The 72,089-nt window shown below is 43.1% G+C and overlaps 1 protein-coding gene across 1 annotated transcript; it reads right to left on the minus strand.

The window, feature by feature from the left end:
• Positions 1 to 30,791: 30,791 nt before the first annotated feature.
• On the minus strand, positions 30,792 to 34,400 carry CXCR4 (C-X-C motif chemokine receptor 4). Its single transcript, XM_082840700.1, has 2 exons — positions 34,315 to 34,400; positions 30,792 to 32,251 (listed from the first exon to the last, which is right to left on the minus strand). The coding sequence occupies exons 1-2, from the start codon at positions 34,327 to 34,329 to the stop codon at positions 31,205 to 31,207; spliced, it is 1,062 nt and encodes a 353-aa protein (XP_082696826.1). The 5' UTR covers positions 34,330 to 34,400; the 3' UTR covers positions 30,792 to 31,204.
• Between the last annotated feature and the right edge of the window lie 37,689 nt (positions 34,401 to 72,089).

A 72,089-nucleotide genomic window follows, 5' to 3' on the forward strand; every position in this document is an offset into this window, starting at 1 on the left:
CCCTCCTTGACACTCTTAAGGTTCCTGGCTGGGTCTGAAAATTAAGCTGACAAAGACAGCTTAAAAAGAGAAAAGCATATAAATTTATTTAATATAAATTTTACATGACAGGGAGCCTTCATAAGGAAATGAAGATCTGAAGACATGGTTAAACCTGAGTATTTTTATGCTAGGTTTGATGAAGAGTGGACAGTCATGTAGAAATGTGAAAGGTCAAAGAGTATGAAGTAAATGCAGTAAATTCAGGGAAACTTAGCAAGGCCTGTTGTTCAGATTCTTCTTGGCATCCCTTTGTCTTTGGAGATAAGGATGCTCCTTTATTCTGGGTATCGGAGGGCACCTCTTACAGGAGGGTTTCTATGACTTGTTTCAGCGGAGAAACGGGAGGGGAAAAGGTCAGAGTGACCTTTCTGCTTCTGCTGTTTTCTCAAATTTCTTCAGCTTAAAATATTCACTAAAAAAAAAAAAAAAGTCACTAAGCCAAGGTGCCATGTTTTGGGGTAGTGTATGCTGAACCCTTTCATCCTTAATTCTTTGTAAATTAGCACTTACTGAAGCCTGGCAGATGAAAATAAAGAAACTTCCATTTGTGGAGATATTGTTATATTTCCTTTCTTCTACCTCAGTTCTTAGACCCCTATTTCCCTTCCCCAGTAATTAAAAAAATAATAAATTTATTTATTTTATTTATTTATTTTTGGCTGCGTTGGGTCTTCGTTGCTGCGCGTGGGCTTTTCTCTAGTTGCAGCACGCGGGGGCTACTCTTTGCTGCAGCGCGCGGGCTTCTCATTGCAGTGGCTTCTCTTGTTGCAGAGCACGGGCTCTAGGCATGTGGGCTTCAGTAGTTGTGGTGCGCAGGCTCAGTAGATGTGGCTCGCGGGCTCTAGAGCGCAGGCTCAGTAGTTGTAGCTCACAGGCTTAGTTGCTCCGCGGAATGTGGGATCTTCCCGGCCCAGGGCTCGAACCCGTGTCACCTGCATTGGCAGGTGGATTCTTAACCACTGCACCACCAGGGAGGCCCTTCCCCAGTTATTTTTAATTATCTGTATTTAGATGAGGAAAGCCTTTGGTTTGCTTGGATTTTCTCCATTAAAAAACACCACCAATAGGGAGTTGCTATTCAAAGGGTATAGAGTTTCAGTTAAGCAAGATGAATAAGTTCTAGAGATCCGCCATACAATACTGTGCCTATAGTTAGTGATACTGTATCGTACACTTGAAAATTTTGTTGAGGGTAGATCTCATGTTAAGTGTTCTTACCACAATAATAAAAAAAAAGCAATATAATACGGCTGAGATTTACTGGGATTGACAGTGTTCAGAACATAAGACCTCAAAATATGGCACCTTGGATATTGAATATTTTAAACTGAAGGAATCTGAGAAACAGCGGGTGCAGGAAGAGCTCTCTGACTTCCCCCTTTTCACCTGAAGCAGGGCATCAAACCCTCAAGAGAGAGGTGCGCTCCCTACACCCAGAGGAAAGGAGCATCCTTATCCCTGAAGACAAGAGTACACCCAGAGGAAGCTGAACAAACAGACCTTGCTAAGTTTCCCCCAGTTTACTACACTTACCTCACACCCTTTCATCCTGTCCCATTTCCCCACTACTTTCCATTCTTCATCAAACCTAGTACAAAAAATGCTCAAGTTGAACTGTGTCTTTGGGTCTTCATTTCCTTACAAAGCCTCCCATGTCCAGTAAAATTTACATTAAATAAATTTGTATGCTTTTCTCTTGTTAATATGTCTTGTCAGTCCAATTTTCAGGGCCCCAGCCAGAGAACCTAGGAGGACAGTAGGAAAAAGAATTTTTTATCCACTATAGAATGATATTAAAAAGAGAGGGCTTCCCTGGTGGTGCAGTGGTTGGGAGTCCGCCTGCAGATGCAGGGGAAACGGGTTCGTGCCCTGGTCTGGGAAGATCCCACATGCCGCGGAGCGGCTGGGCCCGTGAGCCATGGCCGCTGAGCCTGCACGTCCGGAGCCTGTGCTCCGCAACGGGAGAGGCCGCAAGAGTGAGAGGCCTGCGTACCGGGAAAAAAAAAAAAGAGAGAGAATATAGTGGTAGTTTTTCTTATTCTAAAGACTGGTTCTTTGGAGATGATCAGAGTCTGATAGTGGAGACCACCCTCATGGTGGTAACAATTACATCCTTAGCAATTAAAAAATGAAAAGCATTAAAAAAAAAAAAAAAGGAGCAGCAGCAGCACCACCACCATCTGTGGCATCATCAGCAACAACAGCAACAAAAACAAAGCTCTGTTTCTGAGATTTCCTTTCTCTTCTTTCCCCGGCTCTTACCTCAGGTATTTGTCTTGGTCTCTTGGTATTTACCTTAAACATTTCCTTTATTTACTTATATTTGTCTTCTACTTTAGATCTAAATGGACAGAAAAATTACACGGAAGATAACAGAGACAAGATTTGCACTTTAAAATCAGAATTATATTTATTCACTTCTGAATCAATAATAAGACCAAAGAAACCCTGTTATAGTGTGATGTACACGAAATGAAGTCTTTCTCTTATTTCTCACCAACTATTGTTAGTGAGCTAACGTTTATGTTTCGTAAGGAACAAAATGTATAATTGATATTTTACTGTGCAACTTCATTATAAAAAAGGTATAGCACAATAAATGAGCAGATTTGGACTTGGGTTGGAATCTTACTGTAAAATAGCCAAACACCTGGTAGGTTTCCTTTTGCCTTTATGGTCAGGGACTCCAGCAGATGGAATTAAGAGATGAATCTCGATTTTCACAGAAAGCTTTTAAATCTGTCATCTTCCACCTCTAGGGTTGAAAAAAATAGGAGTCAGTGAATGGATTACTTTCTAGTGTAGTGCAAGGGAGGAAAATTTTCCTTGATCTTTTTAGGATCCCTGGGTGGGTCTGAAAATTATACTGACCAAGACAAATTAACAGGAGAAAAGCATACAGGTTTATTTAATGTAAGTTTTACATGACACAAGAGCCTTCATAAAGAAATGAAGACCCGAAGCAATAATTAAACCTGAGTATATTTATGTTAGATTTGATGAAGAATGGACAGTTGTGGAGGAACATGATAGGTCAAACAGTATGAGGTAAATACAGTAAACTGGGGGAAACTTAGCAAGGCCTGATTGTTCAGATTCTTCTTGATGTCCGTTTGTCTTTGGAGACAGGGATGCTCCTTTCTTCTGGGTATAGGAGGGCACCTCTGACACGAGGGTTTTATGACCTGTTCCAGGGGAGAATGGGAGGTGGAGATCAGAGTGGCCTTCCTGCTTCTGCTGATTTTAAAAGTCCTTTCTCTTAGGTAAGGTGTCCCTCTTATGGGGTTCATGACTCAGACTGGAAAGCTCACTGAGGGATAATAAATCATTTTTGCTGGATGAGTTTTCTGGGTATGTTTGAATGTATGCACTGAGCAAATATTTAAAAATATTTATATTAAACTTGGAATGTTTGACACACACACATACACACGAAGTCCTTCTATTAAAATATTTAATATGCCAATGTGCTGTATTTTGGGGTAGCATGGGCTGAACCCCATCATTAGACATTTCACACACTTTAGGCATTGTCACAGATTATAGTCATTTTTACTTTAGGAGGAGGGAAAAGAAGCAGGGCGGGGGCGGGGGGGTTGTGAAGCGGGTAGAGGGGCGGAGAAACTTCCATTTCACTTCTCGGATTACCGGTGGTGGATAACTGCCGTCCTGGCTTCTCTTCAATCCTGTCTCTGACCGTGAGCCACGCATGTCATATGTGACATAAGATATGTGGCTGGCGGAGTGCCCAGAGCTCAGAAAACCTTGTATGGAGGGATTCAACTGGGTCAGTTAAATCTCTCAATATTTAAAAGTCTCCCTTGGAAATTAATGGTTTGGGTTTGCTAGGCTCTTTTCATTCCGCTTTTCCACATGGGGCTAAGCACATCAAGATTCTTTTCCTTAGTCTGTTTCTGGGCCATTTATTTGGCTTTCAAATCAGCCCATCAGGGCACTGACTTCAGGGGGTGAGTGAAAAGAAAGGAATCCGGAGGAAGGCCCACCTGCATCTCTTCCTGTCACTGCCATCTTCAGAAGGGATTTATTAAGCACTGACTTGTGCCTACTCTCCCCTAGAGTCTAAATTTATTGCTGAGAAATCTCAGACCTTAATGGATATCCAGTTGTTTCAGATTGATTTGCAGATGAACCTTAAGCGTAATTCAAATGTTTGAAGACAGTGTTCCACAAATTCTTCTCATGCTTTTATTCAACTACAAGCTGTTATTATGAGTTTGTAAACTGAGTGCATTAGACTGACACTTGCTGAGCAAATTTTTATAAAGATCTCATTCCGGAAAATCAATGTAAGTGAGTTTTTAAGCTAACTCGTTTGCTCTGGACAGAACACCCAGCCTCTGCTTCCCATCTGCCTATATCAGCGCCCTGACCCTTGCTTGCATGTAGCCAGGACATCAGATCCTGGAAAGCCCAAGGACAGGGATCAAAATGTGGATGACAGGAGCTCAGCAGGAGGATATTAACACTAATTAGAATACTTTTTCCTGACCACAGATAATGATGGCTTTCTTTGTTCAGCATCTTGAGTAAATCCCCTCACTACAGATTTCCATACTCTGAACCAATCTGAGCATCTGGATGGAACTGCTGTTATGGCCGAATTAGTCATTCCAATTAGAGAAAGTAGGGAGTTGCCTCTGTGTTTCGATTCCCCAATCATCTGCGATGACTGGATTTAAGGGGGTTTATGAAGCCGTTCCTAGAAGGAAGAAGCATTAACTATGACGTGACCTATTAAGCATGTGCACAAGTTATAAGCTCAGGAAAGGTAGGGACACACTAAGTATTTTGCGACGACACAATTTTTTTTCTCCCTTGCTGCGCTGGCTCTGTGCTGAATTAATTCCACTTTTATCTTGCTTTTAAATAAAAATTTATGGATGGCAGCTGAGGTCCTTCTTAGGGTCTTTATGATTTGGGATTAAGATCCTCAAGTTCCGGGGCAACTCATTAGCACGTGTACTCTAGCCACTTGTACGGAGTCAGTAGAGGAAAAGAAATGAGGGAGAAGGCTGGGGGCAAAACAAAGGAAAAAAAGGAGCAATTTTCAGATAATAGTAATAATAAATATATAATATATGTGTTAAGTATATATATATTTTTTCTGGAACAATTAAAAGGCTGCTTTTAAGGGCTAACGATCTCGTGCTACCTCCAAGTATAGCAGAATAAGCATCTTGGCCAAAATTTATATTCATTTTGAAAGTAAGGGTTTAAACATCTAATTCAAATTCTAAACTTTGAATTTTAAAACTTTTAAAGAAAACAAATATACAAATATCATTCTACCACATGAAGATCCATTCCAGTTTGTTGGATTTGTACTTGTTGGGCAGGGCTGAGTGGATGTGAAGATCAACATGTGACTTTGAGCCCTGAACAAAAACCCACATCCCAGATGTTTCCAGGCCAGATAGTCTCCTTTCCACCCTCACCAGTGATGAGGTACCAAAGCAGGTGAATCTCAGGAAGCCTTTTCTCAGCAGACTCTCTGCCATTGTTGTCACCCGTTGGACCATGACCACAGGGAATTAGTTGCAGAGAGTCTTATGGTGTGGATGGAGCACGGGGAGTTTTTATAATGCAGCTCCTTTTACAAGAGTTTGAGCTGGCCTACCCCTGACCTTTAGGGGTCTGAGAAAAATGCAAATGGAGGCTTTGAGCCACCCTTTTCTTTCCACTCCTAGCTCCATCCTACACCTCAAGGGCTTCTTCTTGCTGTGAGTGGGGGATACCCAGCTGGCATATCCAAGTTCCATCCCCTACCCCCCAAAAAGCTGTCCCTTGGGACAAGAATGTGCATATTGGTGATATGTTCTGCCCCTAGGAGGGTGACCCAGAGAATAGGTCCTTGTGGCCCTGGCAGTAGGCCTAGGACTATTAGGCCATGGACTTACCATCACCTGGATCCTGAGAGCACCTGAGGCACAGGTTCTGCTGGGCATTTCCTTTTGTTCCCCTCACGGGCTCCTCGCCAGTGAGGCCCTCTACAGAGAAGGGGGTTCCAGTAGCCCAGGTGTAACGGCGATGCTGGACTTCAGACCTACCACTCTGTTAGCCTCTTGTCTATTTCCTGTGAACTGCACAGCTGGGTCAGCGTAAAATGGCACTACCTAGTTTTTGAGTAGCTTCTTAACGTGTTCATAAAGATTTCCCTGAAAGGATTCCTTGGCACCTTTTCCAGTGGTTAATAAGTTTTCTCTCACCTCTGAGCGTCACCTACCCTCCAATGGCCCTCCCACAGCACTGAAAACAAACACCAAGGTGGTTAAACGCTGGTCAAGAATATCTCTGTTCCACCCTGAACATTTATAAGTCATCATATGGGTGATGGACACATCATAGTAAGATGCATATAGGGCTACTTGAATTAGAAAAGAACTGAATACCTCCAAATGTTAAATGTGTTTATTTACTCAATATGTCAATAGTTTACACTAAATTTGGTATAACTTACAGCATATGAATGGAAGGGTTGTAATGAGGAGGTAAAAGTCAGCTCCTGCAGGGGAGCTTGTTGTTTTCATCAACGGAACCAGTCAAGATGGGGCTTTCTTTTATGCCTGTGCATATGCTTCAGTGTTCCTTGGGAAACTGCACATGGCTGGAAATCAGGAAGGGAGAAATTGATGCAGTCTCCAGCTTCTATATCTACAGAGTCCCCAAAGGCAAGACTTCATCTTGCTCATAATCACAGAGCCTGACACTTACCAGGTGTCTAATGGACACTTTATGGGGAGCTATAGAAGGAACTGAAGCAAGAGGATGGTTGGTGAAAAGTGCAATTAGTGAGGCACAGTGGTTCAATGATGCTCATCGATGAGGATGGTGACTGTGAACTTGGATTCTGTTTTAAATACAGAGAAAACATTTTCATGTTTCTTTGACTTTAGATTTTTCATGTGTAAGTTGTAGCTTTGAATCATATAATTCCAAAGGTCCTTCTATATCCAAAATGCTAAGACTGTATTCCCAATTATTCCAGAAAGTATTATATTTGTGCCTTAGTCAATAAATACTGGGTACCCATACTCCACTAACCCTATTAGCTTGTTTGGGATATGGAATAAGTGTAATGTGGTCTTCATCCTTAAGAGTCAGAAAAAACAGCACATAAAATGTAATGAGATAACAGTTTAATGTTCACCTAGTGTGGGCTCTAAGAGTCAAAGATGGCTTCGTGAATGGGGAACCTTGAAGAATGAGGATAACTTGGGTAACTAGAGAATGGGGAGAAATAGCAATTCAGGTTGAAGGAAGAGTATGGTCAAAGTGGGAACCAGCTGATATGTTTGGGGACTCTGAGAATATGGACATGATTTTAGAATGGGAAGTAGAAATATGTTTGAATAGATAGGCTAAAAAGAGATTCTAACGACTCTGAAGGAAAGCAGAAAGTAGAAAAGGCAACAGAGATACATTATAATTGTCTATATCCTCATTCTACTAAGCCTCTCATTGGCATGTTACACAGTGGGCCATTCTTCTGGAAATGCTCTTTGCTCTTAGCTCCCATAAGACCACACATTTTTTTGGTCTTCCTCCTACCTCACTGGTCTTCCCAGTCTCCTTCACAAGCCTATCCTCCTTTATCCAACCTCTAAGTGTTAGAGGCCCCCAGGGTTCAGTCCTTGGCCCTTTTCTCTAGGTACTGTACTTGATTTCATCTAGATTCATAATTTTAAGTACCATCTGCATGGAAATAACTCTCAAAGATATATTTCCAGCCTCATGCTACCTTTTGAACTTCTCAGAACCGCATTCCCATCTACCTACCTGACATCTCCACTTAGGTGTCCTACAGAAAGCTTCCACTTACACATTTATGATTCCTACTTAATATTAATCACCCTTCAGTGTGGCTAAGACTGCCGGTTATCCATCAACGACCTTTATACTCTTCTTCCTTTTGTAAAAGAACTTTCTAATTTTTGCTTGGCATATAGCTGTCCAGCCAAAGGCTGCATTTCATCGTCTCCATTTCAGTTAGGTGGGGTCGTGCAGCTAGCTTTGACCAATGAGAGGTCAACAGAAGTAACGTGTGCCACTTCCAGCTGGGTGGTCCCCAAATTGTACTGGCTGGGATGCTATAGTGAGGGCTGAAGCCGGAACGGCTAAGTTAGATCCAAAGATAGGAACCTTGCATTTAGGATGGAAAAGCTGTCCTACTAGCCTTGGACTCTCTACCTATGGGTTATTACATGAGAGAGAAATGGTTCCATATTCTGTGGGCCACTGTGCTTTGAGACCATTCTGTATAACAGCTTCGACCGTACCCCGAACTCATCCACCTATTCTTCCCCATCTCAGTAAATGGTATCATTAGCCACCTAATTTCTCAAGCCAGAAATCTGTTGATTGGGCTTCCCCGGTGGCGCAGTGGTTGAGAGTCCGCCTGCCGATGCAGGGAACACGGATTCATGCCCCGGTCCGGGAAGATTCCACAAGCCGCGGCGCGGCTGGGCCCGTGAGCCATGGCCGCTGAGCCTGCGCGTCTGGAGCCTGTGCTCTGAAATGGGAAAGGCCATAACAGTGAGAGGCCCGCGTACCGAAGAAAAAAAAAAAACGAAAAAGAAATATGTTGATTTTCCATCCTTCTTCTTCAAATACAAATTATAAGTAAGTCCTACTGGTTGAACCTAAAAAATATATTTCAAATTCATCTAAACCCAAATTCATGTATGGCTACTGCACTACCTCCTAACTGATAACCTCATTTTGGTTTTGACCCCATATACCCCTCTCCTGACTGCAGCCAGAGACAGCTTTTTATTTTTTTTCTTTTAACATCTTTATTAGAGTATAATTGCTGTACAATGGTGTGTTAGTCTCTGCTTTATAACAAAGTGAATCAGTTATACATATACATATGTTCCCATATCTCTTCCCTCTTGCGTCTCCCTCCCTCCTACCCTCCCTATCCCACCCCTCTAGGTGGTCACAAACCACCAAGCTGATCTCCCTGTGCTATGTGGCTGCTTCCCACTAGCTATCTATTTTACGTTTGGTAGTGTATATATGTCCATGCCACTCTCTCACTTTGTCACAGCTTACCCTTCCCCCTCCGCATATCCTCAAGTCCATTCTCTAGTAGGTCTGTGTCTTTATTCCCATCTTACTCCTAGGTTCTTCATGACATTTTTTCCCCTTAGATTCCATATATGTGTGTTAGCATACGGTATTTGTCTTTCTCTTTCTGACTTACTTCACTCTATATGACAGACCCACCTCACTACAAATAACTCAGTTTCGTTTCTTTTTATGGCTGAGTAATATTCCATCGTATATACGTGCCACATCTTCTTTATCCATTCATCCAATAATGGACACTTAGGTTGCTTTCATCTCCTGGCTATTGTAAATAGAGCTGCAATGAACATTTTGGTACGTGACTCTTTTTGAATTATGGTTTTCTCAGGGTATATGCCCAGTAGTGGGAATGCTGGGTCATATGGTAGTTCTATTTGTAGATTTTAAGAAACCTCCATACTGTTCTCCATAGTGGCTGTACCAATTCATATTCCCACCAGCAGTGCAAGAGGGTTCCCTTTTCTCCACACCCTCTCCAGCATTTATTGTTTCTGGATTTTTTGATGATGGCCATTCTGACTGGTGTGAGATGATATCTCATTGTAGTTTTGATTTGCCTTTCTCTAATGGTTAATGATGTTGAGCATTCTTTCATGTGTTTGTTGGCAATCTGTATATCTTCTTTAGAGAAATGTCTATTTAGGTCTTCTGCCCATTTATGGATTGGGTTGTTTTTTTTTTGATATTGAGCTGCATGAGCTGCTTGTATATTTTGGAGATTAATCCTTTGTCAGTTGCTTCATTTGCAAATATTTTTTCCCATTCTGAGGGTTGTCTTTTGGTCTTGTTTATGGTTTCCTTTGCTGTGCAAAAGCTTTGAAGTTTCATTAGGTCCCATTTGTTTATATTTGTTTTTATTTCCATTTCTCTAGGAGGTGGGTCAAAAAGGATCTTGCTGTGATTTATGTCATAGAGTTTTCTGCTTATGTTTTCCTCTAAGAGTTCGATAGTTTCTGGACTTACATTTAGGTCTTTAATCCATTTTGAGCTTATTTTTGTATATGGTATTAGGGAGTGTTCCAATCTCATACTTTTACATGTACCTGTCCAGTTTTCCCAGCACCATTTATTGAAGAGGCTGTCCTTTCTCCATTGTACATTCCTGCCTCCTTTATTAAAGATAAGGTGACCATATGTGCGTGCGTTTATCTCTGGGCTTTCTATCCTGTTCCATTGATCTATCTTTCTCTTTTTGTGCCAGTACCGTACTGTCTTGATTACTGTAGCTTTGTAGTATAGTCTGAAGTCAGGGAGTCTGATTCCTCCAGCTCCGTTTTCATTCTCAAGATTGCTTTGGCTATTCGGGGTCTTTTGTGTTTCCATACAAACTGTGAAATTTTTTGTTCTAGTTCTGTGAAAAATGCCAGTGGTAGTTTGATAGGGATTGCATTGAATCTGTAGATTGCTTTGGGTAGTAGAGTCATTTTCACAATGCTGATTCTTCCAATCCAAGAACATGGTATATCTCTCCATCTATTTGTATCATCTTTAATTTATTTCATCAGTATCTTATAGTTTTCTGCATACAGGTCTTTTGTCTCCTTAGGTAGGTTTATTCCTAGGTATTTTATTCTTTTTGTTGCAGTGGTAAATGGGACTGTTTCCTTAATTTCACTTTCAGATTTTTCATCATTAGTGTATAGGAATGCCAGAGATTTGTGTGCATTAATTTTGTATCCTGCTACTTTACCAAATTCATTGATTAGCTCTAGTAGTTTTCTGGTAGCATCTTTAGGATTCTCTATGTATAGTATCATGTCATCTGCAAACAGTGACAGCTTTACTTCTTCTTTTCCGATTTGGATTCCTTTTATTTCCTTTTCTTCTCTGATCGCTGTGGCTAAAACTTCCAAAACTATGTTGAATAAGAGTGGTGAGAGTGGGCAACCTTGTCTTGTTCCTGATCTTAGTGGAAATGCTTTCAGTTTTTCACCATTGAGGACGATGTTGGCTGTGGGTTTGTCATATATGGCCTTTATTATGTTGAGGAAAGTTCCCTCTATGCCTACATTCTGCAGGGTTTTTATCATAAATGGGTGTTGAATTTTGTCGAAAGCTTTCTCTGCATCTACTGAGATGATCATATAGTTTTTCTCCTTCAATTTGTTATTATGGTGTATCACGTTGATTGATTTGCGTATATTGAAGAATCCTTGCATTCCTGGAATAAACACCACTTGATCATGGTGTATGATCCTTTTAATGTGCTGTAGGATTCTGTTTGCTAGTATTTTGTTGAGGATTTTTCCATCTATGTTCATCAGTGATATTGGCCTGTAGTTTTCTTTCTTTGTGACATCTTTGTCTGGTTTTGGTATCAGGGTGATGGTGGCCTCATAGAATGAGTTTGGGAGTCTTCCTCCCTCTGCTATATTTTTGAAGAGTTTGAGAAGGATAGATGTTAGCTCTTTTCTCTAAATGTTTGATAGAATTCGCCTGTGAAGCCATCTGGTCCTGGGCTTTTGTTTGTTGGAAGAATTTTAATCACAGTTTGAATTTCAGTGCTTGTGATTGGTCTGTTCATATTTTCTATTTCTTCCTGATTCAGTCTTGGCAGGTTATGCATTTCTAAGAATTTGTCCATTTCTTCCACGTTTTCCATTTTATTGGCATAGAGTTGCTTGTAGTAAGCTCTCATGATCTTTTGTATTTCTGCAGTGTCAGTTGTTACTTCTCCTTTTTCATTTCCAATTCTATTGATTTGAGTCTTCTCCCTTTTTTTCTTGATGAGTCTGGCTAATGGTTTATCAATTTTTTTTTATCTTCTCAAAGAACCAGCTTTTAGTTTTATTGATCTTTGCTATCATTTCCTTCATTTCTTTTTCATTTATTTCTTATCTGATGTTTATGATTTCTTTCCTTCTGCTAACTTTGGGGTTTTTTTGTTCTTCTTTCTCTAATTGCTTTAGGTGCAAGGTTAGGTTGTTTATTTGAGATGTTTCCTGTTTCTTAAGGTAGGATTGTATTGCTATAAACTTCCCTCTTAGAACTGCTTTTGCTGCATCCCATAGGTTTTGGTTCGTCGTGTCTCCATTGTCATTTGTTTCTAGGTACTTTTTGATTTCCTCTTTGATTTCTTCAGTGATTCCTTCGTTATTAAGTAGTGTATTGTTTAGCCTCCATTTGTTTGTATTTTTTACAGATCTTTTCCTGTAACTGATATCTAGTCTCATAGCGTTGTCGTCGGAAAAGATACTTGGTACAATTTCAATTTTCTTAAATTTACCAAGGCTTGATTTGTGACCCAAGATATGATCTATCCTGGAAAATGTTCTGTGAGCACTTGAGAAAAATGTGTATTCTGTTGTTTTTGGATGGAATTTCCTATAAATATCAATTAAGTCCATTTTGTTTAATGTATCATTTAAAGCTTGTGTTTCCTTATTTATTTTCATTTTGGATGATCTGTCCATTGGTGAAAGTGGGGTGTTAAAGTCCCCTACTATGAATGTGTTACTGTCAGTTTCCCCTTTATTGGCTGTTAGTATTTGTCTTATGTATTGAGGTGCTCCTATGTTGGGTGCATAAATATTTACAATTGTTAATTCTTCTTCTTGGATCAATCCCTTGATTATTATGTAGTGTCCTTCTTTGTCTCTTATAATAGTCTTTATTTTAAAGTCTATTTTGTCTGATATGAGAATTGCTACTCCAGCTTTCTTTTGATTTCCATTTGCATGGAATATCTTTTTCCATCCCCTCACTTTCAGTCTGTACGTGTCCCTAGGTCTGAAGTGGGTCTCTTGTAGACAGCATATATATGGGTCTTGTTTTTGTATCCATTCAGCCAGTCTGTGGCTTTTGGTTGGAGCATTTAATCCATTTACATTTAAGTAATTATCGATACGTATGTTCCTATTCTCATTTTCTTAATTGTTTTGGGTTTGTTATTGTGGGTCTATTCCTTCTCTTGTGTTTCTTGCCTAGACAAGTTCCTTTAGCACTTGTTGTAAAGCTGGTTTGGTGGTGCTGAACTCTCTCAGCTTTTGCTTGTCTGTAAAGGTTTTAATTTCTCCATCAAATCTGAATGAGATCCTTGCTGGGTAGAGTAATCTTGGTTGTAGGCTTTTCTCCTTCATCACTTTAAATATGTCCTGCCACTCCCTTCTGGCTTGCAGAGTTTCTGCTGAAAGATTAGCTGTTAACCTTATGGGGATTCCCTTGTGTGTTATTTGTTGTTTTTTCCTTGCTGCTTTTAATATTTTTTCTTTGTATTTAATTTTTGATAGTTTGATTAATATGTGTCTTCACATGTTTCTCCTTGGATTTATCCTGTATGGGACTCTCTGTGCTTCCTGGACTTAAGTATTTCTTTTCCCATATTAGGGAAGTTTTCAACTATAATCTCTTCAAATATTTTCTCAGTCCCTTTCTTTTTCTCTTCTTCTTCTGGGACCCCTATAATTCGAATGTTGGTACATTTAATGTTGTCCCAGAGGTCTCTGAGACTGTCCTCAGTTCTTTTCATTCTTTTTTCTTTATTCTGCTCTGCAGTAGTTATTTCCACTATTTTATCTTCCAGGTCACTTATCCGTTCTTCTGCCTCAGTTATTCTGCTATCAATCCCTTCTAGAGTATTTTTAATTTCATTTATTGTGTTGTTCATCATTGCTTGTTTCCTCTTTAGTTCTTCTAGGTCCTTGTTAAATGTTTCTTGAATTTTCTCTATTCTATTTCCAAAATTTTGGATCATCTTTACTATCATTATTTTGAATTTTTTTCAGGTAGACTGCCTATTTACTCTTCATTTGTTAGGTCTGGTGAGTTTTTATCTTGCTCCTTCATCTGCTGTGTGTTTTTCTGTCTTCTCATTTTGCTTATCTTACTGTGTTTGGGGTCTCCTTTTTGCAGGCTGCAGGTTCGTAGTTTCCATTGTTTTTGGTGTCTGCCCCCAGTGGCTAAGGTTGGTTCAGTGGGTTGTGTAGGCTTCCTGGTGGAGGGGACTAGTGCCTGTGTTCTGGTGGATGATGCTGGATCCTGTCTTTCTGGTGGGCAGGTCCACGTCTGGTGGTGTGTTTTGGCGTGTCTGTGGCCTTACTATGATTTTAGGCAGCCTCTCTGCTAACGGGTGGGGTTGTGTTCCTGTCTTGCTAGTTGTTTGGCATAGAGTGTCCAGCACTGTAGCTTGCTGGTTGTTGAGTGAAGCTGGGTGTTGGTGTTGAGATGGAGATCTCTGGGAGATTTTAGCTGTTTGATATTACGTGGAACTGGGAGGTCTCTTGTGGACCAGTGTCCTGAAGTTGGCTCTCCCACATCAGAGGCACAGCACTGACTCCCGGCTGCAGCACCAAAAGCCTTTCATCCACACGGCTCAGAATAAAAGGGAGAAAAAGTAGAAAGAAAGAAAAAAAGAGGATAAAATAAAAAAAATAAGGTAAGATAACATAAAGTTATTAAAATAAAAAATAATTATTTTAATAATTAAAATAAAAAATAATTATTAATAATTTTTAAGTAAAAAACAAAACCAAAAAATGGACGGACAGAACCCTAGGACAAATGGTGCAAGCAAAGCTATACAGACAAAATCTCACACAGAAGCATACACATACACACTCACAAAAAGAGGAAAAGGGGAAAAAATAATATATCTTGCTCTCAAAGTCCACCTCCTCAATTTGGGATGATTTTTTGTCTATTCAGGTATTCCACAGATGCAGGGTACATCAGGTTGATTGTAGAGATTTAATCCGCTGCTCCTGAGGCTGCTGGGAGACATTTCCCTTTCTCTTCTTTGTTCGCACAGCTCCTGGGGCTCAACTTTGGATTTGGCCCTGCCTCTGCGTGTAGGTCGCCGGAGGGCGTCTGTTCTTCGCTCAGACGGGACAGGATTAAAGGAGCAGCTGATTCAGGGGTTCTGGCTCACTCAGGCTGGGAGGAGGGAAGGGCTCGGAGTGCTGGGTGAGCCTGCGGCAGCAGAGGCCGGGTTGACGTTGCACCAGCCTGAGGCGTGCTGTGTGTTCTCCCGGGGAAGTTGTCCCTGGATCACGGGACCCTGGCAGTGGGGGGCTGCACAGGCTCCCGGGAGGGGAGGTGTGTAGAGTGACGTGTGCTCGCACAGAGGCTTCTTGGTGGCGGCAGCAGCGGCCTTAGCGTCTCATGCCCGTCTCTGGGGTCTGCGCTGATAGCCGCGGCTCGCGCCCGTCTCTGGAGCTCCTTTAAGCAGCGTTCTTAATCCCCTCTCCTCGCGCACCAGGAAACAAAGAGGGGAGAAAAAGTCTCTTGCCTCTTCGGCAGCTCCAGACATTTTCCCGGACTCCCTCCCGGCTAGCCGTGGCGCACTAACCCCTTCAGGCTGTGTTCACGCAGCCCACCCCAGTCCTCTCCCTGCGATCAGACCGAAGCCCGAGCCTCAGCTCCCAGCCCCCGCCCGCCCCGGCGGGTGAGCAGATAAGCCTCTCTGGCTGGAAAGTGCCGGTCGGCACTGATCCTCTGTGCGGGAATCTCTCTGCTCTGCCCTCCGCACCCCTGCTGCTATGCTCTCCTCCGCGGCTGCTATGCTCTCCTCCGCGGCTGCTATGCTCTCCTCCGCGGCTTCGAAGCTTTCCCCCTCCGCCACCTGCAGTCACCCGCAGTCTCCGCCCGCAGAGGGGCTTCCTAGTGTGTGGAAACCTTTCCTCCTTCACAGCTCCCTCCCACTGGTGCAGGTCCTGTCCCTATCCTTTTGTCTCTGTTTATTCTTTTTTCTTTTGCCCTACCCAGGTACGTGGGGAGTTTCTTGCCTTTTGGGAGGTCTGAGGTCTTCTGCCAGCGTTCAGTGGGTGTTCTATAGGAGCAGTTCCACCTGTAGATGTATTTCTGGTGTATCTGTGGGGAGGAAGGTGATCTCCGTGTCTTACTCTTCTGCCATCTTCCCCCTCTCTCCCAGAGACAGTTTTAAGAACTTAAATGCTTTATGTCATGTTCCTGTTTGAAACCTCTCAGTGCCGTCTCATTTTTATTAAGATACAGTCCTAAGTCCTGAACTTGATCCACTATGATTAGGTTTCTGCTTTCTTCCCTGACCTCATCCTGTGTCACTTTCTCCTCGCTCACCAGTCTTTAGCCACAGTAGCCATCTTTCCATTTCAGTTCCTTAAACACCCCAAGCCCTTTCCCACTCCAGACCTCTTGATCATGTGTTGTCTCTACTAGGAAAGTTCTTTCCTTCCTTCTTTATCAGATTGGTGCCTAGTCATCCTGCAGGCATCAGCTTAACCCCCTCTTCCCCAGCTCTCCAACTGTATTTCATAACAACCTAATCTTTTCATGTATAGTACATCAGAATTTATGACTATACATTCGATGGCAGCTCTGTTCCCTGCTATAATTGAAGCTCCATGGTGGCAGGGGCCATATTGGTGTTGTTCACCTCTGTACACTCAGTATTATCATGGTGACTTTCACATAGTAGTTGCTCAATAAATCTAATACTTCCTCAAAGGAAGTAAGTAGGAGAGGAATCTGATGAGAGCAGAGATTAGGGAAACTTTATCAGAAGAAATATGTAAAGGGGATTTTAGCTGGAGAGAGACTGGATGTATTTGTTTCCTAGCATTACTGTAACAAATTATCACAAACTGGGGGTCTTAAAGCAACAGAAATTCATTCTTTCATAGTTATGGATGTTGGAAGGCTGAAACCAAGGTGTCAGCAGGGCCAGATCTCTAGGAGAGGATCCCTCCTTGCCTCTTCTCGATTCTGGTGGTTACCAGCAATCCCTGGAGTTCCTTGGCTTGTGGCAGCGTTGCTCCAATCTTGCCTCTGTTGTCCCATGGCTCTCTCCCTGTGTGCCTCTTCTTTCTCTATGTCTCTTCTCTTCTTAGAAAGACAGCAGTCACATGGGCTTTATGACCTACCCTATTCCAATATAACCTCCTCTTAACTGATTACATCTACAAAGACCCTGTTTCCAAATAAGGTCAGATTCCAAAGTTCCAGGTGAACATGAGTATTTTGGGGAGGAAGCCATTCAACCAATTTCCAGTATTCCAGGCAGGAGGTGAAAAAGGTCTGAACAATGTTGCAGTGAGAATCAAGAGGAAAGGATAAGACCAAATGACATTTATGAAATAACAGACCGTAGAATTTTAGGGCTGGAAGAGACCTTAGAGGCATTCAAAGCCTCTAATTAAAAAAAAAAATGCTTTTCAAATTAAGCTTCTTATATCCTTCAAATAAGGGACCTCAGAGGTGGCTAGAAAGTGGGGGCCATAGGGAAGCTTTTCCTGGTCTATTACCGTTTGTTTAATCAGAACAATTATAATTTTATGTTTCACAGGCTGGGTGTCCACATATGATTTTGTTGAAAATTGGTTTTATTATATGTCTTGTCTAAATCTCTCATTTTGCTGATCAGGAAATTGCAGTCAGTCAAAGAACAAGACAGTGATTCAGAAGAAAATTGCATAGTGTGGACTGTTGGATTTAAGAATGTGGGAGAAGGCAACCAGAGTAGTATAGGAAACTTTCATGAAAGAGAAGAGGTTTAAACTTAGTGACCACACTTGTGAAATATGATGAGAAAAACAAAGTTCAATTGTCTTTGTTGTGATAAACCAAAGTTCTTCTGGACAGAGAACCCCCGTGTGGCCCTGTCCTTGGATGGGGGAAAAAGGACATAGTGGAAGGAGTCAGGAGATCTGGGTGTAATTCTGTCCTCCCCAGGTCACTGGGCAACAGACTGGACATATGGGCAAAGGAGAGGGAAGTGCCGCCGGTAGCATCCGGGTTTCACAAGTAAAGGACAGGAGACATTGGTGGTGTGGCAAGTGCAAGAAAATGGATTAGATGCAGATCTAGTTTCTAGAGGACGCCTTTTTGTTTTGGGTATATTGGGTTTGAAGTGACAGTGGAAAACTAAAACTTCGATGAGTAAACCTGGAAGAAATAAGTCATTTTATGTGTCTATTTTGAGGCCCCCATCATCTTTTCATTTTAATGATGGACAGGGTAGTGTCTCCTCTTTCACGGTGTTCTCCCCAGTGTGCCCAATTTGAAAGACACATTGTGGAGGTTAAAGAAATGGTGACCAGTGACTGGGACCCTCATCTCTCACCTGGACCACATACTTTCTGATTAAGTTGTCTTCCCAAATCTACTCAGGCCCATTCTAATTTTTTTTTGCCACACTACAGTCAGAGTTATCATTTCAAAACATAAACCTGATCATGTTACCCAGTTCTGCTTTAAAATACTTTCCATTGCTCTTAGGCAGAGATCAAAGTGATGTGCCTTATGAGATTTGGCTAGGTCTAACCCTGCCTTGAGTCCCAAGCCTCACTTGGTATGACTTCTCCCCCTGGCCTTGGAGATCTAGCCACACAGTCTTAGATTTGCTGACTTCTTCCTGCCCAGGGCCTTTGCCCATGTCCTCCATGCTGTCATTTCCTGTACCCCTTACTCTGTCCAAACACACATTCATCCTTAAGACGCCAGCACGGTCAACACTTCTTAGGGACTTCTTCCCTGCCTAGGACTAGGTCATTTTAGGTCAGGTTCCTTGGTTTCTTGCAGAGCACTAAGCCCAGTTCATAAATATGCATTTGTTGCCCTGGTTATTTGTTTAACTTTAATTCTCTTACTCTAGGTTCCATATGAGTAGGGACTATGTATGTTTTGCTGTGTTCAGCACCTAGCACAGAATCTGGAATGAATGAATGAATGAAAGTTATAACTTCAAATGTTTGATTCCAAATCCTAATGTTGCATTCAAAAGTACACCCCCCCCCGTTTTTCCCCCAAACCTGCTTTTCCCTATAGCAGCATATCGCACTTTAACAAAAATTTAAAATTTAAGTCTTCTTTCCACTATATAAATATTTGGCAAGTTAAAGTCATATCACGTGTTAAAAATGCATTTCCTTAAAGACCTAGATTTTGACTATTAAAGCGTGTGCTGAGACACATTCCTATGTTTTAAAAGGAGAGAAATTGTTTGTATGGAATTAAAAAAAATCTCTACAAAAGCAGCTTCCTATTTTACCCTTTGAAGGCTGCAATAGTCATGAAGGTGCTACTCAGAACTCCCTTCAGCAGAAAACCTGCCTTGATTCCCCTTAGCTGACAGTCTCCAGCTGTGGGTGCCTTCAGAACCCCACCCCAGCTTTCTAGCAGAGTCCTCCCAGGCAGCTGCCAGCCAATGACGAGCACCGTTGGAGCACCAGCGCCTGGCCATTTCTGCCTTATGCAGGACTTCTCTAAAATGCACCCCTTCCTCTGGAGCTCCCCGTTGGGTTGGCCAAGACTTTGTTGGATCTGCACGGTGGTCTGAGGCTCTCTCAATCCTGCTTTCTCCCCAAAGTCAGAGTCTAAGAGCTTTCTCTTTCAAATCCCCTTCCTCACTCTTTGCTCTTTCATGGGCTCTACCCTCCGGTAAACCTCTAGCACTCCTAACTCTGTCTCAGCATCTGCTTCTTAAAAAATCCAACCAATGCAGAGGGCTTCTAGTAATATAATGATATGCAATTAAAATGTTAGGGTTTTATTTATTTTGATTTTTCTATGCTCCTTTCCCGGTTCATTGTCTCTGATGATGTTTAGTAGCTCAATTTATAAGGCCTATTTCTGAAATGAAGAATAATTCTAGGAGAATAATTCCTTTGTTACTAGTCTGTAAGGTCCATGAGACCAGAGACTTTGTTTGTTACTGTCGTATCCCAGCACTTGACACATAGGAGGTGCTCAATGAATATTTGTTGAATGATTGGATGTATATTCAATCTTTTTTTTTTTTTTTTGGTTTCTATTAAATAGAAGAGACAAGAATAAGACATACTATAATAGCATTTTAGATAGAGGCTATATTAGTTTGGTAAAGCTGCCTTAACAAAGCACTGAGACTGGGTGGCTTAAAGAACAGTAGTTCCTTTTCTTACAATTCTGGAGGCTGGAAGTCTGAAATCAAGGTGTCAGCAGGGTTGATTGATTTCTTCTTTTGTCTCCTCTTGGCTTGTAGATGGCCATCTTCTCCCTGTATCTTTACATGATCTTCCCTCTGTATGTACCTATGTACTAATTTTCTCTTCCTATAAGACACCAGTCATGTTGGATTAGGACCCACCCTAGAAACTTGATTTTAAATTGATTATCTCTTTAAAGAACCTATCTCCAAATACAGTCACATTCTGAGGGCTTCAACATATGAATTTTTCAGGGGTACAAGTTAGCCTATAAACAGAGGCCCGTAAAGCAACTCTTTGGTTTTAAGTGTTTTAACTTGTCTTGGACACCAATGGAAGTAGAAATACAATAAAATAATATGAAAAATAAAAATTATATTTAAAAAGGCAAAGAATTAATACCCTTCCTCAAATGTCTAATTTATAGCCAAAGAGTTATATTAGTATATCTAAAAAACAGACAATGAGGTATAAGACCAAAGTGCTAGGGACTTCCCTGGTGGTCCAGTGGTTAAGAATTCGCCTTCCAATGCAGGGGACACGGGTTCAATCTCTGGTAGGGGAGCTAAGGTCCCGCATGCTGTGAGGCAACTAAGCCCGTGCACCGCAACTAGAGAAGCCAGTGCACCACAACTACTGAGCCCACGTGCTCTAGAGCCCAAGCTCCACAAGAAGAGAAGCCTGCATGTGCCGCAACTAGAGAAGCCCGTGCACCGCAATGAGAAGCCCTTTCGCCGCAACTAGAGAGAAGCTCCTGCGTGCCACAACAAAGACCCTACACAGCCAAAAAAAAAAAAAAGATCAAAATGCTTTGGTAATTCCTGAGTGGACTTGTAATGTTCAAGATACATGATTTATCTTGAAAAAGAAATGTTACAGCTCATAAATGACCATATGCTTGAAACTACCAGTGGAGATTTCTTTATTACGTGGATTAAAAATCCAAATCAGGCCAGATAATATCTTTATCATTAAAACATATGTTGTTTTGAATTTATATCCACATTAGGAAAATTTGTTTCCCAGGACATAATAAAAATTATTAAGTTATTACTTATTAAAATATTAATTTTATTTTAACTGTAGGAAAAATGTTAGTTTTTTCCTTTCTAGTCCTTTTGTCTACTTGGTTCCTCAGCCTATCTCAAGTAATAAAAGTAACAAACTTGTGGTATCCTCTCCACAAAAGTGAACATTGGTCTTTTTCTCCTGGCATTTCCTACCTCAGAAACTTGCATTATGTTACGTCTTGTAAACCACCATTGTTGTGTGTGGCTATGTTTTGGGGACTTATTAGAATGAAGGAAGTTCTTCCCCAACATGACATTTCCTTTCTAATACAATACAAAAATGGAGTATTTAGGGTTGACCACTTACACATTGTTCCCATTTCAGGCCCCACAGTATTGCCGTCATGTATGAATGCCTAACCTTTCAGAAATTTCCTTTAGGTTTTCTCGTATGTTTACTTTCCTGTGGGTTTTGAAAGACTTGACCTCTCTGGGAGAAGTCCTTTGAGAGACCCCAGATCCATATCACCTCTACTAGAGCCTTAACTGGACAGCTTTGTAAAGATGGCGCCATGACTATGTATTGATTTGAAACAGCTTCGCTCACCATAAGCTCAGTCCAGCCTGTGGCTACTGCTACACAGCTCTGAATTCCATTCTCTTGTACTTGTGGAATTCTCTAGAATGCTTCCTTTAGATCATAACCTTCAGTTCAGAAACACTGGACTTTATCAAAGGCTCTACTTGGAATATAATGTTAAGATTTCTGCTACTAGTAAATTCTACTACTACATTCTAAATACCTTCGGGGTAATATAAATCTCTGATATTTTAAAAATATCAAACTGTTTAAAAAACTGAGATATATTAAAAATTTTTAAGAGTTTATTTGAACAAAATTGACTGGAATTGGGCAGCACCAAATCGGAAGTGGTTAGGACCACTCCTCCACAAGAGCCAGGGGAAAAGACTTACCTAAAGAGGTACAGAAGCAAAGAAAGGAAATAATTTGATTGGCTATAGCTTTAAGCCTAGGTGGCTGTTCTTTAATTGACTGTCCTTAGCATTTTGATTTTATAACCTTGAGGCATTTAAAAGCTTAGATTTTGGTTTGTTTAGTAGGCTGCCAGGGCATTAGAGCCTCAGTCTAATAATCTCCTTGTTTAATTAATTCAACACTGCAAATGCCTAGTTCCGTTCAGTTCAACAATCATTTATTTAGTACTTAGTTGGGCCCTGAGCCGATTTAAAAAAAAAAGAAAGAACAAGACTGGGTTCCTATCTTGGAGTGTTTATAGCCTAGGAAGGAGCTTATATACTTCTTTTCTCCCTGCCCTACACCTTTTAAAATAAGCTGATTATTTTTTCATTATTCATTATAGTAAGTTTGGAAAATACAGAGAAATCAAAAAAAATATTTAAAAATCAATCAAAAGGCTGTCACTTAACTACCGCTAATAACATTTTTATTTATCTTTTTTATATGCATAGACTTAAAAAAATTTATAATCAGATAGTATGTACAGTAGAAGTTGTATGAAACTGCTTCTTTCGTGTCACACCTCATACACATTTTCCAGTAGCCTTTGTAAACATCACTGAAGAAGCTAGATAATATTCCACTGTGTAGATTCACCATAGTTTCCTTAATCTTCATTTTGCTGCGAGATATTTAGATGATTTCCTATTTTCCTGTTATTCTACCTGAAAAACTCAGCTTTGCGCACAGAACATTTTTAGTATTTACTACTGTTTCCTGAAGTTAAAGATCCAGAAGTGGTCTCTCTGTGTGCAAGGGGGTGAACATTGAAGCTTCCAGGGCATCTGCCAGGGCTTTGGAAGGGTTTGGCCAGTTTACGCCTGACTAGCAGTGCTTAGTGATGCCTGGCTCACTGCGTCCTTGCACTTGGGAAACTGTTACTTTGAAAATATTTGCTAGTTTGATAAATGAGAAGCGGTGTGTTTTGATTTTTATTTATTTGGTTGCCAGTGGGGTTGAACGTGTCCTCATACTTTTGTTTATCAGTTTTATTTCCTCTTTTATGAACTGGCACTGTGTGTCCTTTCTCATTTTATTATTTCTTCCACATTGCTCTTCTTTTCCACTTCTTACAGATGGGATTTCAGCTCAGCCAGGGTTTTTTTTCCAGGGCCACTTTAGCCTATACAGCTTGTCTTCCTTTTTTCAGGACCCATGGTGACCGATCAATTATTTTTGTACTGTCACACAGCTGTAATAGAAAGCCCATCTTAAACAGAAAGCACTTCGCAGTTGCTTCAGTGTCTTCTCATGCCTTCTCATCTGAGACAGAAGTTGGGCCTCTCTCCTCGGGAAAAATGTTCTATAAAGTAGTGAAGTTCACTTGGAAACTCTCTTAGTAAGCGACATAATAGCGGCAGCCCCTTGGAGATTAATTTTGACATTCCCATGAGGCACCTGAAGGCTAAAAGGGGATAGCAGAATTATCCTCATTCCCCCCAAAGCTGGGGTCAGGTCCAAAAAGGCTTTCTGCACCATTGATTTTTCTTGGGCTTTTGTGGCTCAGCTTGTGGCTGTGAAACACTATTCATCACCGTGGATTATGGCTTTTTCTTTTGTCCTATTTACTGGCTGGAGAGTTGCTGCCAAAAGTTGTGACTGGTGATTATCACTTTGGAGAAGCAAATCTCATGTTGCTCACGCCTGAGGAAGGTTAGTCCGTGTGTATCCCAACGGCTCTGATGAGTGGACCATTGCTGTTCTAGCTACAGGGAGTTATAACAGGAGACGCCACCTTCATCTGTACTCCTGGAGATGAGAGTGATAGACCACAAAAAGTGGATAAAAAAGGCAACTCTCCTATCCCAGGCCTTTCTTTTTTTTTTTTTAATAAATTTATTTATTTTTATCTTTGGCTGCATTGGGTCTTTTTTGTTGCGTGCAGGCTTTCTCTAGTTGCGGTGAGCGGGGGCCACTCTTGGTTGCCGTGCGAGGGCTTCTCATTGCGGTGGCTTCTCTTGTTGCGGAGCACGGGCTCTAAGCGTGCAGGCTTCAGTAGTTGTGGCCCATGGGCTTAGTTGCTCCGCGGCATGTGGGATCTTCCCGGACCAGGGCTCAAACCTGTGTCCCCTGTGTTGGCAGGCAGGTTCTTAACCACTGTGCCACCAGGGAAGCCCTCCCAGGCCTTTCTTCTCCAAATAATAGACCCAGTAAAGCAGCAGGATTTGGCCAACCAATAGGGCACAAATTAGCACACAGACCCACACTGAGGTCCTACCTGTGAAAGCATTTTGTGGCTGGTAAAGTGCTTATAAATGGTAGGTGTCGTGTTTTTGCAAATACTTAAAGATCACAGGTTCACTGGGGTTCTTGGTGCCTTAAAGCTTAAAGAGTAAACTGTCTCATGTTAAGAGTTTCACATATTTATTCATGTTTATTGAATTTCTTCTGTATTTAAGCATTGTTTAGTTGTGGTCAGCAAACTACAGCCAGCAGGTCAGATTTGACCTGTCCCTGTTTTTCATAGCCTGGGAGCAAAGAATGGTATTTACATTTTTATAAAATGGTTGAAAAAAATTAAAAGAAGAAGAATATTTTGTGATATGTGAAAATTATATGAAATTCAAACATCAGGGTCCAAAAATAAAGTTTTATTGGAACACAGACACGCTCATTCATTCATGTGTTGTCTCTGGATGCTTTCCTGCTACAATTGGCAGAGTTGAGTAGTTGTGACAGAAACTGCATGCCCTGTCAAGCCTAAAACATTTACTATCTAGCCCTTTACAGAAAAAGCTTTCGATCCCTGTTCTAGACACTGGAAATACAGCTATAAACAACATAGACATAGTCTTTGCGTTCATAGAGCTTACATTCATGTGTAACATCACTTTAAAGATGGCCCCGGTGGGACTCACCCTTGGTCCTGGCTTTAGAAACAGGTTCTGACCAACTGAGCTAACTTATGTAACTTTAGCCAACATTGGCACAACCTATGGAATCTGATTTTTCATCAAATCAAATCAAGCCTATCAATTAACTATGTTAGACTGCAAAGGTCTCTGCACTTAAGACATTAAACTAGTTGGGAAGCAAAATTTGTTTAAGAATGAAAGAAAAGAATAATGGTAATGACACACAACAGTTGCTTTTAACTTTTCAAAAGCCTTTTATGTGTGCTAGCTTACAAACTGCAGACTTCATGAGCTAAGAATTTAGGGTGGAAAAGCTCACTTTGGACTGATAGAGACTGAGTAGGCTTGCCAGAGGAAGTAGGATGTTGTCCAAAACGATGGTCATGATTTCATTCTTCAATCCCAGGGGCTTAACAAGTTGTCTCCTATGGACCGAAGTCCAAGAAACTGCCTTTGAGGCTCTTTCCCATATTCCATGGTTTGGCAGAATTTCTGCTTTTATCCTCATGGTGTGAATGGACAGCCTCCCTTGGGCTGCTAAAATAGGAAGACAGGGATTGGGAGCTTCTCACCCAGCTTGTGAGGTGGGCAGGGATCTGCTCTCCCCTAAATGGGAAATCAGTGGAAGCAAGACTTGGGGGACAGGTATTAAATAATAGAAAAATTGGGTGGGAGGGCGAAAACTTTGATTTCTTAAAATGTAAGGAAGTCGGAAAGTCTGAGAGTCCTTTAGCTAAGTTTCCAGCATGTCTAGAACATCAAAGGATTAGTTCTTCCACTATACCATGAGCAACATTCATACCTGCATGGCCCAGGGTTTTGTTCAATAAATGGTTCAATAAAAGAATGGCTGATAAAAAAGAATGAAATATTGCCATTTGCAGTGACAAGGATGGACCTAGAGATTATCATACTAAGTGAAGTAAGTCAGACAGAGAAAGACAAATATTATATGATACCACTTATATGTGGAATCTAAAAAATAATACAAGTGACTCTCTATATAAAACAGAAACGTACTCACAGACATAGAAAACAAACTTATGGTTACCTAAGAGGAAAGGGTTGGGGGAGAGGAATAAATTAGAAGTATGGGATTAACAGATACAAACTACTATACATAAAATAGATAAGCAACAAGGATTTACTGTATAACACAGGGAACTGTCAATATCTTATAATAACCTATAAGGGAAAATAATCTGAAAAAATATATTTATAACTGAATCAGTTTGCTGTACACCTAAAACTAACACAATATTGTAAATCAACTGTACTTCAATAAAGAAAAAAAGAATGGCTGAAAGAGTAAAGGAAGGAAGTCAAGTCTCACACAAACATTAATCAGAATGCTTAGAGCATAGTGTGCTCTCAGGAATACAAATTTATGGGTGTTCATTCATTAGCTCATTCAGCAGGTATTTATTGGGTCCTGCTATGTGCCAGGCACTGAAACCCATTTTATTTCAATGACTAATAGTGAAAACCTTTCTCAAATGTCAGTGTCTGCTTTGTTGCTTTAAAAAGTACAACCAGGCGAGTGTCCGGTATTGAACCCTAAAGAGGACTGGAGAGCATGGAGGATCTTTTTGACCTCATGGTTAATACCCTGGCTAATGTCATAGAAAATAATAAAGTTACTATAATGCTTAAGAAGGCACACTCTGCTGTCAGACTGCCTGGTGTCAAAGCTTTACCACTCATTAAATATATGGCATTGGGTTAATTTTGCCTCAATTTCTCCATCTGTAAAACAGGAAAATAATATTTCCTACTATATAGGGCTGCTGTGAGATGAAATAATCAATGTATTATTTAATGTAGGAAACCCTCAAAGTGAATGGTAACTGTTTTTGTTATCACATAGGATTCAGCCTAGAAAAGATAGAGATGTTTGGACTGAATATATTGAGAACATGAGGACATGCCCCAGACCTTGGTGGTTCTGTTTTAATGCCATTTATAGTATGCATAGCAGAAAGAGCATAACCCCTTTGTTTGTAGTTTAACTCTTTGACTGTGTCCTCGCCTGAAAATGCAGATAGCAATATCATCTAACTGATGGGCTCTTTGTGCGTGGATCACATGTACGAGAGTGCCTGGAATTTAGTGAGCTTTCAATAAATATTACTTTCCTTCTGACAGAGTCAAATATGAGGAAGTAATTCCCTTTGATTAAGAGTGTTGATGAGTTGAGTTCTAGTTAATTGAACTGTAATATGTAAATCAACTTAATCGTGGACCGGCTCTGCCAGATAAACACCCAGCACCTGGTCTGGTTTGGTTGAGCACCTTTATTTGTTTGATTTTGAAAAATTCTTTCCCTTTTTGTGGCTTTCTTAACATTGTGGATCCTCCAGCTCAGCCTTCAAGCAGTTTAGCATTTCCAGTTGAAAGAAGGATTTTCAGAAGGTTTTAGAAGATTTTAATTATGGGACTTAACAGGATTGATTTAAATTAATCCAAATCAGTTGCAGACAATGGAACAATGGGCTGGTACCTTTTATTTTTCAAATAAAAGGAGAAAGATGGGAAGTGTTCCTAGTTGAGTCACAGGCTGTGGTGAGGATTAAATGAGTAAACATCGTGGTCTTTAGAGCGACAGATATTGGGTGGAAACTAGAGAATCATCAGCAGTCACCCTTTACCATGTATTTCCCTTTGTGGGATGTCTTCTTAGAATGGCAGGAAAGCAGAAAACAAACAGAAAGATATGTTTGTTATGACAAAGTAACATTGAAATCAGGGTGAAAGAGAATTGTGTGAGTTGAGTGAAGTGGGGGTAAAAAAGCATTGAAATGAGACAGAATAAAGGAGGCAAAAGGGAGACCTTGGGACCCTGTCCAGTGATAATTTCATGAAATTATGCTGGTTGGATGTATCCTTATTCTGATAATAATTTTCATCCCATGGCCGTCACCTTAAAAACTTGTTCTCAGTCTTGAACACTGTTGACACGCTGGGCTGGGTAATTGTTGTGGGTGCCTGTCCTGTACATCGCAGGACGTTTAGCAGCATCCCCTGGTCCCTACCCACTAGATGCCAGTAGCACCTCACCTACCCTCCTACCCACCCACCCACCCCCCAGCATGATAACCCAGAATGTTTCCGGACCTTACTAAATGTTCCCTGGGGGGCAAAAATCACCCCCAGTTGAGAACCACTGCTCTGAAAGGATTTGTCTCCACTACTTTATGGGTCCCTGAGGCTCCAACATTCCTCTTAAGCCATTCCTTTGGCTACCTTTTGGATCTCTCCAGCACTGACCGGATAAGCCACTTTGGCAGCCAGGTGGAGACCTCCTCAAAGTGGGCTGGGTAAATCCCCACAATGCCAGGCTCAGTGCCACATTTCCAAGTGTTGGGGCCGCCTAGATTATTTTCTAAGGTAATGTGAATCTTGTCTCCAGCGGTCCTTGACCCTCTTAAGTGAGTATTACCTGGGAATAATGACAACTCAATTCTGTTTGTGGTGCCTTTATTTACTGACAGTAAGCCTGGAGAAAGTCACAGACACTTAGTTGAAATTATTAAAATAAAGCCTGTAGGTTATCCTCTTAAAAGAGTACCCCAGAATGATTACTTGAATATAGTAATCAAGTATAGGCATAACCACAAAAGGAGGCTGAGAAGCCCACAGTAGGGAGAGCTGAATTGCCAAGTGGCATTTGAGGAAAACAAAGGCTTGGCAAGATAAAAACATCCACTTTCCTCCCCAGTTACAGGCTTAATGTTATTAATAACTCAGATGTCATATTTACGCCATTATTGGCAGCATGCATACAATTTAAATATTTTAGCTTCCATTATACAACTGGATCTATATTACTGACCTTCAGGGGCCCCATTCATAAGGGATGAGGAAAGGGAACAATCAGCTACTTCATGCAAGGGCTGGCCAGCAGACTGGGTTTCCCAGCATTGTCAGACAAACCACCACACAGGGAATGCTTTGGAGCCGCTTGGAAATGGCAGGGTCAGGACAGAGAATGATAGGGGTGGGGGAGCTTTCAGGGCAGGGAGAGAGCCAAGGCTTTTTTTCTTTTTGAAAAAGAGATATCCCACCTTTGTTCCAAAGGAGAATGAAATATCCATTAAGACTGGTGACACTGGGAATTTTGTTTCAGCTCAGTTCCTTTTGTTGTGACTCCAGGGCAGAGGCGAGGAATCTGGGGTGACAAGGTTTCAAGCTAAGATGAGAAAGAAAAAGAATTCCTTCCAAGGATTTCTTCTATTGTCTCCTCAAGAATAAATATTTATAGAGAAAGTTCAAGTGAAGTCTTTTACAATGGTCACGGCTTTAAGACTAAGCCTTTGAGAGAAAACATGTAAAACTATGCTTAAATGAAGGGTGATCCAATTAGGCTTCCCAGGGTAAAAAACCAAGAAACCTCAAGATAATTTCCTATGTAAAATCTAATTGTGTTCTCAAGTGGAATAGGAATACTACTTTGAATTATCCCAGCTCCATAGACTGCAGCAAAAATGGACAGCCAAATTGGATTCTATTTTAAGTAATTAAATTATTTCCCTTCACAGGATCTATACTTTGTCTTCCACAAATGTGATTTGCCTCAGAAAGATAAGACATTGCAATTTTTCCTCCAAAATGGATTTTCTGTGCCAGAAACAATTATGAAAAGTAGACCAAATATTGCCTTATTTATATCCTGGTTATCATCTTTGAGGGCATGCCTGGAGTGCCGTGTTTGTGTCACAAAGTGAGACAGGTATGGCTACCATAGTTTAGAAATTATCTTTGAATGGAGACCGGAGCTGAAATGTACTCAAGAGCTTGGGGCTTGCACAATGGTAGTGTAAATAGCCACGGGTGATGTTACATAAGACTCCAAAATCTTGTGCAAAACGTGGGCAATGGGGAGCTTGCATCAATGGACCTTTCTTCTGAGCTCTGAAAGCACCAATTTAACTTTTATCTGCTTGGCTGAACCCTTGAGGTGCTAGATGTTGCAATAGATTAAGTGTTGAGATTTGCATAGAAGATATTGCAAGAGGGATATTTTGGGCATGGTTAATTTTATGAAGAAAACATTCACTTTTGGCTTTTGGCTTTTATTTTCAATAGCAGTTCAGTTGCCTTATGACCAGGTGTTCTGGGGGACAACAGTGGGTAATGGTTAAGAGCAAGGGCTGGAAGGATGAATGGAGTCAGCTCCTGGTATGTCCCCTTGAAAGTGCAAGTTATGGCAAGTCTCTGAACCTCAGTCTCCTTGCCTGTCAAAAGGGCATGACGACATCTAGATTGAGAGGCGTAGATGAGAAGAGCATACAGTGCCTGGCTGGCACAGACCTGGAGTACACAAGGGGATGATAGTAGTAAAATCTAAAACATGGGATTGCATACCTTTTCTTCTTTACGCACATTTATCCTTCGGGAAGATTATCTTTCATAGGAATATGTACTGGCTGGATATTTCTAAACTTCCATGAGTTAAGAGTGGTTAAGACTTCAGATAACTGAAGTCACATTACCTGGTTTGAGATATCCATTGTGCTTACTTACTATACTTTGACCAAGTCACTTAGGCTTTCTGTACTTTGGTTTCCTGCTCTACAAAATGTTAGTAGTAATAGAACCAGAGCCTATCATAGAGTTGTGATAAGGATTAAGTAAAATATTACAACTAAAATACCTAGGACAGGATCTGACATGCCATGCAGGTATCTACTGTTATTTTTGACTTCTGCCAGCCAAAGGAATGTCAATAGAAATCAGAACGTAACACTAAGTAGGTTTATCATGTACTTTTATTAACAACTTAATACAAGGCTGTACATTGTAGGTACTGAAATCAACCCCCTCCTGAAAACTATACCACTTCAGGCTTTGGTTAAAAGTGCCACCTTCTACAGCAAAACCACATAGTGTAACCGAACACTTTAAGAGCAGGAAGAGGAAAATGTTCCACTGGAATGGACAGATTATTTATTTACAAACAGCTGAGGATACTTTCTAGCTTAAGTGATTTCACTATACACTCTGGAATGTTCAGTTCCCTTTTCTACGGTCCTACAATGACATACAGCAACTAAGAACTTGGCCACAGGTCCTGCCTAGACGCTCATCAACATGAAACAACAACAAAAAATATTTATATAAATAAGTCAATTAAACCTCACAAAAACTAAAGGCACACAAGAAAAGAAGTCCAACAGTCGATAAAAACTGTACAGTGTTGGTCAGTCTTTTATATCTGAAAAAATGTGTAACTTCAGAAAAAGTTCTGTAATGTATACAAGTCCAGTGTTAGCTGGAGTGAAAACTCGAAGACTCCGACTCAGTTGAAACAGAAGAATGTCCACCCCGCTTTCCCTTGGAGAGGATCTTCAGGCTGGACCCTCTGCTCACAGAAGTGAGTGCATGCTGGGCAGAGGTTTTAAATTTGGCCCCAAGGAAGGCATAGAGGATGGGATTCAGGCAACAATGGAAAAAGGCTAGGGCCTCGGTGATGGAAATCCACTTGTGCACAGTGCTCTCAAACTCACACCCTTGCTGGATGATTTCCAGGAGGATGAAGGAGTCGATGCTGATCCCAATGTAGTAGGGCAGCCAGCAGGCAAAGAAAGCCAGGATGAGGATAACTGTGGTCTTGAGGGCCTTTCGCTTCTGGTAGCCCTTGGAGTGGGACAGCTTGGAGATGATAATGCAATAGCAGGACAGGATGACGATACCCGGCAGGATAAGGCCAACCACGATGTGCTGAAACTGGAACACCACCAACCACAAGTCGCTGGGATAGAAGCGGTCGCAGATGTACCTCCCATCCCCCTCCTTGACGTTGGCAAAGATGAAATCGGGAATAGTCAACAGGAGAGCAGGTATCCAGACACCAACATAGACCACCTTTTCAGCCAACAGCTTCCTTGGCCTCTGACTGTTGGTGGCGTGGACGATAGCCAGGTACCGGTCCAGGCTGATGAAGGCCAGGATGAGGACACTGCTGTAGAGGTTGACTGTGTAGATGACATGGACTGCCTTGCACAGGAACATCCCAAAGTACCAGTTTGCCACGGCATCAACTGCCCAGAAGGGAAGTGTGAGAACAAAGAGGAGGTCTGCCACAGACAGGTGCAGTCTGTACTTGTCTGTCATGCTTCTCAGTTTCTTCTGGTAACCCATGACCAGGATGACCAATCCGTTACCCACGATGCCAGTCAAGAAGATGATGGAGTAGACAGTGGGCAGAAAGATACGGTTGAAATGGGCATTTTCCTCCCGGAAGCAGGGTTCCTTTATGGAGTCATAGTCTCCTGAGCCCAAGTCATCCTCTGTGTAATTATCTGAAGAGAAAATCTGAAAAAGGCAAGGGAATGGACATTCACTTTTCAAGTTCAGCAGGCATTCCCTAAGTTCCAAACAATGTTTCTGGTATTTTAAAAAAGCAATTTATAAAAACCAACTCAGCCCGGCCTGCTTCAGGCAATTCTGCTCCCACCAAAGTACTGGGGTCAGAGCACAAGGGAATTATTCTAGACTCCTACAACTCTCCTCCCATCTTCCCCCATAGTCGCTTCATTATATCCCTCATTAGGAGAACCAGTTACAAAATTCTTTGTTCAAAACAAGAGGGCGATGAGATTCTTTGGGTTCCAAAGTCACATCTTTGCTAACTCTTCTGCCCCGCCCACTAGAGGGAAGGAAAAACCTTGGGAGGAAAAAAACCAAAACAAAACACAAAGAGGCCACTCCTAGGCGGCATGATGGTGGGACTGGGGGTAGAATCTCGTGTTCCGAGGAGCTGGGATTAACTTTCTCTATGAAGATTCGCCAGGAGAGGGAAGAGGGGAGGAAGAAGCACTGCGGGGTCCCAAAGACTCTTATTCTAAGGCATGAAACACTGTTTTCTCCACGACTGTCTAAACACAAACCATTCCGTACTTCAAGCAACACGTAGTGGGGAAGGGGAATGCGGTCTTAAACGAAGGGCTTTGGTGCTTGAGGGCGGGGGTGGGGTGTCAGAAGCGGGGAACCCTCACTCCCACCGGCGCCGCTCAGGGGCGTGGGTTTCTCTGCCAAACCCATGTTTATCACTTGGCGCCTTTGGGACGTTAGCGAGCACAGCATTTTAATGGGAGGGGAAAGTCACGGGGTCTGCACCCGTGGTCCTCGCCCCGAGTTTCATTTCCTCACTCTCCCGGGTCGCTTCCCATCCCGCCACGGATCCAGTTAATGGGGTGGGAGGTCTGCAAGCTGGAAGCCTCCAGGCGGAGGGCGCGCTGGGGGCCGGGTGGTCCAGCTCCAGCCTTCCGCGCGGCCCACCACGCCCACCGCCGGCAGGCAGTGGCTCCAACGGTTTGGCCCCGCCGCACGCCAGGCGCGGTCCTGCAGGGTGCTGGGGAGAGATTGGGCGGCTTCGCCGCGGGAGCCTTTGAATCGCGCGCCGCTGGGGGAAACGAAAAGCCTCCCTACCAAGGGGATTTCAAAAGGCTCCAGGAAACCACCGACGGTTAACTGGCGCAACCGGGCTCGGTGAGAGCCCAACTGTCCCCACTTGCACCTGCGTGTCTGCGCCGCAACTACCGGCAGCCCAGGTGCCCTCCCAGCCCTTCACTCCACCCTTAGTCCCCGCCGCGCACACCTCGGGGTGCTGCTGCACCGTGACCGTTTATATACTCCTTCAACTTCTGCACGACCCCCAACTCCAGAAGCCCGGGGCCCACTCGCGGCGCTGGCGACGCCCGCGATGTCTCTCCCTCAATCCTCAGTGGCGCGGGCTGCTCCCGGCCACCTCCCTGCTGCGGCCAACGCGCAGACACCTCAGCCAAGCGGCACGGTGGGTCCGCCCTCTGCTCCCACTGCCCGGGCACTGGCACAGCTCCGCGGGCAGCAGAGTTTAGCAAACACGCGCCCAACACCAAGAGTGGTCCCAGGCGCCTTTGCTCCTGAAGTTAACCAGGGGCGCAGTCTCCCTCTGGGAACTCAGCCCCGGCGCGCCGCCCTCCACCTCCAAATTCAGATCATGTAATTCGCTCCAAAAGAAACCCCCGCTCCCCCGAGTAAGAGACCCACGGTCTCTGGCAGCGCGCACATCTTCTCTGCACTTGTGCACAGAATGTTCTGTTTGCAAACAGCGTGCAAAACCGGCGCGCGCCCCAGAACTCAAGGGGGAGACACATGCAGCCACCGAAATCGGTCGTTCCCATCTTTTCTCCTCTACTTAGAAAAAGATTTCAGTCCAACCCCACCCCCCCCCACCCCGACCGTAGCCAAGCGCACGAAAACTCCTTTCTATGCCCCTTTTCGGGGGCACGGGCACCTCCAATATTCTGGTCGTTTCTGCCCGCTCGGAGAGGGGTTGCGCTCTAAATTCATGTGTTTGTAATACGTTTAAGAAAAAGCAGGTTGAAACGACTTACATGGAACCCGTCCATGGTAATCGCTTGCTCTCCAGCCGCGGGGGCTACCGGAGTACTCAAGTCCTAGGAGACACTTTGCTACCTGCTACCACAGCCAACAAACTGAAGTTTCCAGTCGAAGCTGGACTTTTATAAAAACACGCTCCGCGGGCGGCGCATGCGCCGCGCGGGTGGGCGGGAGGGCGGGGCGGGGAGAAAGGAGGGGTGGGGGGGGAGAGGGGCAGATGAGCGGGTGGAGGCCGCGAGGGAGGGGCGAGGGGGCAAGCACTCAGGCGGCCCCCTTAGGCTAAGCCAGGGAAGCCCCTCAGCGGCTCCCTTTAGCTCTAGCTCGCGATCACCTCGTGAGTCTAGAGCTGTGGAGGGCGTCCCGGAGGCGTGCCGCAACTTGGGAAAGCAGGATGCGCCTGCAGGGATGTTGAAAGCCCGGGCGACCGACGCGTCCCTGTGTGGCGCGTCTATCCTTGCTCACGTGGGTGGCATTCCAGACCCGGGAAGGCTACAGATGGAGACACTGAGGCCCAGAGAGGGGAAATGACTTGCCAGAGTAACCCGACCAATAGGCGGCAATGCTGGCATCGGGTCCAACATCTGACTCCATTCCCTGCTCTTTCAGCACATGCAATCCATTCAGGAAATGAAATAAGTAAAGATTCTTTCTTCAGAGCACAGCTGTATATAACTAGGCATGCACATCCACAGTAATAGTACTAGAGTCAGGAAACACTTTCAGAAGAAGGTAGGATGATTTGGCATAATTCTGGGGGGAGGCTGTGATAGAGAAGTAGGTATGTATTCCCGGGTAACCAATTCGTGAATAGTACTTAAAATATATATATATATATGCTTTGTTCTCTTAGAGAAACTTAGCGAATAGTACTTTTGTAACATATCACAAGGTACTTGCACAGAATCATTCATTCCCACAACACCCTGTGGGTGTTACCATTACAGAGATGTATTTAGTCAACAGATATTTAGTGAGGGCTGACTGCATGCCACGCACTGTTCCAGGCTCTGGGGATACAGCGGTGAACCTGGCAAAGCCCCCAGGCGGAGGAAACAGGAAGGAGCCCTGCAGAGATGAAATGCCAGGGTTGGCAGGAGATTCCAAGCGGACTCGAACCCACATCTACCGGCCCCGCATCTGCAGTCCGACCCAATACGGAGGACAAGCCTTGGCAGCGGTAAGAAATTAGGTTGGAGAGCAGGGCGGGATGGAGTTGGGGTGGAGTCTGGGCGCTTAACCCCAGACGGCTGGGGTTTGCAGTGGGCGCCCAGACAGTGCTTTCCAGTATCGCGCCACTTCCCACCCACGGAGAGCCTGGGTGGGGCCGGGGACCCAGTGAAGGACGGGGCCGAGAAATACTGCGACCGACCGCAGGCGGGGGTGACCGCAGGAGTGACAGCGGGGACCCAGGTGTGAGCGTCAGCCGCCGGGAGAGGTGGTTGCACTGCGACGCGGACTCCAGACGCCTCCCACCCTGGGACCCTCGCGAGAAGAGGGCTTGCCCAGACTGGACCTTAAGCACCACCCCCTTTTTCTTCCAGATGAAACCTTTCAATCTGGAGGTGTTCCAGAGACAGTGGGTAGACTGGGAACTGTATTTCTACAGAGCATAAGTTCTTCCTCTTTTGTCTGGACCCTTTCCCTAATATTTGTCGGTGAAGGTCCTCATCTACTGAAAGCTGATATTGGAGTTAGGAGGTGGGACTCTCAGAAACTGTCAATTTAGGACACAATAATGATGGGATAAAATCGGACATAATATTATGTTATGTAGAATTTTTTTAAGTCTTAAAAGCACTTTAAATTTTGATAAATCATTAATAAAATGTCAGGATCTTCACATTTCCATAAACCAGGTAGGACAGGCATCCTATCGGCTGAAGGGCTGGAGTTTCAGACAGGTTCCATGGCTTGCTTTTCTTGAAGCTTAGTAGTGGCAGAATCGGTATGTTTTGACCCAGAATGTCAGCAGCATTGTACCTCAAAACTCTTATCTTCACAATGGCTAACACCTGAAAAGTGGAATCTCCCAAACCCACCCAAAAACGGGAGAGAAGGTAAATCCAGAGTAAAATGATTTGCACAATAAATATTTGTTGATTGTTTGCAGACAAAAGAAAGCTCCTTTTCTTTATCTGAGCACTCCTTTACATCCTTTTAGGTATATTGCTAGAAGGAAGAAGATAGTTAAGAGAACAATGAAATGCTATTTCGTGACTATCAAATTAGGCAAAAAATTTTCTTTGCAAAGATAATATTGGGTCTCAGGATTTGATAAGACCAACTGTCTCTCGCCTGTGGCTGGTGAGAATGTGGGTTGGGACAATCCTTTGTGGAAAACACTTTATATTCAGCATGAACCTTAGAACAGTAATTCCATAAGTTTCTATGGAAACTTATCCTAAAAAATAGGATTTTGCAACAAAAGTATTCACGTTCACAGAGGCATTTTTATAATAGTGAAGTATCTGAACAGCCCTAAGTGTCCACTGTTAGTAGAATAGCTGAGAAAACGTTGGTACATCCACATGTGGAATTCCATATGCCCATTGCAAATGATGTTTGCAAAGAATTTTTAATGACAGAGGGAAATGCTTATGAAACATTAGGTACAAAAACCAGGATTCCAAACTGTGTATATAGTGTGATCTCAGTTATGTTAAAATTAGGAGAAGGTTGGAAGGAAAGCCAAAGTGTTTATACGAGTTTTCATTGGGTACAGAATTATATTTGATTTTTTACTTTGTTCCTTGCGTTTTACTGTGCTTTCCAAATTTCCTATAGACGTGAAACATTTTCATGTTCAGGAAAAAGTCCATATGATAAAAAAGGAAACAATCCTTTCTCATACCTTTCCACTTCCTAAAGTATTCGCTAGACATGATAACTTTTTCTATGATAGTCGTCCTTTCCTCTTTCTAAGGAATGGTCTCAGGTCATTTTCCTCTGGGCTAATCCTACCTGAACTGATTTTTTAAATGCTCTGATGTTCTTAAAAACAAAGCAGAACAAAAAACTCAAACATTTATGGAAGGCTTGTAATATGCAGCCCACCTCATATAATCCCCTCAACAACTCTGGAAGGCATGTACCACCTCTACTCCACGGGTAAGCAGACTGAAGTCCAGAAAGGGTGAGGAACTTGGCTGTGATCACACAGTGAGGATCTGCAGCCAGTCCGTCTGGCTCCAAAGCCCAGGCTCTCTCCACTACATCACAGTGTCTGCTTTCTCTGATGCTGAGATTCACCGTCTGAAACTCCTTCCTCTGAAAGGTCATTTGGCATTTACTTACATGCTGCTTTGAGTGGCATCTCTTGTGACAATATTCAATTTTAAAATGAGTGTATAGCTTTTCTCCTCTCCCCCAAATAGTCTAGGTTCCTTAAAGTGAATGCTCAGATATCCTCTATGCAGCTAGCCCACTGATGAACAAATGATGGACTCCTTAATCGTTTATTGAAGCTTTGTTTAACGAATTAATGACTTCCCTGTGTGGCTCTGGCAACAGAGCTAGGCCTAGGGGCTGTCAGGGCTTGGCAGGGTCCCCAAGTTCTCAGGCTGGCTTTAGCCCAGGGAATAACTAGTCTTGGCCGTGGTTTGGAGGGGATGCTTACAAATCCAGTGACACAGTGGCAAGCATTCTGCCACCTCCTGTTGCTCGCTCTGCAGCTGGTTGGTTTGTGTGTGAGCTTGTGTGCGTGTGTGTGTTATCTATCTGTGTATGACAGAAAGCTGTACTCTGTCCCCAGATAGGCTCAAAGCCAGTTGGGGAGAAAGCTTAGGGACAGACCTCCTCCCGATGGTGGATGGCAGGAGGCAGCTGCATCAAAGGCCTTCTGAAAGCACCGGGTCCCCCTGTCCCCTCCCTGGGCCCTCCCCTATCTCTGAAAAGAAAAATTGCCACTTTTGTTTTTGACAGAGAAAAAAAATACCAACTTCCTTGATGGCAGTAGGGGATACTCAAAGGGACAAAGTTAATATTTTCCCAAGTAATTTTTTAAAAAGGAAGCTATTTCTCAAGGGCCATGTAATTCTAACAGAGGGTTACATATCTCAAAGTGACAATGCTATCAAATGTCAACTATTTCCAAGCTGATATTAGGTGGGAGAAATGGTCCACCACCCCACTGCCACTGCACCCAGCCCACTCCTCATTCCCCAGCTCCTTATGTCACCAGCACCTACAGGTGAAAAATGACTTTGGCAAATAAACCTGTCTTCCATCTTGCAGCTATATACCAATTTAGGAAGATTATTACTGGTTTTCCAGGTACCATTTTTATCCTAAATTTAAGTCATATCTTGAGTTTCTAAAAGGTCTGATTTCGCTAAAATGAGATTATTCATGATTTCCATTGAAGCTCTGTAGCAGTCAAAAACAGTTAACGAAATTGCCTTTACAAAGAGAAAAGCTAGACTGGTAAACAAATACAGCCAATTCAGAGTCACTCTGGTAAGTCATTTTAACAAAGCAGCCACTTAATTGACAGTGCAATGATCATAACTTGACTAATTCCACTGCCAGGAGGATGTATTACTCTCAGAGCTTGCTGGGCTCATGTGGCAGGTGTGGTGTGTGGATCCGAAGAACAAACAACAAGCAGACTCAGTGCTGCTACCTCAAAAATTATGGTGTCAAGCTGGGAAAGAGGGCATGACTTTAGGAAATAATTGAGTGAGAAAACTCTGTTCTCCATGGAGAAGGCTTGTCATTGTTTTCCTTAAACCAGTAATTTATTGGCGGTGACCTCAGGCAGCTTTATAACAAGAGGAAGCGCCCAGAGCCCTGTGGACAGTCCACTTTCTAAAGAGAATTATGCATCCATGGCAGGACCAGGGTGCTCCCAGAAATGTGATCTGATCACCCATACAGATGGGCTCTGAGATCATTCTACCAAGAGTTTTATATTAGCAGAAGGACAGGATGGGAAGTGTGTGTGTGTGTGTGTGTGTGTGTGTGTGTGTGTGTGTGTGTGTGTGTAGAGGGAATTCATGCAATGTTCTTGCATGAGCAAGTTATTAAATCCAAAGCCATAACCAATCTGGCTGTAAGTAGCCAGAGCTACTTGTAAAGGTCTAAGGCACCAGTGACAAATTCTAAAAATCTGTAGATACTGTAAATGAATGAGGCAATAGGGAGTGGTAGGGACTGTGAAGACATGGAGGGTACATACCCTGTCCAGAGTGGGTAGCCACTATCCTTGATTGCCCTATGTGGGAATTTGGGCCATATCTTCCAGTTTTTTAAAGAGAAGCTGAAAGTCCTGATTTGTTAAATGTGAAAGCTCTCAACTTTAAAATGTAGATTCAAAACAAACAAGCAAACAAACAAAACCTTTTAAAGCTTCCAGTTTACACTGGCCTAAGGTATTGGCACTAGGAATCAGAAGACTAATTGGGGGTTGGGAGACCTGGAAGGATGGAACAGATACAGACAAGGGCAACAGTGCCAAATAATCAGAATCAGCTTCAGAACCCTTTTGCAGTAGCCTCTGTGCCATAATTTGTCCATTATGCCAAGACTGAAATTAATCACTTTGGATTTCCTGAATTGATTCTCCCCTCTAGCTCCCACTGTACTCAGGTTAATATTTAGGACCCTGAAGAGAATGAACTCAACTTCTGTGTGACTCTGTTTTATTCCCCCAAATGCTTCCCCATCCCTAGGCTCTCAGCCTTCTTGGCTACCTTGCATGCATGAATGCTGGGCTGTTACTCCTTTCAGCCTTGTAGGACAGCTTCCTTTGGGAAGATGGACATTCTTTCCTCTTCTCTTTAAACAGGAGCACTGACAGTAGAAGGAAGGATTGCCAGCTGAACAGTGAAGCTTAGTGGTTCGGAGCACAGGACTTTGGAGCTGGCTCATATACACACTTGAGTGCTGACTCCACATCTTTTCCAGCTCTACATGCAGGGGCATCACAGCTGGGCAAACGTATCTCATAAGTCTGTTTCCTTAGCTGTAATAGATAACAACAGCATTTCCATTTTTGGATTGTTGGGTGGATTAAATAGGAAAATGCATGTAAAGTCTTTCTCACAGCGTGGGGCACATAGTAAGTGCTCAATAAACGTTACCTATTATTAATATAGGCTCATATCTCAGCTGTTGAAATGTCTTTCTTGTCATTGGAGGGATTTGGTTAACCAGGCAGATGGCTTTCTCCACCATTACCCAGAGAAGTGACGTAAGGGGAAATGGAGCCTTCAGTAAAGTGTGAAATGTTCTTACTTCTAATTGTGGGGCAGAAGAGAGACATCTGATGGAGGAAGGAAAGAGACATAATAAAGTTTCTCATATGTGCCTTGAAAGCCCCCTCCTGTAGTTACAGAGACTCGGATTCAGGCTTGGGAGGGGTCTTTGAACCCATTTGGTCTCCATTCCAAGGAGTTCCTTCTACAACCGTATGGGGTGGTGCCACCTCTGAACACTCCCAGGGATGGGCAGCCCATTACTCGGAAAGGGAGCCCATTCACTGGTGGGTGAACCTGATCACCGTTCAGCCCTTTCTCCTAGGCACCTGCCTCCCCCACTTTCTATCTACTGGGTCTAATTTAGCTAGAGCTCAGCTGGATGAGATGCTGCAAGAGGAAGCCAAAGAGAGCAGAAGCCAAAACCATCCTGGAGCTAAAGCACAACCTGCCTGCCCTTCCTGAGACACTGATTTCTGTAGCCGCAGGGATGAGTCTAATGAGAGGCCTGTTTGTTCCATTAGCAAGTTTGAGAGTGGAATCAGGCCAGGTTAGGGTTTCTTTTCATAAAGAAAATTATCTCCAAACATGGAAGATTTGGGGATTAAGTGACTCAAAAGATTTAGTGCTGGACTTTTTAAGGCCTCCTGAGTCTTTCCGATGTACCCGTTGTCTTGGAAAGAAAACGTGGGAAAGTGTCAGCTAATCGAGAGTGAGATTAACCCCATCTTTGCATGGTCTTACATTAGGGGAAGCCAGGTTAAAATGAATACTTAAAAAATTGTCTGAAGAATCCACCTTACAATGCTGGGGACGTGGGTTCGATCCCTGGTCAGGGAACAGAGATCCCACATGCTGTGGGGCAACTAAGCCCATCTCACAACTGCTGAGCTTGGGCGCCTCAACTAGGGCGTGCTGCAAACTACAGAGCCCACGCACCCTGGAGTCTGCAGGCCGCAACTAGAGAAGAGAAAACCCGCAGGCCACAACTAGAGAGAAGCCCACGCGACAGTAGAAGATCCTGCATGCCTCAATGAAGATCCCGCCTGCCGCAGCTAAGACCCGATGCAACCAAAAATAAAATGAATGAATGGATAAATAAATAAATAATAAACCTTAAAAAAAATTGTCTGAAGATCCATGCCTAAATGGGTTTCTTTTTAGCAGGCACTGATGGCTGCCTGGAGAAAACCTTGCTTTCTCATCTAGCTGCCCCTTCGACCCCTTTCAATCAGAAAGCTCCAGGCGTTTCCTGGAATCTCTGTAAACTGAGGAAGGCTCTGTGTTGGAGCGATTTCCTTTTAGATGGAGGGAATGAAATCGTTTTCAGAGTTATTTAAAAATATCGAGGTGGTGTGTTTCAGGTTTTCTTTCTTGTTTTTCCAGTCATTGATCCCTGTGGGTAACCGGTCGCGACATCATCCTCCGGGGTGTTTTTACTCGGGTCCAAGTTGCCGAATGCAGCCCTGTACGGCTCTGCCTGCCTCTGAGAGCTGCGGTGGGGCAGCCCCTCATAGGGAGCAGACACCAAATGTCCCAGGTCTGCCCACTGTCCCTTTATGGTTCGGAAATCAGCTCACGTGCGGATAGTTTATTGCTTGTTTAGGGGCAGAGGAGAATGACCTCTTTGGCAACACCGAACAACTGTGAACAACTTGGATGAACCCTTTCCACAAACAGCTCTCCATTTGCATGTCCAGGCTGCTGAGAGCTTTATCTTTGATGAGAAATGGGAGGGTATTCCAGCTCCATCTTCAAGCTTCCCCCTAAAGTGATTTCGATTAGGCTCCTCAAGACTGGATAGGAGTTTTCTTCTCTGCCAAGTAAACTTTCGCTTCAGGGTTAGGGTTCTGGCAGCTGGTTACTCTTTGGGGGGGCATTTTTGTTTCCAACTGCCTTTCATGCCACCCCATATGGGGTGTGCTAAGGTTTTTGTCATACATTGGCAATTTGCCAGGTTAAAAAAAAGAACCACCCTCACTCCTTCAACCAAATACCCTCCCCCAGCTTCTCTCTTACACCCACACTGACACACACACACCATCATAACCAGTCAACCCAGAAACCCACGTTCTCCAGCATTTCTGAATTTTTTGATGTCCCAGCAACAGCTTCTTTCTCTCTTCTCTGTCATATGCCTGCCCTGTGTCCCAGTCTCAATTCTAGAAAAGGGCAGGCTTGCTTGGGCACTGCCATGAATTTCTACCCGGGCTTCTGTTTAAGGGTTTAAGTGCTGGGGGTCACCAGACTGGCTCCCTGGTCTCTGGTAGGTAAAGACTGCCTCTGCCCTTTTATGCTAAACATAAGCATTTAATTGGCCCTCCTTTCTGGTGAGTCCCACAAGAAATCTCTGGCCTTGTCCTTGAAAGCATGAATATAGAGAAGATATTTCTTCTGCCCATTCTCCACCAGCCTAGAGGGTTTTGTTGAACTTTGTTTACTTTCTATAGTTTGTACTGTGAAACGATAGGCTATTTTCCAAATCTGAAAAAAACCCACGATTAAGTCTATTTTTTCCAACTGTATGCTTTATTTTCTCCTTGGAAATCTCTGCTTTACCCCCATCTTGAGACGGAGAAAACCACTTAGAATGCCTTGCTCTTCTGACCTGTCCCTGGCCCGTGCCTTTGTGTCCTCCGCAAACAGAATGGGCTGTCTTGAATGAATTCTGCAGAAGAAAGAGCTGAAAGTGGGGGCATGTGAGACATCTACAAGAATCAGAAATTGGCAGAAGTAAGCCAATACAGTACAGTGTGTGTGGGGATTTCTCTCCCCTCGTCACTGTCCCACTTTGTAGTGAGTATAGAGTTTTCCTCTTTTCTCCCAACAGCAAAGGAAGCAGGTTTGACTGTGTGAGCTCTCCCTTCTTTGTGTTGACTGGGGCAGAGGTGTATACACGTGTGTGTGTGTGTGTTCTTCACTGGCCAGAGGCAGTGTTGTGGGTCCCATAATCCCCCTGGTCCTGAGTCCCTTTCTAGAGTTTCCACAGAAGCAGAGGCAGCCACAGAATGCCAGTTGTGCCTGTCCGGTGACGAGCACCCCTCCCCCCCCCACCAGGGAGGATTCTAGACAGTTCCTCAGGTGCTGCTACTCTGGTCCTCCCTCCAGAAGACCTGGCTTCTGGAGGTGAAGATTGTGAAGAGCTAAAAAGAGTTCTGCCCATCTGTCCACCCATTCTACCTGTTTGTCTAATGTCTGCAAAGACAATGAAGTGTAAAGCAGCAGGCCATGTCCCGGAAGCTGGAGGAGATGGATCTCCCTGGGTGTGACTGGGGTTTAAGGGACTAATGGAAATGTGAGTGGGAACCACACAAGACGACCTTGTCAGGCAAGTTGCTTTGCGGACTCTAAAGCGCCAGACGACTCTTAGGGAGTAACTATTATATTAACCGTTTATCTTGTGGTGCTGATATGAAGACCATACAGGGTCATGGATGAGGCTACTTTGTAAACGGCAGTAACACTAAATTAAAAGTTAATTATTATAGAGATGAGATGTTTTAGTTAAATCTAGATGGAGTATACGAGGAAGGCTAGTTTCTACCTGTTAAGGCTTCATAAATCACAGGAACCAAGTTTCAACCTGAAGACCCCAGCCCTGCTGTGAGAAGTGGGGGAGATAACGGGATGATAGAGTCTGCCCCAGGGTCAAATCAAGGTTGGTGTAAGTCCTCTCACGGTGCAGGCAAGTTTCCTTGATTCTTCTCCCCTTCGGATCTGGAACACACACTCTCACACTGCCCCGGATCTGTCCCACAGCATTTTATTTAATTTTTCCATTTCTTTTTATGATTTGCCTTCTCCTCCCTTAGTGGATTCTCTTCCTGCTGTCTCTGGCCCCTTCTGAGCTCCTTTACTGCTGAGGCCTCTTGAGTACCTGTTTCCCTCCTTCCCTTCCTCCCTCCCTCCCTTCCTTCCCCATTTCCTTCCTTCTTTTCTCCTTTTCACAAACTGTTGTGAGTGCCTATGCTGTACACAGCTCTGCTAGGTGGTGGGACAGAAACTAGACGAATAGCATACAATCCTCGGTCTTAAGACGTTTGAGTCCAACATGGGAGTCAATATAGGAACATAGATAACTGTAACATAAGCCAGAGCAGAATGGACAGTGTAAGCGAAGTAGAAACAAGGTCCAGTAGAGAAGGAAGAGGTCTTTCACACGGGAGACGTATGTAGAATGGGTAGGATTTTGACTTGGAAAGAGTTGGATAGGAAGGAGGACATTCTGACTGAAATGAGAAGGCTAAACAAAACGATCAGGCAGTTTGACTGGAATGTAGGTTGGAATTCTGTCTGGAGAGGCACGTTGAGGCTAGAGCATAGATTGTTCTATAGGCAAGGCTGAGAGGTCTGGACTTCATAAAATAACAGGAAAACTGTGAAGATGTTGAGCTGGTAGATATTATGGTCAGAACCATCTTTTAGAACAATTAATCTGTAAGTGGAGTGTAGAATGGGTTGGAAGGAGGAAGCTGAGGTGGAGAGAGCAGACAGAAACCTAGGTGGATAGCTCAGGTGGGAGGTGGTAAAGGTCTGGGCTAGGTGGATAGTGGTGGGAATTGGAAGGAGGCTCATGGATAAAAGAGATCTCGGGGAACTAGCATCTGGTGACTCATTGATGTGGGATTGAGGAGGTCAGGGTGACTGGAATTTCAGCTAGGGTGTGATGAATAGAGGTCGGGGGAGAGGCTATTGGGGAGGGCCGGGGGATGCTGTTTAGAGAAAGCCTGAAGGCTTATCTTTTTATTTTTCAAAGTGTGGGTGTTGGTTGCACCTGCCTGTGGGCTTCCTGCGGCGCCGTGTGTCTGATGATATCCTGTTACTGATGTCATCGGGTGACTCCATCTACCTGCGCATCTTTAGAAGATAAGCACCATAGGTGGCAAAATGTGGCAGACCAGAAAAAAAAAATGTTGGTTTAAAGATGCTTCTTAGATCCTTACACTTCTGAGGCCTTCGACTGGGTCGAAGCAAGCACCCTTGCTTCCAGAACTTTACTCCTATAATATGATAAGAGTTGCTTTGCTGAGTGTTCTGGTCTACCTTTGAATGTCCAACTTTGGTTCTTGAGTGAGGCTCAAGGCTGGCCCTAGATATAATTTGCTATAGGCAGAATTTATCTTCACATCCACTTTCTCTTTTGTCTCGGCCTCAGATCACTTTTCTGGCTCTTTGGTTATGCATTGGTGGCTCCTTTCAAACACTGTTATTCCACGATTGGATTCTTTGGGGGATATTTACTGTTCGGGAGCAAGTGAGTGCAGGTGGACAGGCCACCGGGCTTTGCCCCTGACAGTGTGGCACGTGCTCGTTCCCGATCTTTGGGCAGTGGACCCCCAGGGAAGTTATTGTAAAAGGTCCAAATATTCCCAAGTCCCAAATCTTGCTTCAGACCGAATAATGAGCTGCAACTTTTCAAAAGACACGTGGATGCTGTTGTGATGAATAAAATACCAAATTTATTTGAACGTGTCTTTTTTTTTTTTTTTTTTTTGCGGTACGCGGGCCTCTCACTGTTGTGGCCTCTCCCGCCGCGGAGCACAGGCTCCGGACGCGCAGGCTCAGCGGCCATGGCTCACGGGCGCAGCCGCTCCGCGGCATGTGGGATCTTCCCGGACCGGGGCACGAACCCGCGTCCCCTGCATCGGCAGGCGGACTCTCAACCACTGCGCCACCAGGGAAGCCCTGAACGTGTCTTGAATTCATAATTTTGTTTGTATGGGGACTTGTGTGTGTAGTTAAGCATGTTTTTCATCAGCAGACACTAATGGCTTGACCAGCTTTCCTCTGGTGGTTCATGAAACTTTGTGGTTGTTAAAAGTGATCTTCTGGTTTGGCCGAGAAAAGGCAGCCTGGAGGGAGCAGAGTTTTTGTCTGTACCTGGAGCCTACCCCGGCTCGGGCTGCCAGGGGGAGAGCTTGGGAAATAAGCAGAGTGGAATGGGATGAAAAGAAGGTTTGTCTGTACACCAGTACCACTCGGCTTGCAGCAGGGAGCTACCAACCAAGAACCAGCCAAGTAACAAGGCTGTTATTTGGGAGGCAGCTTCCAGGTCCTGGAAACCTACCTTCCCATCCTGGGCAGGAATCTTTCCCTGATGGAACCTCCTGGAAGGGTGAACATCTAGTTCTGCCCAGGCCCCTGCCCAACAGGTACTACTACTAGGTACTAATTCGACTACTAGGTAAGTTAATTAGGACCACTACTATGTAAAAATCAGATCCTTGGGCCTCAACCATGGTGTTTCTGTTCAGTAGGACTGAGGCGGGGCCTCAGTGTTTGTATTTTTAAAAAATGCTCTAGGTGATTCTGATGTCAGCCAGAGTCGAGACAGAAGACTGCTAAGAAAGGACACAAATACCCTGTTATAAGGCTTTTTGTTTGTGAAGTGTTCACTAATGCATGAACAGCGTCATGGTGAGGCTTCTGCGGTTCTTTTTTTTATGTGCCTCTTCTTACTTCTCACACCCGCCCTGGTAGATAGATCCCTATTTCAAAAAACGGATGAATTAGGGCCCAGGGAAGTGAAACCAATGTGCTGGCTGGGGAGTGACAGTTGGAACCCCAGTGTACAAATGAAACCGGGAACCCTGGGTGTGACGAGCTCTTGAGGAGGGATAAACAGTTGTGACTTTGAGCCTACAACTGAGATTGGCAAACATAAAGCAGGCACCAGCCCAATGGAGGGGACCGATGCTGCTAAAATCAGGGGAGGGGAAGTGCTCTTTAAGAAGGTTCTGACACGCCCAATTCTTCCATCCATCCAGCCCTACCTTGGGCAGAGGAGCGGAATCAGTTTAAGAGCTGGGGCTCTGGAGCTAAATGATGTGGGTTTACTAACCGAGAGGCTTTGGGCAAATAGCTGGATGTTTTAGGGCCTCGGTCTCCTCATCAAAATGATGATAACGCAAAGTGGTGCGAGTCCAGCCGTCAACATCAATGTTTCTGGCACACCTGGCCTGTGCTGGTCCAGGGCTGAGGATACCACTCTCTAGAAGCCGATAGAAGCCCATGTCAAGGATGCAGGGGAAGGAGAAGGGCATCAGAAGCTCACATCATTCTTCACGTGAAGGAGTGTAGGACCAGGGAAGCCAGATGTCTGCATGCTCTCTCTTGCACCCCATAGCTGGGGGTGCCTCACTGTGTTCCTCCAGAGGCTGGTGGTGAGCAGGAAGATGGCAGCCACCGTTTCTTATGGCTGCTCCAGTGTGTGGGTGACAAAGCGCTGCCTCCAATGCATCCGCTCACCTCCCATGTCTCCTGCCTGGTGCCTGAGGAGTGAACCTCTCATTAGGAGAGACTCTTCTTTTGGTGACATGGATCCCAAAGATCACTGGGACTTAGGTTGTTTAAGATGTCACTTAGAAGTTCACATCTGCTCCCAGATGGGCCCCAAGAGAGGAATGGCTCCTCTATCGAGGCCAATCATATGATGTATCCTCATTTATATGTGGCCTTGCTGCCTTGCGTGCGATGACATCTCAGCCCACAGAACTGTTAAGGTCTCTAAGCCTATAACCTCCAGGTGACCTTCCCCAGGGGAGTAGCAGAACTGTTATGAGCCTGTTCAAGGCTCTTCCTTAGAGATGAGTCAGACTTTTCTACCTAGTCTGCTCTAGGTTGGAGTCGATGCCACCAGCAACAGTCCAGGACTGCCTAGCAGCTAGGCGTCCATAGGAATACACCTCCTCTCTCCTCCAGCCTTGCATTTTCCTGACATTTCCTCCAAGTTAACATCTTGCTAGAATGGTGGAAGTTGACATAGAATGTCAGCTGTGTTCTATGTAATATTATGTTACCCACAAAGTAACATTTCAGCCTTGTATGTGAGGGAGGGGCATATTTAATATCCCTAATCCCATTGTATTTTAGGACCCTTTGTTCCTCCTTCACACCCCATTCTCAGGCAGACTCTTTTGCTCCTTGATTTTGATAACCCTGTGGATGCGCCATCAGAGAGCAGAAACCGAGCCCTCTCTGCTGTTGATAATTATAGTTCTTCTTCTCGGAACTCCTTTCTTTCTGTAAATGCGTACCAGGTGCCCCCGAGTAAAAGGTGACACTCTGTCTGTTTGGTAAAGGCATCCAGATAAGGGCAGCTGAAACCATCAGTTCCCCACAGAGACGCAGTTTCCTCGGCCCCTGTCACCACATTAAATGTTCACTCCAGCTCACTGGCTGAAATGAGTCAGTGGTCCTTTCAGAATTCCCTTTAGCACAGGGTTTCAAAAAAATCTGTGATTGAGATCGTGATTCATTTTTTTCTTCACTGCAGCTGACTATTTGCATTCTCCTAAGGTGAAACTCAGCCTGTCTTTTCAGGTGTTGAGAAAGAGACAACAAAGCTGAAAAGGGGGGAAAACCCCAGCTACCAAAGGAAAGCCTGAGAGCTTTCTTTCCAAGTGTATGAAAAATGCTTCTCAAAATCAGATTCTAAAACTGAGCTGAGTGGTTTGCTGTGTGCAGCTTTCTCCTGACTTGGATTTTCTCTAATTCTTCACTTTTTTAAAGAGCAACATATCTTCCTTCTGGTTGCCGTCATCCACTCAGCCTCCCTGACCTCCCAGAGTCTGGCCTCATCTGACCTACCCAGCAGCACCTTCCTGGCCTCTTCATCAAAGATGCCTACTCCATCCCTGGGGTCTCCTCACTGACTTCTCACCAGCCCAGGTGGTGGTAACTTTTCTATGGGGATGGTGTTATCCACCCATTTCTGGACCCCCTTCTGCATTGATTCAAATCCTTCCCATTTTAGAGCCCATCCCCAATCCCACTTGATGGCTAAAAGGTTCTCAGTTGACATTCAGCTCTTTTCTTCCCCAGATGTTTATTGAGCACCAACTATGTTCTAGGCACTAGACATGGGAATACCCATGGCCAACCAGGAACCTGTCCTCACAAGGCTCACAGGAACTCAGACAAGTGCACAGGCACTTTAGAGTCCAACGTGAACCAAACCCAGGAAGGCTTCCTGAGAGAGGCGACCTCAAAATGAAGACAAAACCAGTAAGTTAACAAAGTGAAGGGAGTAAAGAGGGAGAGCATTTCGCTTTTTTTGTATGAGATGCTGTTAAGCATTTTGCACCCTACTTTGCATTCATTTGTATTGTTTCTATGCCTAATGTGTACATGTTGTTACCTTCAAGATATTATGACTTCTTGAGGGCAAGAATCTATGGTACATTTCCACTTATCCTTCCTGGGGCTTAGCATAGTGCTGAATATTTTGCAAGGAAGGAAAATAGCATATATTATGCCTGCTTTGTGCCCACCAAGTTGTGTGCAAGTGGTGTTTCAGTTACTATGTTACTGAAAGGAATTGGAGTAGTATGTCTACGGCAACACCTGCAGCTTGGAAATCAGGAGGCTGAGTAGTTGTGTGACTTTGGGTGAATCTCTAAATTTCCTCTGGGCCTGGATTTCTTCATCTGTGGAATGAAGGGATTCCACTACAGCGTCTTCCAGCTCTGTGATCCGCTTTTGCCTGTGGCCGCGTAGGGCCATCTGGTTGTCGTTGAACCGGTGGGAAGACAACGGCAGAAGACGGTTCAGGGGTTAAGTCAGGAAACCCAACGTGGAAATGAGACCGCAACCCCAAGTGCTTCAGTGCTAGACCAGCTGGAGACCAAGGAAAGGATGCCCCTGAAAAATGACCCCAGCACGGGCCTATCGCCTCCCTTCTCTTCTCTGTGCCTGGTGCCTGACGTGCTCAGTGCGAGCTGCCAACCAGGGAGGAAGAGTGCTCGCATGGCCTTTGTTCTGAGGGGCCAGTGGAGCATCAACACCTGCAGTCTTGTAACCTAGGCTACAGAAATAGCAAGTGGGTGCGCAGAAGGCAAGTTGATGAGATAGACAGCGCTAGGTACAGACGCTTACAGCCGAGCTTTGGTGCTAAAAACACCTAGTTCAGGACATCATGTACTAATTCAAGGGGTGGCCCCCCTTCTCTCTCTCTCAAACTTTTCAAAACAGGAAGAAAGTTTTGTTAACTGCAGATACCAATAACCCATGTCCTTCTAGAGAGATCTTTCTGGAAGCCATCCAAGACAGCTACCATCACTAAGGGGATGCTAATCACTTTTTTTTCCTCCTTTTTTTTTTTTTCCTCTTTACTCTGAACTTCTGGTAGCGTTTGGAAGGTTGGCACAAGGCCATCTGAAACCACAGTGAGGTGTTAGGTAATCCTGTTCTCATTAAAATGCTGCTCTGTGGTTTAATTTTCAACGGTTTTTCTGCAGCTTGGAAACACACATACTATATTTTTGAGGCAAAGAGAGACTTTGTTTACAGGCAAAAAGGCGGGAAGATGGGCAGCCCATAAGATACTTCCTTGTGTGTTTCCAGAAAAGAAGCAGCCTCTGTCATTCCAGAGAAGGCAAACTGAGCATTAGTGTAGCACTCCTGGGGCTTTCTAGAGATTGATGATATTTAATTGACCCTGGGGACAAATATCTTAAAAACATCCTATGACAGGTCAGATTGAAAGTATCAAGTAGTATCTATTCATGACTATTTGTCCACTTAGTCACTGAGTTGAACACTTTTATTGGCTGTCTACCAAATACCAGGCACTGGATTAGGCCCTAAGGATGGGGAGATAGAAGCCACTGCCCACCACCAGTTGGGGTGGCAGGGAGTAATTGGGCATGCACTACAGTGGGGTGAGCGAGCCCTGTCTCTTCTCATCCCCACCTCTGAGGATTTCCCACTTGGGGCTCTTTGAATTTTATCAGTGAAGACAGCGAACTAAAGCCCAGGGTTATCATTTTCTTTTTAAAAAAGACAATAATAAAGCCCCCAAGTGCTCCCATTAGACAATCTTCTAGGAAGTACCTCCGACCAGCTGGGCTCTGTGACCGTGACAGGTCCTTGACTCAGCCACTCCAGCTCTGCTGTTTGCACATTCCCAGCAGTAGGATCTTGGCTTCCTTCCTACTTCGTCCATTTGACTCTCAGCTTCCCCGAGGCCTTACAGAAACTGGGCTGGGCCCTGTCGTATCCTTTCAGAGACACAGACAGAAAGGCACCTGAGTGCACATAAGATGATGGCCCCAGGTAAACTGACTAAATTCAGCCCCAGGTAAACTGGACAGACCAATTCGACTCCAGGTCTAATTTGAGCACTTCAGACCAGACCTCTTCTGGTAATAATAGGTAAAAATTCTACCTGTTCCAGAAATGGGTGAAAAGGAAATTCATCTTTGGATCTTTTTTTCCCCTCCAACTTTCTTCCTTTTTCTTTCCCATCTGTCCTCACTCTTAGAGCCCTTTCTCTTTCTCTCTCTTTGGTTTGACTGTGTTATTGTATGCGTATTAATGGAGAAATTTGCATAGTTACTTTGGCATTTATTTTGAGGGATTCAGGTTTTCACAAAGCACTTACCACAGGTTGAAATTTAGAAGTGCCTTGTTTTTCCTCTTTCAACCATTAAATGCTTGACTGAATTGAGACTTTCAAGCAGGGGTCTTTAAAAACATTTAAAAATCATTGTGAAGGCTTTGGATTTAACTAAAACCCCTCTCACTGGTGAACGTTTTTGTGGCAAGTCAAATTTGCGACACTTCACTGGAGGTATTTTATATGCCCCAAAAGGTGAGTGTAGAGTGCACTGGACTGATTTCATGTTAGTTTCTCAAAACATTGACATTAAAGCAGGTAAAAATCGGTGTGGTTTTCTTCGTGGGGCGTTTCACTTTGACTTTCAGCCCTGTGTCTGAGGGTTTGATGAACCAGAAATGCAAAGTGAAACTTAGGAGTGTGAGTACATATCATGGCACACAGACTTCTATGAATGGGAGCTGAGTTCCTGTTGAGTTTCTTATCAACATTTACTGTTTGTGAGATGTTACCCTCTACTCTTCATAGAAAATATGGTCCTTTGCCGTGAAGGAACTTACTTTAAAATAGATGTATTGTCAGTCAACCATACAGCAAGATATTTTCTAGTTCTTCTCTTCAAAGTTTCATGCTCTTATGGACTATTTTATTTAAAACAGAGGTACCATCTTCGGAGAGTGAGTTGCAAGACCTTCCTGGCCCCTGTCATCTGGAAGGTTAGAGGAAAGCGATTGTGAAAGGCGAGTGCTCTGCCTAACATCATTACCATATTTGGATAAAGTGCCCCTCGGCCCACAGCCTCCCCCTTACTGCTCCCCAACCTCCTTTGGCTACGGCAGTCTGGAAAGCAATGGAAAGGACAGGCAATGTGGAAGAGAAGCCTTGAGCCACTGAAAATGCATTTTTTTCTGTCTTCCCACTTTTGACTGCTCGGGCTCAAGGAAATCAGTAAAACAGCATAAAGGAAGCGCACCCAGCGTATTGCTCTTGAGTGTACGTTTAACGTCTCGAAGGCTGAATGCACTCAGACTCCTGAAAGTTTTGTGTAAAAAGTGGAAAATGTACAAACGAACTGTTTTCCTAATAGTTTAACAAGATTTAGTGTTCAAGGTGGATGTATGGGTGTTTGCCTGTGAAATGAAGGTGGCTCTTAGGTCCTGGAATCCCATTGAGTACCTGAGTTGGAAAGGGGATCCATCAAACCTCCCCCCTCCCCTCAACTGCTTGCTTACAGTTGTTAAAGTTTAGCCCGGGAGGGATGAAAATCAGCGATCGAATGGCAAGGTGCTATTGTACCGTCTCTGTGAGAGAGTTTACACATGCTCAGAATTTCAGACGTGATTGACAGAGGAGTGTGTGTGAATCAAACCCCTTGTTCTGTTTTGCAGTCACAAAGAACCCTTTCCCTTTGAAACCCAAGAAGGTCTCCTTCTTCGGACCTGTGGAGGGAATTAGGTAGCAAATAACCATGAATATTTTTTAAAAATCCATTAAAAGTTTAATTGATGGAGCATTTATGGAGCATTTAGGAATTTTAGGATGGCTTTCTTAACCTACCTTCCAAATGCAGCCACCTAATACTAAGAGGTATATTTTGTTCTTGAAATCCTCCAATCTGACCTTGGTTATAATTTAAACTTCAAATACATGTATTTTTATCTAATTAGATGATATTAAGAGAAAACTGACCCAACGATCAAAAGCTTTCTTTCTTTCTTTGCTTGATAATAATTTAGGGCAGAATCCTATATAGAGATTAGTGATCCTGTGGAACAAAGATTTTGTGTTTGGCTTTCAGAAATGGTTGTGCAAATATTCAGTCTGAAAGCCCTTTTAATGGCCAAAGATGGAGGAATTGACAATTGGGAAAGGCCAGGTGGACCTGAGCTGGGATGAGTGGTTTCTTGGCCGAGAGCCGATTTCTCATGATGAAAGCTGGGAAAATTCGCTCAGGGAGAGTAATCCAATGATATGAAAGGATTAGGCAGGCTTACATTTAGCAAAGTGTAAACCATGAATCTGAATGGTGCACCTCTTCCCCATACAGACAGCTGCTTTGCTTGTAAAATTGTAAAAACCAAAATTGAATAAGAGGAGAAACTAAAGAGAGAGAGTGTGAAGAAAGAAGCACCGGGTGTTTCAAAATAATATTGCATGCATACAAACTGCGTTTGCCGGCAGTAAGTCCTGGTCAGCGCTAACAGAAGACTCATCTCAGCAGAGAACAGCTCCTCAACGACAGACGGAAACTTCTACCACCTTGAACCTGCACAGACTCCAACTTCACCTTCCACCTCTTGCTCCTATTGGTCCAGCCACTTAATTATTTCACCTCGGAATACTTAGCTATTAGTGACACTAATTAACACCTGCCTTGCCCTTAGATATATTATGAAGCTGTTTGTAAAATGCTGTGAAAGCAGATTGTTCCAAGAGCTATTAATTCTGGTAAAGGCCGTGTCAGCTTCAGTTACGTGCTCATAAATGCAAACCCAACTGGTCAGTAATCTCCAGGGATGGTCTAAATTGCACAGCTGGCTTTTTAGAAAATGTGTGTGGAGGAACATGTAAAGAATGCTGAAAATGCCTAAGTAAGGTTAGATAATAAATGGAATTGTACTGGGCAGGGGGAGGCCAGAACAAAGAAGTTATTATTGGGCATCAGATATATACTGTCTCGTACAAAGGGACGATTTAGGCTGGGTTGGTAAGGTATTTGGGAGGAGGTTATTAAGATATGGAGTCAGCACAGAGCATAATACGATGGATGAAACAGGTGCCTGCTCCAGGTCCTTTTCTTTGCTGGCCGTCCTTCTGTCATTACCACCTGGAAGAACTGAGGACATGAAGTTGGAAGATCACCAGTTTGTGTGTGTGTGTGTGTGTGTGTGTGTACACGTGCACACTTATGGGGGTGTCAGACCCTTATCTGCCAATTTAGGTAAATTATAACAAATTGACTACAAAATTGTCCTCATCATAAAATAATATGTTAAAAATCATATGATAATTGTCTCATTGCATTGAGATAGATGATGTTGCTGGCAATCTCCCCTTAAGACATCTATAATCTGTTTGTATCAACCACTTGAGTCATTGATCTGAGCTGCACCGTCGCTTTCTTTACTTACTCTGCTTCTTTCATCTTTTCTTATTTCTTTTCTTATATTTTAATTTATTTTCGTATGTTATTAAACTAGAAAACCATATCGTACGATTATGAAGGTTTGGGGAAAGGCCCATATATCTGCCTCCTCTGGATACTTCAATCACACACAATTATGATGAAGGCTCTTTCTGAAGAGTGCATGTGATGTTTGTGAGATGCTCAGTGAATGAGCATAGCACACTCAAATGTGGGACAGTTGGATGGTGCAAATCAGAAGATAACAGCAAATAGATCCCTAGTCTATACTTGGGTTCCATTTGGCTCTGAAAAGTATTTATGTCATATTGCCACATTCAGGTGTGTTTTCAAATATTTAAATAATACACAGTAGGTTTTGTTTTCCAATGAGTGAGGAAAGCCATTAAATGCTGGCAACAAATCGGGTGTGTTTGTTTTGCATTTTTGAACTCTTTATACCATGGTTCAGCCTTAAAAAATATCTGGATATCTTATCCTTCACATGACCATGCAGGTTCAGGCTGTCCAAGTTACTGAATATATATATCAGTGAGATATGCTCTATAGCAAGACACTTGAACTCATAGAAATGGTCATGAAGAAATTACTATTTATTTTTATGTATTTATTTATTTTAGTTTTACTTTAGTTAAATTACTCCCCACCCCCATCCCCTGCCTCTGGCAACTACCAATCTGTCCTCTGTATTTATGAGCTTGGTTTAAAATTAGAAAAAAATTCTTTTTAGATTCCACATACAAGAGAAATCATACAGTATTTGTCTCTCTCTCTCACTGACTTATTTCACTTAGTGTAGTCCTCAAGGTCCATCCATGAAGACATTCTTTTTATCTCATCACTCATTTCAAAATCTTCTTCCTCATGAATAGCCAATATTACCTATCAGTGACAATCAGTGTCTATCAGTATCTGTCAGTGTCATTATCTATCAGTGACTGCAATTTCATCATGTTTTAAATTTTCACCATTTTGTTTGTTGTGAGCACTGTGATGTCCACCACCCAGATCTCCCTCCAGGAGTGAAAGACTTGTTCCCTATCCCCTGCCCCTCCCAGTTCCTGGGATTGCAATTGGAAGACAGCTCTCAGCCCACAGCCCTCTTTGAGAGATGCTTCTGCTGAAGAAAAATGCCTCACCCAAGGTCATGTCTCCTTCCAGGGGCTGACTGATCAGTGGGGGTGTGGACAGGTCCCACCCCCTCACCCCATCTTGGGACAACTGTGAAGTGTTGTCCCAACCTCAAAACTCTCCATGGGGTTGACTTAGGACTGGATCACAGCTCAAATTCTCCCTCTGCCCAATCCTGCTTCCTTTCTCTCTTTTTCATAAGTATTGATTCTAAGAGTAAGTCTTATAATATATGTCCTGCATGTTAACATCTGTCTCAAATCTTCTTCCTGGGGAATCCAACCTGTGATAGCTGGTGATAGCTGATAGAAGAGATCTGAGGAAGCAGTCACTGGGTGGGAGTTTGGGTCTAGAGCACATGCTGCCTGGTGGCAATGACAACCCCATCACTGGTGGTAGGTGGAGCACAGATAGGCCCTGGCTCGATGTGGCAACACAATAATTAAAACTCTTACCAATCGTGAACAGTGATGATACACAGGTGGGAGACAATGTGGTGGCTCATGCATTGTATTAGGCTTTTGAGAAATATGGGGGAAATGGTAACTTTAAGGACAGTGAAGTTTGGTGGTTATAAGTAATAACTTCACTCTGGAAAAAGAACTTAAGTCTGAGAGTGATTAACTGGCAGTTAAAAATCTAAAGGTGAGTCCAGAGGGCCTCCTTGGTAGCATACAAAGAGGCCTTCATCATCTTCAGCAGGAGAGAAAGTTGAGGGTCAGGCTCAGGATTTGGATTTAATTGTAAGAGTAACTGAGCTCTCCAGAAAGTTAAACTCCCCAAAGTTACAAGGTTAAGGCCTTGGTTGGGAAAGAATGGGACCCTGAGATATGGGCTGGGGTCATCTGGGTTCCTGCATCCAAATATCTTGAATCTGGGATTCATACCCTCTGAATCTGTGCAGGTGGCCCACATCTCCCTATGAGGGACTGATGCTTCCCCCTTGCCTGAAGATGATGGAGAGACCTCTCCTTGTTAAGACAACATGCATCTCTTCCTTCCCCTCTTTTTCTGTCCATTAAGCCAATGACTAGGACTCAGTCACAACATAATCCGGCTGAGGACGTGAGGGCCTCATCATGGAAGGAACCGCAGGACTTAGCCAACTTGTACCAGCAGAACCCAGGAGAAGATTGGATTCTGAGGATGCAGGGCTGGGAAGGGCAGAACATACATTTGATAAATGAGAGTTTATTGATGTGAGAGCACTCTTCTGAGATACAGGACTTAATACTCTGGTAAAGACCCCCAGGAAATGGTACAAACACGCTGCTAGGATGGCTCTTAGAAGCATGGAAAGAGTACTGACCTATACCAATTGGAGCAGAAATGACAGAATTGCTGTGGCAGATGGTGGAAGAAGAAATGAAAAGGCTCAGAGAAGTGGGCCCATGAGAGTGGATATACTATGTAAGGGTCAAAATCCCACAAGATGACTGTGGTCTATGAAAGGGCCAGGAGGACACACCATTGACCAAAGCAATACGGAATGTGTTGGAGAGAGGGCACCAGCAACACTTAGAAGCTCAGTGGTGCTTGTGTTCTGTATCCCAGGCCTGACAGCAGGAGATGCTGTTACAGAACTGGGTTCCCAGATGATGCTAGGGATCAAAGGAACCCCAAACAGGGGAGGCCATTGACAGAGTGTTACTGTCAGAAGCCAGGTGGAGACAATTATAGGAATGAGCATCAAGTTGGAATGGCATCTATGGAGGCCTGACCCATAGATGGTTGTAGAGGTAGTTAATAGAACTCAGTATTCTTAGGGGCAGAATATTAGATGGGCAGCTCATAAGTGTACTGCTCTAAAGAAATCATGGGTGGATGATCAGGAGTCCGAGAGTCATTGTTCCAATAAAAATTCATGATCCCTTGCCCAATTTCTGGACACGAGTCAGTTTTTAAACCAGCAACACATCTAGTGAGGGAGAGTTCAGGTCCCCAGGAGGAAGGATCCCGAAACAGCTCCATGTGTTTAGGAATGAATTCTCCCAGTCCTTCCACAGAGGGACCTATGGTCACTTACTCTAGTAGCTTTACACTGGGAAAAGGGAAATATCCAAACATTTTCAAGGACTGTTGAACACAGAGTCAGAGTTACCATTGATACCTGGAGACCTGAAGCAATATCGTGGGTCCCCTTTTACAGTGGGGATATGTGAGAGCTAGGTGATAAATGGGGTCCTGGATCCGGCCTGGCTCACAGTGTCTTCACTGGATCATTTCCAGTGCTCATTTCCCCAGTCCCTGAATGTGCAATTGGAATACCGGCTTCTTGGCCTGTGGTTGAAGAGATATGGTTGTGGAAATGTCAGATGTAAGGTCTGAAATGGCCTCTCTTTACCTTGCCCACCAACAAGATAGGAAATTAAACATAATATTACATTCTGGGGGTAATAGCAGATATTAGTACCCCCCTTAAAGATACCAGGTGGTGGTCTCCATCATATCACATTTAATACACCAATCTGGCACCTGAACACAGCAGATGGATCCTGAAAAATGACAGGGGACCACTGTAAACTTAACCAATTAGTAGCCCCAAATGCGATTTCTTTATTGAACAGATTAGCATGGCCTCTGGTATATGATATGTGGTCATTGCTCTGGCTAAGGCTTTCTTTTTCAAGCCTATTAGGGAAGAGGATCAGAAATAGCTTGCATTGACTTGGAAAGGACAAGAATATTCATTTGTGGTTTTGTCCCAGTTAATGCTCCTGCCCTCTGTCATAAAATAGTTTAGATTATCTGGACATCCCATGGAATATCACTTTGGACCACTATATCAATGATATGCTAGTCAGATTAGGTAGAACTTACCTTGATAAAACATACACATTTCCAAGGTGGGAGATAAACCCTACAAAGATTCAGGGACCCACCACCTCAGTAACATATTTAGGGGCTCCTGCTCTGGGGCATGTCAGGATAACCCCTCAAAAGTAAAGGACAAATGATTACATCATAAGCCTTCCACCTCCAAGAAGGAAGCACAATGCACAACTCCTGGTTGGCTTCTTCTGATTCTGGAGTCTGCATATTCCAAACCTGGGGGTACGGATCTAGTTCACGTAGTAGGTGTTATGCAAGGCTGTCAGCTTTGACTGGTGCCCAGAGCAGAAAAGAGCTCTGCAGCAGTTACAAGCTTGGGCTATATGACCAGGTAGGCCCCATGGTACCGGTGGTATCAATGGTGGGAAAAGATCCCTTGTGGAGTTTATGGCAGTAGGACAGTTACAGTATAGACCCGTAGGTTTCTGGAACAAGGTGATGCTATCTTCAGTGAGATGTATATACCTTCTGAAAAATAGCTTGTGGATTCTAGTAGAGGGACAGTCATCAGGTTGATTATATCTCAGTAAAAAAAGAGTCTTATAGATAGTGGTGATATTGCACAACATTGTAAATGTATTTAATGCCACTGCACTGTATGCCTAAAATGGTTAAAATGGCAAGTTTTATGTTATATATATTTTATCACAATTTTTAAAACCCATAATGTACCAAATATACCATAATATAGCAAATATACCATAATATACCAAAAACCAATTACTTTGCATACTGTAAGTGGGGGAATTGTATGGAATATGGATCATATCTCAATAAAGCTGTTTTTAAAAAAGATTTTGGGGGGAGGAAATCATCAAGTACTTGTCTTGCATACAAGTGTCCACATATAAAGTGAAATGTCTGCACGGACATGATACCACCTTTCTCCCACATTATACATAGTTGACATTTTGCAACATTTACCAATGTTCTTTGACAAAGAAGTTTTCCTGACTGTTTTACTTTCTTTCCAAACATAATATTTATCATTCCCTTTGTAGCTGGTTTTATAAACTTCTTGGCAATAGTGCAGTGTATACCTATTTTTCTATGAGGAGTGCATCCTTTGTGATGCCTCTGTAGTTTTGGTTACTCCATCACCTTGAGCAATACAATTTATCAGTTGTATATTGGGAAACACTTACAGTGTTTGCACTTGTTCTGGAAAATCTTTATTGCTCTATCAGAGAAGTTGGAAAATAACACTGAAGCTTTCATGGCTTCCTACTGTTATTGGAAAACGTTTTTATAAAGGATGCCACCCTGGAGGTCCAGAAGGAAATATATCACCAGTCAAATACAACTCAGTTTTCAGATTTTGCTGGTCTTTCCTATCCTTGACTTACAGACTTAGGTATCTCTTAACTTGATCATCACAGTCATATTCTCACTTCTCCCAGCACTTACTGGGTCACCTCCCTTCATTTGTCCTTAAATCTGTTCTTTACATTTAAGATGTTATCCTGAGTTGTGGTATTTACATGAGTATTTTCATCATCACCACTTTTGAGCCATTGATCCTTTTTTTTTTTTGTCAATTAAGGATAATCATAATAGTCACAATTAAAAATACAAATTCAATAAGGAAAAACAATGACATGTTAGCTGAGACAAAATCCACACCATGTAACTTAATGTTGGTGGAGATGAACAGATGGGTTGCTGGGGTAACCGAGGCTCTGAGAATCCCGTCTTGAGCAACCACACCTGGTCTTTTCTCTTTTCTTCCTTTCTTTCCTTATTGGTCCTAGCTGAACTCCTCACCTGTCTTATTCCCCTATTCCCCTTCTCTCCTTTCCCCTGTTCCTCTGTTTCCTTTTTGAGAGTTATGGCATTAAAATGGAAAGAGAACTTGGAGATCTTTAAATCTGATGACTTTATTTTACAGATGAGGAAACTGAAGTCTAGAGAAGTACAATGAACCAATCCAAGTCAGAGCGACCAGACCTGGTCCCCTGCCTCCTCTGACTTATGGCCAATGTGTTTCCATTTGCCATGAAGCCACTAAGCCTTCTCCTTCAGCTCTTCTTTCCAGTCCTCTCTTGATGCCGACAGCGGTTGGACCCATAGTGATTAAGGTGGTTTATTTAAGGGCTTGATTAAGGGCTAAGGAAGTAGGGGCTTAAGGGACTCAAAACTTCCCTCCTTTGTTTCCTCTCACTCTGTGCCCCATGAATAGTCAGTAATTCACACTCTCCCTGCATTTTCCCTCCTAAAATATCTGTCAAAATTACACACTCCTGGGGCTTCCCTGGTGGCGCAGTGGTTGAGAGTCCGCCTGCTGATGCAGGGGACAGGGGTTCGTGCCCCAGTCAGGGAGGATCCCACATGCTGCGGAGCGGTTGGGCCCGTGAGCCATGTCCGCTGAGCCTGCACGTCCGGAGCCTGTGCTCCATAACAGGAGAGGCCACAACGGTGAGGGGCCCGCGTACCGCAAAAAAAAAAAAAAAATTACACACTCCTTTCTGTACTGGTACCATTGCCTTAGTTCATGCTGTCATCATCCTTCTCCTGTACTATTTCAACACCTCTTTTCTAATTTCTCTGCTTTTAAGAACTACTTCTACCCCTCAAGCCCAAATCCAAGTATTCATCCATCTATCCATCCATCCCTCCATTCATCCATCCCACTGCTGCCAGAATGGTCTCATACTCATCTCTATTCTTTGGTGATTCTTAAATCCCTGCAAGATAAAGTCCAATCTTCGAGCAAGGCACCTGGCAGACAAGTCTCTGTGGTCTGGCCCCTGTCCTTCTGTCAAGTCTTATCCCCATCACTCTGTATATTAGTCGTGCTAAGTTATGATATATTAGCAAACAACTCCAAAATCTCAGTGGCTTAACACAACAAAGGTTTATTTCTTATTTACACAAGGTCTGTTGCAAGTTTGGATGACTCTCCAGAAGACCTGTTTTCCATGCGGTAACTCAGAGATCCAGGCTTCTTTGACACATGATTTTTCCATTTCACCAGGTTTCCTCCATGATTGCCATAGAGGAGGAAGAGAGAGCTGGAAGGTGGGCTTGAGCTCTTCTGAGCATCAGCTCAGAGTTTGTCACTTAACTGCAAGGGGGATGGGAAATGCAGGGAATGTTTGGTGATTACTACCGTTTCTACCATGGTCCCTCTTTGCAATTGGAGCGCTGGAAATATCTGACTACTTTTCCCCTGAGTACAAACTCTTTTAAAGTCTCCATGTCTTTCTACTGAGGCATTCTACTCTGCCTAGAATATCCTCCTTGCTGACCTGACAAACTCCTCAAACCCAGGTCTCTATTTATTCTAAGAAGCCATCCCTGAATTTCCCAGGCCAACTTAGTGGTTTCTTCTCTAATGTCGCCACTGCATCTTGCAGTTACCTCCATCACAGCTCTTCTTATATTATTATAATCATTTTCCTGGCTGTTTCCCTTTAGATAGAAATCTCTTTCTGGATAGAGAAAGTATACTTTCATGTTAGGGTCCTGAGCTTTAACACAGTGGTACACAGAGACTCTTCATATCTGTGGTTGAATAAATAAATGTACAAATAAATTAAAGAAATGACTAAAGAACTATCTAGTTTCTCATTATGTTCACATCCCCACCACCACTACCTTAGCCTAAGAAGCCACCTTCTCTTGCCTGGGCAATCACATAGACTCATTCTGATACTCCTCTCCCATTCATGCCCCTGTCCAATCCATTCTCCACTCCACAACCACATCATTATGAGGCATGAATCAGAATGGGGCTTCCTATTTCCTTAGAATAAAATCCAAACATCCAAATTCCTTCCCACGACCCCCTGCCTGCCAACCTGGCTTCAGTTCACCCTCTTATCCTGTGGCTCCCACACTGGCCTGCACTTAGTTCCCTGAACACACTAAGATTTTTCTTTCCCCAGCACTTTCTCAGGGCTGGTTCCTGTGCCTGGAATGCTCCTACATCCTCTTCTCTTTTGGTTAGTTCTCAGTTTTTAGCTTAAATGCCACTTCTCTAGCAGTTACAATTATTTTGTTTTGATTGCAAGTCAGAAAATCCCACTCATACCATCCCAAATAGTAAAGGGAATTTACTGGCTCCTATATCTAATAAGTCCAGAAATAGTTCTGGCTGCAAGAAAGGCTTGATCTATGTCGCTGAGGACACTGTTTCTCTCATTTACTGTACAGGTGCTCTTTCCTCATGATCACAAAATGGCTGTCACCGTACCGAGCTTAACATCCTCATACCACAATCTCCAGTGTAGAGAGGGGGTCTCTTCTGGTGGTTTCTGCTCAAGTCCAGGGATTCATTCTCCCTCATTGGCCTAAACTGCATCACATGCCAATGTCTAAACCAATCACCTTGGGAGGGACATGAAGTTAGGGGGAGGGATTAGACTCACTTAAGCCAATCAGGACCTTTACTTGGAGCTGAGGGTGGGACCCCACATGATCTAACAGCATGGCTTCATATGGGGGAGAGTTGAAATTTCCAGATGATAAAGAGTGCTTTTGCTGGGAAAAGTGGGAAATGTTTTTTAGGAATACAACAGCAACAACAAAAGTCCATCACACTTTTTCAGAGGAGCCGTCACTGCCCACCCCATCTAAGGAAGCCCCCTCTGTTATTTTCTATTACTGAACACTATGTACTTCCTTCAGAGCACCTGCTACTGTTTATACTATTTATTTTTGTTTTTTACTTGTTTGTGATCTGAATCTCCCACTAGGCTCTAACTTCATAAGAGCAGATGCCATGTCTGATTTGCTTACCTAGGGCTGGAACATACTAGAAATTCAATAAATATCTTAGTAATGAGAGAAAAATGGAGCTTCACAGTGCTTCTTTTCCACTTTAGCCCTGGCTTTAACCAGGGGATGCAGGAGAGGAGGGGTTGGAAGCATAAGGGTGACTGTAAACACTGTGAGTGTTAATTTGGCTTTTCTTTGTCTAGAAGCTTAGTTGTCCCTTCCAATAATCCCTCAAATTCCCCATCCCTAGGCCTTTTCTTATTAATCCACCTGCTCCTGACACTCTGGTAATTTGACGTTTCTTTTTTTAAACCTAGCTTGAATTAGTGTCTTAATAGAACTTGATTTTTTTAAAAAAGAGTTAGTTAAATTGTGTCTTTCCAGAGAAGGTAGGAACCAAGTATTCTCTCTGTGTATTTCTCCAGCACCTACAAATGTAATGGGTGTGCTTTACTGGTGAAAATACAATCTTCTTCATGGAAATTGAGACTGAAGTCAATGCCAGGCAGTAGAAAGAGAGGAAAGTTGGGAGTGAGCCAGGAAAAAGAAAAAACTGCCAGGGAAGAATAAAGTTTGATAAACAGTGAAGTGGGAAATCTTTGGGGAAAAAGGGACATAGCTGAAGAGAAGGGAAGTTAGAATAAATTTGGGAAAGGGAGTAAAAACTTACAAAATAGAAATAGAACTGGAGGTATCTTCCTTCCTTCTTACATTTATCCATTTATTCATCAACACTTATTGAGCACTTAGTATGTGCCAGACACTCTTCTGGGAGCTGAGTATATAGGGGTGACCAAAACATTCCAGTCTTTGCCATCATGGAGCTCATATTCTAGTGAGAGAAGATAGTAAACAATTAAGCAGATAGCAACTATGGGCTCCTGGATAAAAACACATAGACTGAAAACACATATCTACTTTTACTCCCTCCTGAGACCCTCAGAATGAAATAAAGGCACTTTTTAAAGTCATAGATACTCATGGATGAGGAAAAGGGGAGAGGAGATGACAGGACCAAGTGTGGGAGATGGAAAGCAAACTTGTGAAAGCCACGTCCTCCATGGGCAGAGGAGAAAGCTGAGGACCAACCTGGTTTACACTAACCACCTCCCAGAATTTTGGCAGTGGGTGTGTCAGGGGAATCTGGAATGGGGAGTGTGTGTGTGTGTGTGTGTGTGTGTGTGTGTGTTTAGAAGACAGAAGATAAAGAGGATCAGTTCAGAGTTGGCTCTCCAGAACCTCTCCTTTCAGCCAGGCACCTCTGGCAGAAGACTGGGGCTCTAGTCCCTGGAGAAGACTGCCCGCCCAGCACAGGATGGCAGACTATCTGGACACAAATGGGGGATTAAGTGAGTGTATGTGTACTGGATACTGAGACCCCCTTTCCCCATGAATGATGTCAGCCAGGCCTACACCCTCCAGCAGGAGTTTGGATAAATGTTCTCTGGAGAGTCTGACCATCTCAAAAGAGAGAGAGAGACCTAAAGATATGGATATTGGAGTTTTCCAACCAAAGCGTGCAGCCTGATCGCAGCATGTAGTGCAACCCTCCATTCAGCAATCCCCACCTGTGTACTCAGAGCTACCAATCAGCATTTTGGTTCCCTGCTCCTCAGAGGAGCAGATGGCCAAGGATTACCAGACATCTGAGGAAAGGTTCTAATAAGAAAGACCAAACAAAAGCCAAATGCACAGAAAAAAAGCAACTTGGAGGAAACAGACTATGTAGGGAGAAGAAAACCTGTAAGAGAGAGGCAGAAAGAGGGCGAAAATTCTCATTGAATACTCAAATAGATAAAATATATTGCAATCCTGAAATAAGAACAGAATGCTATATATAAAAAAGGTAATATTCAGAGAAAAAAAGAGCTGTTGGAAATTTAGAATATAAAAAGTAGAATAAAAAGACAAAGAGGTGGATAAATTGGGGAGAAAAGATGACAAAATTAGAGGAGTAGCCCAGGAGGTCCATATAATAGGGATTTCAGAAAAAGAGAAAACATAATAAAGGCCATATATGACAAGCCCACAGCAAACATCATCCTCAATGGTGAAAAACTGAAAGCATTTCCACTAAGATCAGGAACAAGACAAGGTTGCCCACTCTCACCACTATTATTCAACATTGTTTTGGAAGTTTTAGCCACAGCAATCAGAGAAGAAAAGGAAATAAAAGGAATCCAAATCGGAAAAGAAGAAGTAAAGCTGTCACTGTTTGCAGATGACATGATCCTATACATAGAGAACCCTAAAGATGCTACCAGAAAACTACTAGAGATAATCAATGAATTTGGTAAAGTGGCAGGATACAAAATTAATGCACAGAAATCTCTGGCATTCCTATATACTAATGATGAAAAATCTGAAAGTGAAATCAAGAAAACACTCCCATTTACCATTGCAACAAAAAGAATAAAATATCTAGGAATAAACCTACCTAAGGAGACAAAAGACCTGTATGCAGAAAATTATAAGACACTGATGAAAGAAATTAAAGATGATACAAATAGATGGAGAGATATACCATGTTCTTGGATTGGAAGAATCAACATTGTGAAAATGACTCTACTACCCAAAGCAATCTATAGATTCAATGCAATCCCTATCAAACTACCACTGGTATTTTTCACAGAACTAGAACAAAAAATTTCACAATTTGTATGGAAACACAAAAGACCCCGAATAGCCAAAGCAATCTTGAGAACGAAAGAAGGAACTGGAGGAATCAGGCTCCCTGACTTCAGACTATACTACAAAGCTACAGTTATCAAGACGGTATGGTACTGGCACAAAAACAGAAAGATAGATCAATGGAACAGGATAGAAAGCCCAGAGATAAACCCATGCACATATGGACACCTTATCTTTGATAAAGGTGGCAGTAATGTACAATGGAGAAAGGACAGCCTCTTCAATAAGTGGTGCTGGGAAAACTGGACAGGTACATGTAAAAGTATGAGATTAGATCACTCCCTAACACCATACACAAAAATAAGCTCAAAATGGATTAAAGACCTAAATGTAAGGCCAGAAACTATCAAACTCTTAGAGGAAAACATAGGCAGAACACTCTATGACATAAATCACAGCAAGATCCTTTCTGACCCACCTCCTAGAGTAATGGAAATAAAAACAAAAATAAACAAATGGGACCTAATGAAACTTCAAAGCTTTTGCACAGCAAAGGAAACCATAAACAGGACCAAAAGACAACCCTCAGAATGGGAGAAAATATTTGCAAATGAAGCAACCGACAAAGGATTAATCTCCAAAATTTACAAGCAGCTCATGCAGCTCAATAACAAGAAAACAAACAACCCAATCCAAAAATGGGCAGAAGACCTAAATAGACATTTCTCCAAAGAAGATATACAGACTGCCAACAAACACATGAAAGAATGCTCAACATCATTAATCATTAGAGAAATGCAAATCAAAACTACAATGAGATATCATCTCACACCAGTCAGAACGGCCATCATCAAAAAATCTAGAAACAATAAATGCTGGAGAGGGTGTGGAGAAAAGGGAACCCTCTTGCACTGCTGGTGGGAATGTGAATTGGTTCAGCCACTATGGAGAACAGTATGGAGGTTCCTTAAAAAACTACAAATAGAACTACCATATGACCCAGCAATCCCACTACTGGGCATATACCCTGAGAAAACCAAAATTCAAAAAGAGTCATGTACCAAAATGTTCATTGCAGCTCTATTTACAATAGCCCGGAGATGGAAACAACCTAAGTGCCCGTCATCGGATGAATGGATAAAGAAGATGTGGCACATATATACAATGGAATACTACTCAGCCATAAAAAGAAACGAAATTGAGCTATTTGTAATGAGGTGGATAGACCTAGAGTCTGTCATTCAGAGTGAAGTAAGTCAGAAAGAGAAAGACAAATACCGTATGCTAACACATATATATGGAATTTAAGAAAAAAAATGTCATGAAGAACCTAGGGGTAAAGCAGGAATAAAGATGCAGACCTCCTAGAGAACGGACTTGAGGTTATGGGGAGGGGAAAGGGTGAGCTGTGACAGAGCGAGAGAGAGTCATGGGCATATACACACTAACAAACGTAGTAAGGTAGATAGCTAGTGGGAAGCAGCCGCATGGCACAGGGATATTGGCTCGGTGCTTTGTGACAGCCTGGAGGGGTGGGATAGGGAGGGTGGGAGGGAGGGAGACGCAACAGGGAAGACATATGGGAACATATGTTTATGTATGACTGATTCACTTTGTTATAAAGCAGAAACTAACACACCATTGTAAAGCAATTATACCCCAATAAAGATGTTAAAACAAAAAAAAAAAAAACAAAAAAAAAAAAAAAAGAAAAAGAGAAAAAAGACAACAAAGTGAGAGGGGGATTGTCAAAGAAAGAATTTAATAGGAATTCCTAGAATAGAAAAATGCCAGTTTCCAGATTGAAAAGGCCACCAAGTGGCCATCACAACTGCACAATGGGTGAAAAGAGTCCCACACTTAACATCATCATGAAATTTCAGAGCACTAAGCCAGAGGAAAGGCTTGAAACGTTCCAGACAGCAAAAATACATCACTCACAAAGGGCCATTAATCAGAATGGTTTCCATTGAGAAACCTCAGGAGCGGGAAGACAGTGATGCAATGCCTTCAAAATTCTGAAGAAAAATGATTTCTGAGCTAAAATTCTACTTCCAATTTATCTATGAGTTGTGAGGATAGAACAGAAACATTTTCAGAGGTACAGATTCTCGAAAAAAATGTGTCTTCTATGCAGTCTTTCTTAGGAAGCTTTATGCAGCACGTGCTCCCCCAAAACAAGAGAGTAAACCAAGAAAAATAAAGATGTCAGGGTCAGGAACCAGAAGATGCCTAGGATGATGGTGAAGAGAAATTCCAAGAAGTCGGCAGTGTCCCAGATACATGGGGAAACCATTTTATATTGGACCACGTCAGAAGGCAAAGGGAAAAGAGTGCTTCAAGAAACAGGCAACTGGTGAAGTATGGTTTTTATTACTGATGCAAACAGAACAAAAGAAACAAAACAGGAAACTTTACAATTAGTAACTCAGGGAAAAACAGAAATAATTGGAAAGAAAAAGTAATAATATAATACTATATGATTCATAACATTCACATAGTCATAATTATGTAACACTCAATGTTGACCTATCCCTAAGTACTATATATTAGGGGGAAAGAAGGATAGAAAGTAAGTGGCTATGTGGTGAGGGCAGAGGGAAGAGAGAAGCTAAATCCTCACCTTCCATAGTGGAAATCAATAGACAATGCCTGAAAGTGTTCTTTAAAATTTTTTTTAATTTAGTTTTTTTTTGGTTTTTTTGTATTTCTTCCTAAAAACTGAAGTATAATTGATTTGCAATATTGTGTTAGTTTCAGGTGTACAACATAGTGATTCTGTTTTTTTGCAGATATATTCCATTATAGGTTATTACAAGACATTGGGTATAATTCCCTGTGCTATACAGTAAATCCTTCTTGCTAATCTACTTTATGTATAGTAGTTTGTATATGTTAATCTCATACTCCTAATTTGTCCTTCCCTCCTCTCGCTCTCCCCCTTGGTAACCATAAATTTGTTTTCTATGTCTGTGAGTCTGTTTCTGTTTTGCTATATACCTTCATTTGTATTGTTTTTTAGATTACACATATAAGTAGTATCATATAGTATTTACCTTTCTGTGACTTACTTCACTAAGTATAATATTCTCTAGGTCCATCCACATTGTTGCAAATGGCAATATTTCACTCTTTTTTATGGCTGAGTTATATTCCATTGTATATATGCACCACATCTTCTTAAGTCTGTTGATGGGCACTTGGGTTGTTTCATGTCTTGGCTATTATAAACAGTGCTGCTATGAACATTAGGGTGCATGTATCTTTTTGAATTAGAGTTTTCATTTTTTCCAGATGTGTACCCAGGAGTGAAATTGCTGGACCATATGGTATTCTATTTTTAATTTTTTAGGGAACCTCCACACTGTTTTCCATAGTGACTGTACCAACTTATGTTCCCACCAACAGTGTATGAGGGTTTCTTTTTCTCCATATCCTCTCCGGCATTTATTATTTGTACACTTTTTGATGATAGCGTGTCTGACCAGTGTGAAGTAGCTCATTGTGGTTTTGGTTTGCGCTTCTCTAATGATAATCTAGTGATGTTGAGCATCTTTTCAGGTGCCTGTTAGCCATCAGTATCTCTTCTTTGGAAAAATGTCTATTCAGGTCTTCTGCCCATTTTTTGATTAGGTTGTTTGGTTTTTTTGATATTGAGTTGTATAAGCTGTACATTTTTGGATATTAACCCCTTTTTGGTTGCATTGTTTGCAAATCTTTTCTTCCATTATGTAGGTTGTCTTTTTGTTTTGTTGATAGTTTCCTTCTCTGTGCAAAAGATTGTAAGCTTAAATTAGGTCTCTTTTGCTTATTTTTTATTTTTTTATAGATTTGTAGACAATTGTTAAAGTTGTTGAAAGTGGTTGCCTTGGGTAGGGACTGTGGAAGGGTAGGAAATTGTTGCTTCTTACAGTAAGCTTTGTAGATCTTGTTGATTATTTCACTCTGTGCACAATTAACATTGAAAAAGAATAAAACCAAAAGAAAGGAAAAGGAAAGTACTAGAAAGAAATACAGCAAAATGTTAATTGTTTATCTCTGGGTTTATGGTAATGGATTCTTTTTATTGTCTTATTTGTACTTTTTCATATTTTCTACAGTTTCTGAAATGAACATGGCCTAGTTTTTAAATCATAAAATACATATTTTAGGTTAAGGAGAGAGAGAGTTATAATGAAAAGAACCAGTTTTGATAGGAGGATTTGGAAAGGCTTCACTGATGGTGGCATTTGGTCATATCTTTGAGGGAGTAACCATGTGGGTACTCAGAGGAAGGGCAGTCCAGAAAGATGTGCAAATGTCCCGGGGTGGGGAAGGTGTCATTGAACCATGCTTGGCGCCTGTGAGGAGCAGCCCGGGGGCCAGGTGTGTGATAAGTGTGGAGGGTGAGAGACAATGATGTCAGAGAGAGGGCTTGGGGCCACACCCTGTGGAATCTTGGGGGCATGTTAAAGATTTCAGACTTTATCCTGACCACTAAGAGAAACTGTCAGTTTGGAGGAGAAAAGTGTCATGACCTGATTCGCATTTTAACAGGATCACTGTGGCTGCTGTGCGTGCGTGTGTATGTGTGTGTGTGTGTGTGTGTGCGTGCGTGCGTGCGTGTGTGTGTGTGTGTGATGGAGGAGGAGGGGAGAGGAAGGGGAGGGGGAGGGGAGGGGGAGGTGGCAAGAGTAGAAACTGGGAGACCACTTAGGAGGCTTTTGCTGTAGTCCAGGTGAGAGATGCTTCAGGGTTATGCACGAATGTTCAAAAAGTTGTAGTTTTCTTTTATCAGCAGAAACCTTTTTACAAAGGAAATCTTATGTTGATCTCTCATTTATGAAACATTAAAGTGGAGTATAAAAAAGTGCAGGGGCTTGGGCTTCCCTGGTGACGCAGTGGTTGAGAGTCCGCCTGCCGATGCAGGTGACACGGGTTCGTGCCCCGGTCCGGGAAGATCCCACATGCCGCGGAGCGGCTGGGCCCGTGAGCCATGGCCGCTGAGCCTGCGCGTCTGGAGCCTGTGCTCCGCAACGGGAGAGGCCGCGGCCGTGAGAGGCCCGCGTACCACCAAAAAAAAAAAAAAAAAAAAAAAGTGCAGGGACTTTAGCTGAAGTAGGAAGTAGGGGGTCAGGGCTCCCTGCCCCATCCCCTCATCCCTACCTGCTCATCCTGGTGATCCCTGGGAGGTGTGCCTTTGAAGCTGGGGTCCTGCAGGTGGCCATTTGAAAACTCTGACTCACTAGCTCCCTCCTATTATTGAAGAGATTCAGTACAGGGAGAAGTTGGACGAAGAGTGTGGTTGGGTAGAAGTGCTTCCCAGCTGGGGTTCGTGCTTCCCATGTGGGGAGGCAGGAAATAAAGAATCGTGCTCCACGCTCCCATGGAGGAGAGCAATACCCGGGCATCTTCCCTCCAGCTCAGGGCGCTTCCCACTGCACTGTCCTGTGGCCGCTTTCAGGCCAAGTGTAGTATGTCAGGTTTTACCGTCTAGCTCCGCACCCCCATCCCTTCCCCAAGGGGACTTGCTTTGATGCAACTTGAATCCATAAGAAAAGCTGGGGTGGGCGTTGGGGACAAGTGAGGAGAGTGGGTGAGCAGCAACCTCATGGCTTAGAGAATAGTAACCTGTACTAGCATAATTAGAAAGTGATGAGTTTTGAGTATTTGTTACCTTTACTTTTAATTTAATTTAGCTTTCTGTGGCTGTCTTTAGCAGTCAGCTGGCATAATTTCTGAAAAGTTAGCACTCACTCAGCTCTCAGGAGCAAGGTTGAGCCAGCACCCCACTGTCCC

Source organism: Leucopleurus acutus, assembly GCF_964270905.1.
Source record: "Leucopleurus acutus genome assembly, chromosome: 6".
NCBI classification, from domain to species: Eukaryota; Metazoa; Chordata; class Mammalia; order Artiodactyla; family Delphinidae; genus Leucopleurus; species Leucopleurus acutus.